The sequence below is a fragment of the Corticium candelabrum genome, chromosome 14 (genome assembly GCF_963422355.1).
Source record: "Corticium candelabrum chromosome 14, ooCorCand1.1, whole genome shotgun sequence".
Lineage (NCBI taxonomy): Eukaryota > Metazoa > Porifera > Homoscleromorpha > Homosclerophorida > Plakinidae > Corticium > Corticium candelabrum.
In genome coordinates this window covers 172,632-224,919 of record NC_085098.1, presented here as the reverse complement: position 1 = coordinate 224,919, position 52,288 = coordinate 172,632, and the positions used below count along the sequence as shown (strand labels likewise).

Sequence of the window (52,288 nt, the reverse complement as noted above, 5' to 3'; positions counted from 1 at the left end):
ATTGATTCCACAGACGTGGTGTGACTTTGGAACAAACGTCAAGACAGTTCTTTTTAGGGGGAGAAAGTGTCACAATCGCAAGGAATCACAAGCAATAAAAGGGAAGCCGGGGTTGGTGATTAAGTGATTGACAAAGCATGATGAATGCGTGAGAAAAATCTTGAATCTTGCTAACTATACATCGCAAACAGATAATTCTAACATCATTAGGAAGTTAGTGATGACGAGAAGACAAATATATAGAGCTTGTTTCTGATCAGCATTGTACAACTACAGAATTGGCTACTTCCTGTATAGCACGCGACGTGATTACACCCTCGTGACCAATTAGAACGACCACCTGTGACTTCACACGTGCCGCCAGGTCAATTGTGGCATTCTAATCACTACAGGGGTCATCTGTTCCAGAAACAAAGGCTTCTTCGCTTTCCGAAGTCTCTTCTTCTTCACGCCTTACTTCAATGAGAACACGGTCGACCGCTTCTTCAACTATCCCGTCGGTCTCTCGATAGTGCTTTTCTACTTTTTGAATGACGTGCTTGACACAGTTGGCTCATTTCTCAGCTGTAACCTGCGTAATGCCTTCTCTTGCAAGCGGCTCAATTCCCACCATGGTGAAATCCTTGTTATGAGATGCCGCATAGCCCTTGACTTGTGCCCAGATCAGCTCGATCGGGTTCAACTCGCAGTGACGGACAGGCAATCTCAGAACGTCATGACTGTGCAGATTAGCGAAGACGTCAGTCAGGTACTGCGAAGCCGGGTTTCTTGCTTTTATTAACATGAACGTCTCTGCTTTTAACAGTTTCTTGTCGTATGGGATTTCATGCGAGTCCAGATACTGGATCATGTCCTTTTTTGTGCTGCGTTTTGTCGGGATTTTCTCAACAACGCTATTATGATACTTGGCATTGTCAAGAACAATAACAGAAGTTGCTGGAAGGTTTGGAATCAACCTCTCTCTGAACCACTCCATAAAGTGGGCCGTGCTCATTTCCTGATGGTAGTCACCGGTGCCTTTCTTTCCTCTGAAAACTAGGTCAGCATTAGAAATCCAACCCTCTTTCCACCCTGCATGGAGAATAATGAGTTTTCCACCTTTTCCTGATGGGACTCTCAAACCTCCTTTGCCGTCGTAGTCAGTCCAGCATCGTTCCAAGATATGGTGCGCGTTGAACCATGTCTCGTCTAGATACACTATTGATCTTCCCTCATCTCTGTACTTCTCTATTTGTCTGAGATAGTGATGACGAGCAGCAATAATTCTGTGTTGTTCGTACAACGCTGTTTTCTTGTTGCGTGTTGTATATTTGAAGCCCATTTTCTTGACTGTTTTCAGAAGTGTTTGTTTGCTGTATGAGTAATCTATGTCTTGTTGTAGAGCTAAAATCAGTTTATCCATCGTTGGGAGTTCTCTGTCTGTGTAGAACCGGTGAATTCTACGACGAATGACTCCTTCTTGAAAGTTGTCAGTCTCCTGTTGGGCAGGACCTGAACCAGACTTCTTGTCTTTCTTTGCGGGACTATGCACATCTCCTTCAATGTTTACTTGGCGATGAACTCTGAATACAGTGCGTTCAGATACCTGCATCGCCATTGCCGTTCATTTTGTTACACTTTCCAGCATGATGGGCCCATCACGCTTCTCTTGCTCAAAGAAGGCATGGACGTTACAGATCATCCGTTTGTGAGAACTTCTATAGGCATCGATCCTTTTTCTAGAGCTCCTTCCTTGAATTGTATCTGAGCTATCTGTAGGAATAGCTACGGTTTTTGCAATAACAGTTGAAGACATTATAGCAAATGGGCAAGAAAACACCAAAATTGAGATACTGAATAGATTGAGTGTACTATATAGCTAAATGTACGCGTACATGGAATTTATGGATGTTGCATATGACATAGAGAATGAATGATTCATTACTGCACTTTGTACCATTATGACATCAGGAATATGTTTACAGATGAACTCGCTTCCATTTTGATGTGTAATGTAATCTGTATACCTTCCGTGATGCCCCTCCTAGGCTCCTATATCTACATTGCCACAATTCCCACACTGCCAGCCATTGCTTTTTCTACTTTAGCTAGAGTTGCGTTGGTTGAGTCAATAAACGACTAGTTTGAAGACAACGTCTCTGGCATACCGCTTTGTTTGTGTGACCAAATCTTGTACTGCTGAGTGCACTCTAGCCTGTCTTTCTAACATCGCACGCGACATATATATATATATATATATATATATATATATATATATATATAATAAATATATATATATATATATAATATACCGGGAATTTCCGAAACAGCACCCAGCCAAAAGACCGCCACTGGGTGATCTTTTGCAGTGGGCAGTCATTTGGAAACTGTTCTCGTTTACAGCCCATGGGCTGCTAATGAGAATCAAGATTGTGGTGCGCAATTCGACGTTGGTGCCCAAAGTTGGTCGATATTCCGAGGCTGTATTAGTAACGTGTGTTATTATACTACAGTGCACAGACAGGTTTCACAACCAGACAGTGGTCTCACACTGTGGATTATAGAAGGAACCTCTAAAGAAACGGCTGACAAGAAGCGTAGGAGGGCTGTCAGGTCCGGTCGCACTTGAATTAAAGTTTATAAAGACTAAGTATCTAGGCATTGCAAGACCGGCCTCACACTTGCCTACTCTGTGGCACTCAAGTCAATCTGCTAATTTCCAGAGTTTCCTACGAACTGCTTGGGTGGTTATTGAGAACGGATATTCTTTCATAAGAATCTCATTTTTTGTATTGCTGCCCTGGGCACTGTTTCGGAAATTGCCAGTATATATATATATATATATATATATATATATATATATATATATATATATATATATGTATATATATATATATATATGTTTTAAGTTGGGACTTTGCTGCATGCTATTAGTTGTTCATTAAAATTTATATATATGTGTGTGTATATATATATATATATATATGTGTGAATTATATGATCAGGCTTTCAGACGTCAAATAAGCAAAGTTTTGGAAGCTCAGAAGTGTCTCATAGACATCAACAACCCGCAGATCGAATTACATCTACTTCGAAGCTGCTTGGCTCTACTTAAAATTAATCACCTTCGTACGGTTGCTCCCGATAAGGCAACTCAACAACTACTACTGTTTGACAAAGGCCTGTGCCTCTCTCGTGAGGTCATAACTTATTCACCTCTTTTGGATGAAGCTTGGCTTCAAGCAACACTACCCATCAAACGTGGAGGTCTGGGTCTATGAGAGGCTTATGGATCAGCTAGTATTGCTTTTATTAGCAGCTGCAATTGTAGTAGAGATTTGGTCAGTTAATTTATTCACTTCACAACTTTTGAGAGTCAAGTTCTCTAATTGATGGCAAATTTAGTACTAAAGAAGAATTTCTTCAGAATTTTGGAACTTTTGAGTCCAGTTGTAATGTCGATTGACTATCACTACACACACTTCAGTCTCAAGTTGACAGTAGTAACTATGAAGCCCTCAAACTTTTTTCTTGCACTCTGAGAGACCAAGCCAGACTTAACATAATTTTAGAACCACATGCTGGAGCGTGGCTAAGAGCCATCTCTAACCCAAACCTTGGCCTTTCCATGACCAGGCATGAGTTCTGTATTGCTGTTTGTTTATGGTTGGGCATAGCTCTTTTTCCAGTTCATCCTTCTGCTGTAAGATGCAAGTGTGGTCAGTTAAGTTGATAGTAGTAACTATGAAGCCCTCAAACTTTTATGCACTCTGAGAGACCAAGCCAGACTTAACATAATTTTAGAGCCATCTCTAACCCAAACCTTGGCCTTTCCATGACCAGGCATGAGTTCTGTATTGCTGTTTGTTTATGGTTGGGCATAGCTCTTTTTCCAGTTCATCCTTCTGCTGTAAGATGCAAGTGTGGTCAGTTAATTGACAGTTTTGGTGACCATCTCCTTGGCTGCCGTCAGTCTAATTTACAGTCAAAACATCACGACACTCTCAGAGACATTATTTTTATTGATAGATGACAAAGGCACTTCAAAGGAGCGGATTCTCATCAGACACCTGTGATCACCCTGGAGACGTCTTCTACCTCAATTTTTTGATGGGTTGTCTTGCTTACTTTGATATAACCGTATGTAATTCATTCCAAACTAAATTTGTGTCAAGTTCAGTGACTGTCGCAGGTGTTGCTTGTCTGGCAGAGGAGATTGAGAAGACACCAAATATGATGACTTAGTGTCCTCTTCTGGTGCACTCTTCTATCCTTCAGGTAGTGGAATCATTTGGAGCATGAACTCCTGCCAGCCTGGAAACTTTGAGAACCAATGCTACCAAAACGATTACTTCAAACAACACTTTGTTTTCACAGGCCTACAATGACCTTATGCAGCCACTGTCAGTTAGCTTGTGGAAGTTTAATGCTAGACTGATAGAAAGTAGACTACTTTTAGATTCAGATGACTGTTTTGGGGATGTGCCTGTTATGTCTGTTTCTGCCTTGTTGTAAGGAGCAAGGTGTGTGTGTGTGTGTGTGTGTGTGTGTGTGTGTGTGTGTGTGTGTGTGTGTATGGTGTAAAGTAGATAGATTGTAAATGTCATGCGTGTGACAGTTGTTATGTATGCGCACGAGGTATATCATGTAAAGAAGTTGGTGGTAAATCGACTGAACTAACACTTATAGTTATCCCATTGGAGCACATGTCTTTTCTGGCTAACTATATATCTGTGTACACATGAACCTCAAATTTCTCCCCATGACCACGTTTCATTATAAGACCTACTTATGTATATATATATATATATATATATATATATATATATATATATATATATATATATCATGTAAAGAAGTTGGTGGTATATCGACTGAATTAAGAAAAGACAGGTGGCCCAGGTGGGATTTAAACCTACGTCTCTCGCATATACCTCATGCATATACATAATAACTGTCACACGCATGACATTTACCATCTATCTACGTTACATCATACATTTCATGCGTGCCATCTACGTTACATCACATATATACCCTTTAGTGGTTGAGACCTAGGGGCTCTGGTCATTATTCAGCATAAAAGCTCTGAAAGCTATTGCTTCCAAACCTCAGCTGTCAGTGGCCTTAAATTCCACCAGGATTTCCAAAATATGATGCAGCAACTTTCTATTCAATTATGGAAACATAACTCGAGAATGATTCATAAGAGAATTTAGCCTGAAGTACAGGATGGTGATAGTTGGCATGTACCTAGTGTAATGTAAGACTTGTTGGTTTGGGGATGTTTTGGGGAATTATATTTATATATATATATATATATATATATATATATATATATATATATATATGGGCATCATCGTTTGTGTAAACATTATACAGCCACGTGGAAAACATTGTTTGAAAGACTGGTCCAAGTCTAGCTGTCAGTGTCTCTATTTTGGTCCTAAGAATTGTTGAGTTGTGGCTGTGATTACAGCAGTTTAGTTAGCTATTTATATTGTGGGCAACTGTGCTAGTAGGTGTTAAAATGGTATACCTTATAAGGTCAAATAAGCACTGCGGCATAAATACAAACCCCTCACTTTAGTAATCCTGAATCTGCAACTTGCTGAAAGAAATAGGTCTCATGCATCACAATAAGCATCGCTCGACTTGTTATGTTAGTACAACTACATTATATTATGTTACCAGTACGTCTGTATACTGCATCCCAGTGAGTTTGGAATTTCAGAATGACAAACAAGTTAGCAATCAGACCCGCACTTCTGCCTTGCTGAAAGAAATAATTATAAGACTCACGGCATAAATAATCCTCGCACTCTAATATGCTCCACATTTGCAACTTGCTGAAAGAAATAAGCCCATGGGGTTTATTTCATCTTATTTGGTACATATACATATGTAGTTGTACAGTGTATGTGCTATTTACCGGTTAGCAATGCTATAGGTATCTGAAATGTAGACCTTGCTCTTTACATTGTAAAGAATGTGCACTTGCATGTAAATTGTATTATTGTTTTAGCATGCTTTATAATGTATTATGTATAAAGGTAACAGTCATGTTGCTGATGGCTCAAAATCAAGAAGAAAAAGTTCAGCTCACAGTTTGGGATCGGGAACATTAACTTCAAAGACGAAGGTCAGGCATGGTTATTGGTTTGTGTTGTTCTAGAAATATACCGCAATTTTTGTATGAATAGTTTGAAGAGTTTCTTAACCTTGATCACATGCAGGAGCTAAAACGGATGTTTGAGGTTAAACAGCAACGTACTTATTGACTGCTTGTGCCTTTCTTGATGCCATATTTTGTGATTAGGATGCTGATGCAGATCAAAATGGTTGTTTGGATATTGATGAATTTAAGGGAGTTTTCAAAAAGCTTTTTGGAATGGGGGCAAAGGTATGTGTTGTGTTATTTGTGGTTTCTAATATTCTTATTCTACTTGGAATGCTTGCTGGTTTAAAACTCTAGATTTGTTACATAGGCATAAACACACACACACACACACACACACACACACACACACACACACACACACACACACACACACACACACACACACACACACACACACACACACACACACACACACACACACACACCTGGAACCGGGAATTCCACCAATACCCACTATGGGCTTCGGCATCGCAGAAGAAGTTTCCGCCAGGAAGTGTGGTCATTTGCTTGTGACAGGTCAATATTCAATGATACCAGGTCTCGTTGTATGGTATCAACCCATATGTTGTGGACCATGCTAAGGACGTTTCATATTATGTAACTTGCTTCTCAGCAACAACTTTTGTGGACGAGAGATGTTCATCCATTCTAAGCGACGAAGCCACTGTAATCTTTGATGTTGAATTTGACGTTCAATTAGTTCTTCCTTGGCAGATTTCAAGTTGATGGTATTTCTTATCTTGTTCAGTCTTGTTACATCCAAGATAGATCTAATACAGCACATATGACAAGTGGTCAGTCTTCGAATATCTACTTGGGTGATTGCCCAAGTCTCACAACCATATAATGAAACTGACATCACTAGTGATCTAAAGACGCGCAGTTTTGCGTTGTTGCTAAATTGTTGATTTGTGAAAACTCAACATTTCAAGAAAAAATGTCCTGCTAGCTTTCTGAATATATTCATCAACAGGAATACATTCTACGTTTCACACACACACACACACACACACACACACACACACACACACACACACACACACACACACACACACACACACACACACACACTTATTCATTTACTCATTCATATATATTTGAGAGATATTGCCATCACAACAGATATATGTCTACAAGAAACTAACCAGGGCCAAGAGCCCCTATGTCACACTACGATTCAGCTAAACCCGAAAAACCGTCCAGCTGGAATGTTAACAGTTTCCTGGCCAATTGACGTCTTGCCCACAATGCTGAGGATCTTGTTGTGGATCATCTCTGCGTTTCATTCTTTCATTCAAGAACACCATTGTCATCACAATATATAATCTAGTGACAATATAAAAGTAGTAGCTCTGTCAATTAGATCAAATTGCATTTATAACCAAAAAAATGCGAATTTGGCACGATAGTTGGCGTAATTCATTTATTCATTCTAAACCATATCACAACAAAATATAGCTACAATACAAAGTTCTGGGCTGTAGTATCCCTGTCATTCATTCATTCATCAACGACATTAATACACTGTGAAAACATGCAAACATTACGACAGCAACCCCAGAGGGCAGTACGAAAGACAGGTAGATCAAGAACATTGGCGTGTGGATGAGAACATTGAAGAGCATACAAAAGAAAATGATGACATGCTGACTGACAGTCCAGAGAGAGCACGTAGAAGCTCCATGAGCAGGTTTGGCCACGACAGCAACTCCAGAGAGCAGAGACAGAGGGCGGGTAGATGGTGCATGACTATGGGCAGGTAGACGGGAACATTGAATAACAAACATAATGAAGAACGAAATGATGACTGACAATCCAGAGCGAGTGCGTAGAAGCTCCATGAGCAGGTTTGGCCGCAACAGCAACTCCAGAGAGCAGTGACAAAGGGCGGGAAGATGGAGACGATAGATGAGTGAATGATCACATTGGACAGCAGACAAAAGAATCATCGACACAATGAATGACAATCCAGAGCCGGCGCAGACGTGTAGCCAAATGAGACAATAAACGAACAAATGCATAAGACCTATAGTAGCAGGTGGCATCCCCGAAAGGGCAACGATGTCACTGGGACGGTAGCACCCAAAGTTGCACACATCAACTTAAACCTTCTGTTCTCCTTGTGTTGTTTTGAAGTCTTTACTACACTCACCAAAAAGAAAGGCAACTTATTCATTCATTTATTTCAAAACCATTTTTATCACAACAAAAGTACCTACAATACAAAATTGCGGGCTGTAGTAGCCCTGTCAGTCAGATCCGATTACATTCAAATAAAAAACTGCAAAGATGGCACGTTAGCTGGCTTAGTTGACTTTTTCCCTTTACTTGGCATATTTGGACATTAATTGTTGGAAGAGTTGCTTTAATTTAGGCAGTGTGTGGATGTACATATAGCATCGCACTTGTGTTTTATATATATACTTGATTTATTATGTATTTTACAATTTAGGGATCATCAGAAGAATTGATAACAGCACTGTTCATGAAAGTTGATACAAGTTCTGATGGATTTATTGATTGGGTATCAATTATTGTGAACATAAATTGAATATCAACAGCTTAGAGATTCTTTAGAGTTATATTATGCATACATGTGGATTATTTGTTGTTTAGGGGGAATTTTGTAGCTACATGCTGACTGAATTTAGTGAGAAAGATGATGCATATCACAGATCAGTAAAGGTTATATGCCTATTCGTTGTGATATCTGATGAATTCAACTATATTTATTTGCTATGTTTATTTATAGGTGTTGTTCAACCTACCTGCAATAGTTGTATTTACTCCACATCGTGACACAATAGTCAGAATTTGCCATCAGAGTGACAATATATTGGTTACTGCTAGTCAGGTCTTTCTGCACCTGCATATGCATGTAATAGAGTAATTTTGGATTGTCGGGTTTTCTTGTTAGGATGGAATGCTTGCATTTTGGACAACTGACTTGTCTCTTAAGCGAACATTTTATGTGAGTCACGTGCAAGTGTGTGTAGACTCTGATAGTTATATGCCTGTTTCTGTTAGCCACCCAAACTTGGTAGTCGTGGAGCAGACGCTGTTGGTCATGGAACTGAAGCTACCACTCGGGGTGCTGACACTGTGACTCGTCCTAAGAAAAGATGGGTAACAGATGTAGCCTTGTTGACGCAATTCAACAAATTTGTAATTTCAACTGGGTGAGACTTGTTATAGATATCAAATTTAAAAGTTGATACTTTAACTTTGTAAAATAAAGAATAACATATCAGAATGCGTGAGCATAAAGAAACTATGTGACAGACAAACTGACAGTCACATAGAATATAAACAAGCAGATGAACACCAACAACAGGTGGAAACCAAGATGTCAGGATATGCAAACACTATAGATGTGATATGTACATAAATGCTCATTGTTTTGTTGATTTGTTCTTTGCATGTGGATGTAGTGTATAGGCGTGTTCAATTTACAGTTTTAGAACTGCATGGGGCATGGCAAGACTGCAAGAACTGGAACTGCATATACCCTATCGAACACCCGTTTTATTGTTGGAACTGCCAGGGAACATCCTAATGCATGCCTAGTTTCACCTCTATATTTGCCTCTGTTGTTGAACTAAGTATGATTGCTTCTGTAATAATGACACCACTGGTTTCAAAGTCAACAAAAGGTGTGTCTTTCGTGCAAACTAATGACAAGGGTTTAGTGGTAAGTCTGGAAAGTGTACCAGACATCCATCCATTCATGTTTCTGACTGTCCTCAATAGAGTCAGACTCACTGATTTCTATTTCTGGTTCATACACAAAGGTGAGAGCTTCATCTTTTACCAGGCATCAGGAGAATTAACCAGTGGCAGGTATGAGATCAGCTATGCTATCGATCTTTGTTTAGACTAGGTATGCTTCCAACGCAATGAACTAGCGTAAGTATAGGATGTATTGCAAGCAGAAGAACATCCGACTACAAACTAGACCCGCTAGCTTGCATATCTAGCTTGTCAACATTCTCTTTCATCGATATGTTTGCATAGTGAGTAGGTAGAATGCACAAGAGCTTAGATCCTGCCATATAGAAGAGATCCGTGCATGAATGACAACTACAGTTTCAGGAGCCTTCTATTCAAGGCTGCTCGTTCTGACTAGAGACCTGATCTCTCGCTGAGTTGGAATGGTAACATAATGACCACTTACCAGTAAATGTTCCCATTACGTCATGTGAAAGACACTCCTTATTGTTGACTTTGAAACCAGGGTTCAAGGTCCATGAAAAGCAGTGATTTTTAGTTCAACAATGGAGGCAAATTTGGATGTGTAATTAACCAACATCATTTGGATTCTCTCGTCAAGACCTATTTTAAAGCCTAGGTTGTTTTTTCGTGGGATTGCCTCTTCAATTAATTATGTCAACACTTCTGATAATGCCAGTGTGGCTGCTGTCATGGACTTTTGTGATGCTATATAGCTACTTGAGTTGGAGAAAATGAGGAATTCCACTAAACATATATTGTGTTTACTATTGGAACTCTGATCTGCACAGTAGGTGGGGTGATTTCAGTGATAATCAATCAATTTGCCAGGTATATGAAAACTCTCCTGTTTAGTTCTCAAAGTGGTAAATTGAACACAGCCTATGTTTCTGCCAATGGTTTACTTTGTCCTTTGCATTAACATACGTTGATTGTTTTGTACTCAATGAAGTACCATGCAGTGTAATTATGTATGTATGGGTAGTCTACTATAGTAGGACATTGACACATCATTTATGTAGTCTACTGTAGAGGCACGTGGATTGAAAATGTGTTGATTACTGCAAAATCTGTTGTAGTGAACGGGAGCTTCAATTCTATGAATTGTCTAGTTTTGAGCCATACTGTCACATTAGTGGTTTAGAGAGTGTTCCACTGAAGTTACACTTTTGGAGTGACCCTAAGAACCACAACTATTGTCTGCTTTCATTTGGTGATGGAGAGGTCAGTATTGATTATCATGCTTACACTATGAAAACTATTTATGTCTCTATGATAAAGCTAGTGCTATGTTTATCTCTGCCAGTTAGCAGCACATGTTTGTTGTTTGTAGGCAGAATTACTCAAAAATGTGTGGATGGATTTGGTGAAATTTGATGGGGTGATAAAACTTTGCTAGAGGAACAATTGATTGGTTTGGGGATGAATCCAAACGAGGGTCCCCTTTTGAGGGGTAGGCTGCTGTGCTTAGAACCGTTGACTAGGAAAGTGAAATGACTTTTGATTTGGCTCCTGCACACTCATACCATCTCCTTACACTTATTGATCAATGGATAGATTATGCCAGTTAATGGATGTGTACCTTATTTCTTCGATTAAACGGTGTTGCATTTATTTTTTAGCTAAGGTTTTAACTGTGGCATTTAAGCGAGGGAGGCGTTTATTCAAGGATGGCGTTTATCTGTCCATGCTTTAGGAGTGTGTGTGTACGCGTACACGCTGTAGGTTTGACACCTTTTCAACAACACACCATACACCGTATGCATTTCACACTTTGAGACATCATGCAGTGAAACAGGCTAAGCAGTATCCAGGTAGTCTAAAGAAACGTTTTGCCTCTGAAGTCATATGATTTTCCTTCAAACTTTGAGCTAGATATATTGGAATTTATTAAACTGCGGCATTTATTGGAGGGCAGAGTTTATATTTTATCTGTACTCTCAGCTGCTGCATTTTAAACGAGGGCGGTGTTTAATCAAGCACGATGTTTCGTCGAAGAAATGCGGTACATATGCTAAGATGAACACAGTCTTTTAAATATTTGCGTGGAAATAATTGTTAATGGCATTATGAGGTAACAGAGCTCCCTTGACGGAGATATGCACTCTCTGATTGCTGTCTATGGTTAGTGTTTTTATTTTGTTTGCAAGTTTTTTTCAGATTTGATTGTACTAAATTGTGGGATTTTTATTATTTCATGCGCTAGGATTATAGTAGTCATTTTACGGGAAATGGAGACTGAACGACTGACTTGACATAAACAACCATATAAACAACTCTGAAATGCATAGCGTGCGTTCATTGTTATCGACCTTGTGATCTGAACATATCATTGCAGCTTGTACTAAAGTAGGAAAAGCAATAGCTGGCAGTGTGGGAATTGCGGCAAACATTTATGTAGATATAGGAGCCTAGGAGGGGCATCACGGAAGGTATACAGATTACATTACACATCAAAATGGAAGCGAGTTCATCTGTAAACATATTCCTGATGTCATAATGGTACAAAGTGCAGTAATGAATCATTCATTCTCTATGTCATATGCAACATCCATAAATTCCATGTACGCGTACATTTAGCTATATAGTACACTCAATCTATTCAGTATCTCAATTTTGGTGTTTTCTTGCCCATTTGCTATAATGTCTTCAACTGTTATTGCAAAAACCGTAGCTATTCCTACAGATAGCTCAGATACAATTCAAGGAAGGAGCTCTAGAAAAAGGATCGATGCCTATAGAAGTTCTCACAAACGGATGATCTGTAACGTCCATGCCTTCTTTGAGCAAGAGAAGCGTGATGGGCCCATCATGCTGGAAAGTGTAACAAAATGAACGGCAATGGCGATGCAGGTATCTGAACGCACTGTATTCAGAGTTCATCGCCAAGTAAACATTGAAGGAGATGTGCATAGTCCCGCAAAGAAAGACAAGAAGTCTGGTTCAGGTCCTGCCCAACAGGAGACTGACAACTTTCAAGAAGGAGTCATTCGTCGTAGAATTCACCGGTTCTACACAGACAGAGAACTCCCAACGATGGATAAACTGATTTTAGCTCTACAACAAGACATAGATTACTCATACAGCAAACAAACACTTCTGAAAACAGTCAAGAAAATGGGCTTCAAATATACAACACGCAACAAGAAAACAGCGTTGTACGAACAACACAGAATTATTGCTGCTCGTCATCACTATCTCAGACAAATAGAGAAGTACAGAGATGAGGGAAGATCAATAGTGTATCTAGACGAGACATGGTTCAACGCGCACCATATCTTGGAACGATGCTGGACTGACTACGACGGCAAAGGAGGTTTGAGAGTCCCATCAGGAAAAGGTGGAAAACTCATTATTCTCCATGCAGGGTGGAAAGAGGGTTGGATTTCTAATGCTGACCTAGTTTTCAGAGGAAAGAAAGGCACCGGTGACTACCATCAGGAAATGAGCACGGCCCACTTTATGGAGTGGTTCAGAGAGAGGTTGATTCCAAACCTTCCAGCAACTTCTGTTATTGTTCTTGACAATGCCAAGTATCATAATAGCGTTGTTGAGAAAATCCCGACAAAACGCAGCACAAAAAAGGACATGATCCAGTATCTGGACTCGCATGAAATCCCATACGACAAGAAACTGTTAAAAGCAGAGACGTTCATGTTAATAAAAGCAAGAAACCCGGCTTCGCAGTACCTGACTGACGTCTTCGCTAATCTGCACAGTCATGACGTTCTGAGATTGCCTGTCCGTCACTGCGAGTTGAACCCGATCGAGCTGATCTGGGCACAAGTCAAGGGCTATGCGGCATCTCATAACAAGGATTTCACCATGGTGGGAATTGAGCCGCTTGCAAGAGAAGGCATTACGCAGGTTACAGCTGAGAAATGAGCCAACTGTGTCAAGCACGTCATTCAAAAAGTAGAAAAGCACTATCGAGAGACCGACGGGATAGTTGAAGAAGCGGTCGACCGTGTTCTCATTGAAGTAAGGCGTGAAGAAGAAGAGACTTCGGAAAGCGAAGAAGCCTTTGTTTCTGGAACAGATGACCCCTGTAGTGATTAGAATGCCACAATTGACCTGGCGGCACGTGTGAAGTCACAGGTGGTCGTTCTAATTGGTCACGAGGGTGTAATCACGTCGCGTGCTATACAGGAAGTAGCCAATTCTGTAGTTGTACAATGCTGATCAGAAACAAGCTCTATATATTTGTCTTCTCGTCATCGCTAACTTCCTAATGATGTTAGAATTATCTGTTTGCGATGTATAGTTAGCAAGATTCAAGATTTTTCTCACGCTGCCAGCTTTTACTTTTCCTACTTTAGTATGCGGAGTTATGCAGGACATTCCAATTTTGATTACTAACTTTCAAGGACATGCAGCACGTTCCAATTTTGATTACTGACTTTTGAGTACGTTTCAAGGTCATAGCGAACAGAGAGTAGGTGAACATGTGACAAAACGATGTAAGTCAGTCAGGCATCGAACCGATTTATCGTTTGACGATAAGAATGCCTGTTCTTAGCCACCTGGAAAAATAAGTGCCGGGATGCTTGGGTCTAGTGACCGCATGGTGTTAATTTATGCATGCGTGCCAGTAAGTGCTTTCCAGTACATGTGTGCAGCAATTGTTTGGTGTTGTTGCCATTGAAGTACTTACCTGTGCCTTGTTGTTGAGGCTAAAATCAGTCCTTTGTTGTTCTAGGAACACACACATAGGTGGTTTTTTTATTTGGAATAATATAAAGCCATGTGCTTCTTTTTATTTGGAACAGTTTTTATAGTGTACAGCTAGGGCGTAGCTTTTTGCGAAGACTTTGTCGCACAGTATGTGCGGTTCACTGAGAGATTAAGAAATTGGAATTGCTTTGTACGAATATTATGGAATGTTGATGCAAAGATTCTTGCTAATTGAAATCTCATTAACTTGGACATTGGCAAATCTTAATTAATAAAGCTTTGCAGAGCCCATTTTAGAGATATTTATGTTGGCTTGATTCATCATGTAGTATCACTACTTTGTGGATGACACTATATATGAAAACAGGCACTATAGCTGCTACACTGGGTATGCTTTTATAGCATATATATAAGAAGAAACGCTTTGTTATCAAGAAGGTGTTGCTCTCTCATCTTCGTCAATGGCAGCAAGGTGAATTGATCACATTGTGGAAAGAATCCAGGCAAGAGGGTCAGTCTTAATTGACACGTCAGTCGGCTTCTATCTCAAAAGTTAATGCTTGTTGTTCTCTGAATTTATCACATGAGGGCAGGTTTGGCGATGCTATGAAAGCATTAGGCTCTCATGGTTGTGCTTCTCGTGATGATGCGGATGCGCTACAGGAGCTTCAGTCACGTCACCCACAGCATGCTTTGCCTCAATGGTCAGATGACATACCATCTTCACTAGTTGTTGATTTCCAAGCAGTCCTATCGGCTTTGGACGGTTTTCCTAGAGGAAGTAACCCAGGCTATTCTCAGCTTTGTGCTCAACATCTTGTAGATGCCATAAAAGGAGCTTGCACACCTGATGCACAGTTGTGTCTTGACAATCTTACTTGTCTGATGTCAAAGTTGTTGGCTGGAAAGATTGATCCCAGGATAGCACCTTGGTTGTTTGGTTCACCAATCACTGGTGCTCTCATAAAAAGACAGGAGTTTATCGCCCAATTGCTGTAGGAGAAGTTCTTTGTCGTCTGGCAAGTAGGATATGTTGTGCTTCCATCAGAGATCGTCTTCCAGAAGTTTTTGTGCCTTACGGCCAAGTAGGTTTGGAAGCAGCTATCCACTCTGTGCGTTCTTTCATTGATGCCACCTCTGCAGGAAAAGACTGCTGCTGTTTGAAAATTGACATGACTAATGCGTTTAATGAGTGCTTTGGATTGGCTTTTCTTGAACGCTTACGGAGAGAATTTCCACAGTTGTTTGCTTGGGCTCAGTGGTCATACTACTCACCTGGTGAGTTGTGATTTGGAAACCATCGGATCATGTCCACAGCCGGTGCTCAACAGGGAGATCCCTTAAGTCCTCTGTTGTTTTCTCTTGTGATTCTGGAATTACTAGACTCTTTGGATTCTTATTCTGGCTTACACTTTCAACTGTGGTAGTTAGATGATGGCTCTTTCATTGGTAATAGAGAATCAATATCATCTCTATTACAAAGTTACTGGCAAAGGGTCCCATTGTTGGCTTGCATATCAACTTAAACAAATGCAAACTATATTGGCCCTCTGGAGACCTAACTTTTCCTGAATTTCCTTCAGAAATCAGATGCTTATAAGAAGGTATCGAGTTACTAGGATCACCAGTCCACGGATCTGTCGAATTTTTTGAGTCCTCCACAGCTAAACGTGTTGACAAAATCTTGGAGTCCCAGTCAAATCTTGGTAATCTTGATGATCCACAGGTTGAATTGCATTTGATTTGAAGGTGTCAAAGTGTTTGCAAAGTCAATCATATTTTATGAACTGTTGTTCCGGCCATGTTGTTGGAACAATTGTATTGCTTTGATCAAGGATTACGTCGATTTTCAGAAATTATTTGTTGTTCTTCTGTTACAGATATGGCATGGCTGCAAGCGACATTACGTATTAGACTTGGTGGACTTGGTCTGAGAGAAGCAGTCCAGTCTTCACCAGCTGCTTACGTAGGAAGTTGCAATTCTACTTGTAAGATGGTACAGGACTTCCTCAAAAAGGCGTGCAATTCACTGGATATTGCAAATTTACGTTTCTTAAGGCCATTACTATAAGGAGACTCCGAAAGTCATCTTCAGATTTGTCACTATCTGAAAAGCAAACATGGTTCTTTGACTTTAGATTTCAGCACTGCTACTCAACGACAAATCCAATCAGAAGTTGACTCTGACTTAGTCAAGTATTTGTTGAACACTGCTAGCTTACGAGACAGAGTACATTTAAACTCAGTCAATACATCTCATGCAGGAGCTTGGTTGCGGGTAATACCCAACTGTAAGCTCGGCCTTTCCATGTCTCCTCATGAGTTTGTTATTGCAGTACAACTCTGGTTGGGAATCAAGATGTTTCCTTCTCCTCCGGCATCTGTCTTGTGCAGTTGTGGTCAGCACATTGACACTTTTGGAGATCACCTTCTTGGTTGTGGTTTTGGTCCAGACCGCACACACGTAGACACAATGCATTGGCAGAAGTTATTTTCCAGGCCTTATTGGTTGAGAACAGAGATGTTATGAGGGAGATGAGGTGCAATGGTTGTACTGAAAGCCGTCCTGGTGATGTTTTCACCCTGATTTCTTGGAGGGTTGACCTGCCTATTTTGGTGTAACAGTTAGAAACTCTTTTCAGCTGTTATATGTGACAAAATCAGCTGTAAGGGCTGGAGCCCAGCAGAGGCAGGTGAAGAACAAAAGGATATTTGCCATGAAGACAGAGTTCGTGCAGCTGGTGGTCTCTTTTACCCCCTAGTGGTTGAGACCTTGGGGCTCTGGTCATTATTCAGCGTAAAAACTCTGAAAGCTATTGCTTCCAAAATCTCAGCAGTCAGTGGCCTTAAATTCCACCAGGATTTCCAAAACATGATGCAGCAACTTTCTATTCAATTATGGAAACATAACTCGAGAATGATTCATAAGAGAATTCAGCTTGAAGTACAGGAAGTTGATAGTTGGGATATACCTAGTGTAATGTAAGACTTGTTGATTTGGGGATGTTGGGGAATTGTTTGATTTTGAAAGAAAAAAAAATATATATACTAGCATATCAACCCAGCGTTGCCCAGGTAACATTAGACAGGTGCAGCTAGGGTTGCATACTATTACATATCCTACGTATTAATTAAAGGAGAACTCCTACCAAAATCAACAATCTCTCAGATGAAAGCTGTCACATCATGACACAACCCTTAGCAACCATTTACTGCAGACTTCTACCATAACGGAGAAATAAAGCCTTGAAATGTTCTGTGTGGGCGTGTTTAGTACTCGTTTGTTTTTTGATTGGCATGCGTTAGTAATTGGAAACCACACACACGTCATGCAGACGTTAGCAACAACAACACACAACGATGCGCTCCACTCGGTAAATCAGCAACAACAATAGCATGACGAACACACAGGTTCCTAACCCTAGCTAGACCTCAAATCTAAATACAGCGAAACGTGCGTTTGTAATATTGTGGTGTAGAACGCAGTCTTCATGCAACTGCCTGTGTAGACCCGTGCCGTACCGTCTTGGTAGATAATTGTGATTATGGGAAGATAGCCAGATGGCCACTGTAATAACAACAGATGTCCCATTCATGTCTCAGTTGCGTCGGCTAGTACAGAATACACTCGATACCGCCGGTAGAGCGAAACCCAGGCATGAAACAGATATTCTCGTGGCATGTGCATGGGGATCGTAAATTCTAAGTCGCGCCGCTGTCACGTCATTGTGAGATTTCACTTGGGGGTCGACTCCTAGAGAGGGGACCGTCTAAATACTGAGGCGTGCGTTTACATTGTGGTGTGGAACGCAGTCTTCATGCACGGTTTTGAGGCGATCGGCCCGGCAGTTTTGGCGTGATTGATGTTGCAGACAGAAAGACAGACAGATCAGACTTCTAGAGATATAGAGATAGAGAAGAGATATATACAGACATTTAGTATTGTCTAAATCTATTTCATATACGTGTTTAATTTAATTAAGCTGTTTAGATAGGCAACTATGCAGTTTTTATGCATGACAGTAATGTAATGAATTTATTTATTTATTTATTAATATTTTGAAATATTATGTACATATCTGTTTGGCTGGTTATTTTAATTGTTTGTATTGTGAGGCATTGCAGTTTCGCTGTATGTTAATCAATGCGTTCATTGCTGTTTGTAGGGTTGTATCAGCACTTTCATTTTTTATAATATTTCAAGTTGCTTTAGGTGGGTAATGAGATAGTTAAACGTCACCAGACTGTAGTTGTTGAAAATAGTGCTCATTTAGACTATGGAAGAAATTTCCCAGGTCTGATCAAGTACCAAGTGTTACATTGGACCAAGTTGCAAGTTCACCTGATTCCAGACTTGTCAGGTAATTTAGAGTGTGGCACAACCAATACATTACACTTGCGAAGCTGTGAAGCCAGCTGTAAATGTTTGTCATCTATGTGTATGTTTGTTTCACATACGTTGCCATGGTTTGCTTTCATAGCATGATGCTTTTATGTGTCAATGCAAGATTGCATGCAAGAGTTTAAGATCTTTATTCATGAACTCTCTAAGTTGTTTTAAAAACAATGTACATCAAGTCCTACTTCTTGTGTGATTCATTTGTGGACAACACAGTGAATACAGAGGATCGATGGTTTGGCTTCTGAGAGTTACCAGCTTACCTACCATGCAGCTTAACTGTGTGCTGGTCACCTACAAGTATGCGTAGTTATCTGTCTTAATTTTAAAGTATAGAAGCAATAAATTAATTGTTTTTTTTGCTATACGGTATTTACTTGAGTATCCTCCACCCTTATTAGCGAACTATATGAGGCTTTGCTGTAGGATGTAACACATTACGATGCTACTTTTGCAATATGTTTCATTATCTGTAATGATATAACTTATTTTATGGAGCTAATTAAGGACACTGTTTGCTACCTTATACAGTTTTAGTCAGCTACATTAGTTGAATAATGTAGAAGACATCTTCGTAGTCTTCTGGAACTTGTGACTCGTAGGTCTTGTATCATATTGTGATTTTGAAATAACATTTTTATCAACTAACACTAGTTGTAAATTTAACTCCAGGATGTGGAACTCTTGTTCAATGTGTCTTGTTTCACACATTAAGTGCCACATTGGACATATAGATCGATGCTACATTGGATTTGGCTAATGCACTTGCTGCAGAAACTTGTAAAATCCTTCTTCAAGCTGTGTAGAGATTGGTTTCTTTCATCATAAAGCTTCATGCTTTTCCTCCCACATGAATTGCATAATATCTTTAGTTAATCATATATACTTGGAGTCTCAATCAGGATGCTTGTGCTTGTTCTCTCCACGTTGAATTCTCTGACTGCGATAGACAGAACAGATCGAACCATGTTGACAATGTCATTCTATGGTGGGGACACTTCTATTTTGTTGTAAAGGATTGAATTTTACTTGGCATGAGTCAGCTGAGTGATGTCACTATGCGAGCACTTAGCTGTGTATTAGTCACATATTATCAATTAAGTGAATTCTATGTGTCAGAATTCTAGAAATAGGGCCAAAGTTGGGATAGGGGCTTGACTGAAAAAGAGGGTACCATCTGGTGGAGGAGAAACATGTTTAAGAGAAATGAATGATTTTTATTTACATAGCTGTTTAGTTTGCTTGTGAAGGGTTATTAAGCCTCTGTGTGTGCATGCACTGTGAGAGCTTACAGTAGTTACCCCGAGGTGTAAGTGTGTTAGAGTTACAGTAATACCTTTGTAGATGGCTAGCCAATTGGAATGCAGTGCATTCGCTAATTGTTATCATTCGTGTATAATACGTGTGCCAGTTGGTGTCATGTCTTTGCATGCTTTCAAGAGGTATTGAATTACAATTGGATGTTGACAATTCCATGTGCCATTCAATGTGTCCAGACTCCTTTTCACACTCTGTATTAGCTCTGACTAATTAGTGGATGAACGCTTTGTAACCTACGTCAGCAGCCGAGGGTTTAGCACTTTAATGCTTCTTTATGTGTGTGTTGTGTGTGTGTGTGTGTGTGTGTGTGTGTGTGTGTGTGTGTGTGTTTGTGCGTGCGTGCACGCACGCCTGTGCTTGCGTGCAAGCTGTATCTCTTCTACTGCTGAATCATTGGGCTAGTTGGTGTTTTCTATGGATATAAGATTGTGTATGCACACTTGAAATATGTGTAACCTGTTTGCTGCTCGAGTTATTACAATTTCTCACTTTAAAGGTTGGTGCAAGCAATCCCTCATCAATGCACCACAATATGAGTTTAATTTGTTCTCTAAATTATGTTGCATTCTATTGTATATGTAGTAGTTAGCTTTATGTACACGGTATTTGGTCACATTTTTTGGTGTCTATGGTACAGTTCAATGTACTGTGATAGGGACCACAAGTATGCTCTTGGAGCAAGTGTATACATAATAACCAACCATTCGCCTGTTTCAATGTTTGTTAATTTGCCTGTCTGTATATGTGTGAAATTTTATTAACTTAAAGCTTGTTTGAAATGTTTCTACAACGCTGATTACCGTACTTTACTTAACAATTCCTGAGCATGAGATACTGCAAAATTATAGTTCTTCATCCTAAAAATTCTCTGTTCTCAGCAGCTTCTTGGATGCTGCCTCATGTAGAAGCATATTTGTGGGTGTTATTTCTGATATGCATGTTGCATTGATCCTTGAAGCTAGAGGCTGAGCAACTAAAATTTGTCTTTCTTTGTGACCTCTAACAGACAACGAATGTAAACCTGATAATTTGAAGACTTTGCTTTGATCTTGTCAGTGATTTGACAGGCAATGCATTAATGCAATGGTTGCACAAAAGGTTGACTTTGGTGTTGATGTAAAGCCATCTAACAAATGATGATGGCAAGCATATTGGTGATAATGAACACTCTGTTTTCATTTGTTATGAAGTTACTCATGTGTTGGAAATGTACTGACTTACAGCTGTTGTAGTAGCAAAGCTGTTTATTAAAGAATTCTCTTTCGCAAATAATTCCTTTTCTTAGTTAAAAATTCTCTTCAATTGATATAGGCAGGTGTATGCAAAGAGTAATTCTCTAGGGAATTATTTTGTGAAATATGGTATATATATTTTCATTAAAAGTTGGTATTATCTGTGATTAACTTAGGTGGAAAGTTCATGAGGATTGGGTAGCTGAGGTGAAATCATGTCGAGTCGCATTTGGTAAAATAGTTTTTGACTGATTTTTATGTTATTACAGTTGAGATACTTTGAAGCAATTCGATCTGTCGTGTCTTGTTCACATGATCCAAACAGTGCTGTTGTCATTGGTATGTTTATAGTTAACAGACATTACTTAGTGCAATGTTTATCTTGAAGTAGTAAGTGTTATGAATAGAGTCTTATGTTGACTCTAGACTAAGGTTAAAGTTTCACATCAATAGCATTGATTCTATAGCAGTTGCAGGCAGTATACTTTAAAAGCGGTTCTTTGTTTGTTATAAGCGAGCAATAAATCAGAAATTTTAGTCTATGTAATGTGTGAATGTTGAACCATGCAGCAGGTGTTATAGCCATTTTGCTTGTGTAAGGACATATGTCAAGTTTGACTGTATTTTAGCAAGAAAACATCTAGAATGCTGTTGCTGTAGTCTTGGGTAGTCATGCAGACCCTAATTGCCATCATACTTCTGGCGAGAAAAGGATCTTAGCCCTAGCCCTTTCTCACTGGAAGTATAATGGCGGATAGGGTCTGTCTACCTGAGACTACTGTTGTTGTGGCTGGATGTCTAGCCTGAACTTAGACAACAAATTTGTATAGCTGCCATGTCATGTTGTCTGGATAATTAGTTTACTAAATTTATTTATTTTGTGACAGCAGCAATGGTAGATAGGTTTCTAATTACTGTATGGAAACCATGAAGTTTGATCATACGCATGTTGTAAAGTTCAAACTACAGTAGGTAGTTCTTATGAAAATTTTAAGAGATGCTTTGTTAGTTGAGTATGTACATATTGGGTACTAATTTTAACAAGCTTTTGCAGTGGTGAGATTACATTAGTAACTGCATTCCAAGGCATAAATAGTGTCTAAAGTATACTTATTGTTAACATTGATCAGCTGAATTTATTTGTTGTTTGAAGCAAGCTAGCTAGCTAGTTCATAACTCTTGTATGTACCTGTAAAAGTGATATCGATATTTACTGTGCCCAGTTTAATATGTTTGGAATTTAAGCTCTTTACTATGAGTAATTTTTGTACAGTGCATACTGTTGATTCAGTTCTGTTCATATTGATTTGAGGTTATTGTTGACCATTTTTAGCATTTGATTTGTGTTTACTTGTTTTGTGTTATTGTCTTCAAAATGTCTGTTGTATACAGGATCTGTTGAAGGCAGCACTCATGTTGAGTCTTTCTTACGCGAGCTCAGTAACAATCCTGCTGGTCGACGCAATCTATTTCAACAAAAGCGTCGTCACTATGATGCAGACCAGACAGTCTTTAAGATTTACAAAGGTGCCAAGACATTTGATTTTTCTGCACCACATAACACATTGGCAACAGGAGGTAAATGCAGATGGGTATATGCATTATTCACTCTCTTGTAAACTGTTGTTTAGTTTAAAATTATGCGACATGTAATAATATCATGAGGGCAGATAGTCTTCTGCTTTTAATACAACTTAGAAAGTAGTGGAAATTGACAGTTAATCAGAATGCATGTTTAGTATCTCATTGGAACTTTGTAGATTATATCCCTTGATGCTAAATGTAAGACATGATGGGAATTATTTGCCAATTTATTTTTATTTTATGTAGGCATAGACAAAATACTGTATAAGATGAAATATTGGCGGAATTTATTTTGATGGTTTGCTAAGAAATTTATGGACAAAGCATATTGGCAGATTTTATTTTGGTTGTCGGACATCATTGTTTGATAATAACTGATATATGTCTTACCATAAGTGCATGGTCATGAAGGAGTTTGGATTGACAGATGTGTTCATGGCTCACATTTCATTAACTTACTGGTCTTCAACTACTGCCTAGTGATGAAGAACTGTTGTGTCAGTGCAAAGAATGGGACCAGCGTGAACGTGACGGTCCAGCTTCATCCATAGCCTCATGACTTCATTCATAGGCACAACAGATGGAAAGCAGGGATTACCTACCATCTTGTGGTCTCATCCGCGTGATGTACCACATACGATGCCTGATCCACGTGGGTGATGACATCAACATATCCCGGTGGCCAAATTAATGGCAGATTTTATAGTGACGTTGCTGAAAATCCGCCAATTCACCAACTAAATTCCCGCCAATATTTCATCTTATATGGTATATAGAATTAGAATTTGCAGCCTTGCACACTCTGTTTAGAAAAGCAATAGGGTATGTGTGGTGATTTGAGTTTGGATTATAGGAATGGATCGAGTGTTGAGACTTTGGAATCCATACATGCCAAGGTGAGTCTCTGTCTAGACCATGAAACTGTAACAACAAATTTGGAAATATGATTGCATTCTGTGTTGTTTTTGTTACTAGCAAGCCAGTTGCTATGCTTCGTGGTCACAATGGTCCTATTACAAAGTTGGCTATCTGTGAAGCTGAGGCACGAGTGTACACAATCTCAACAGACAAGACTGTTAAGGTATTGATTGAAAATATTTGGGGGTCTAATTTAGATAATTTGATGAGTCTAATTATTTACTTGCACAGTAATCATGGTTAAGGGTACGGTAAAGTGTTCCAGGGTGTAGATAAGTCTTCAGTTGGAGATTTCTAGTTATAATTATGAATAGGAAGTCATGCAGTTATACGTAGAGGTATAATTTAATGGAGGGGAGGGAGGGGAGGGAGGGGAGGGAGGGAGGGGAGGGAGGGAGGGGAGGGAGGGAGGGGAGGGAGGGAGGGGAGGGAGGGAGGGGAGGGGAGGGGAGGGGAGGGAGGGAGGGAGGGGTATTTCTTGTGGATTTCTTGTGGGCAGATCAATAACAAAGAAACTTTCAGTTGACATCATTTGAGAGCTAGGGTTTCACTAGCTCTTGATAGTCAGCATTCAGGACATTATCTCAGTTTCCTACAGAAGGCATTGTCTTTCAGTGAGCCAACCAACACTCCATTAGCGTAAATGAGTATTTCATTGATAGTCCTTCGGCCAAAGTCTAAAAGACACCTAGACATCGAATTTCGTTGTCCCCATCTCGCAAGGAAGGTTTTTCGACGGTAAATGGTAGCCAAAATAGTCACTAACAAAATTCAAAATGTTGCCACTCACGAAAGTTGTCCGTTGTTGATTGATAACTAATATCTAATGAGTGCATCGCCTTGGGTGGCAAGTGATGGTTATACGGGTATCTACGTACGTACAAAACGCTGAAAGCATTTTTGGAGCGACTGTTTGTCACGTTCTGTAGGTAACAAAGCAAATAGAAGGTTGTATAAGTAAGGCAATTGTATCTTTAAGGTTATAAATGCAACGTGCCAGGCTGCCAGCGCCGTAAATCTATGTGGCCTAAGCGCATTACATGGGCGAGGCTTAGGGAACATTGTTAGCTAAGTCTCTAATAAGGACGCTTGAGACGATTAGATCATCCGTAATTTATCAACAACGGACAGCTTTTGAAAGTGGCAACAAATTGAAATTAGTCAATGAGTACTTTGTCTAGCATTTGCTACTAAAAGCCTTCCTTGCGAGATGAGGGCAATGAACTTCACATTTGTCGTAGTTGGCCGATGGACCATGAGTTCTATGCATGTGCCCATTAATTGTCAACCTTTCAATAGGTTCTATATAAAATAGCTATTGTGGTACTATGTAGCGTGTCCTTTCAACACATGGATTCCATATGCTTTGGAGAGGGGCGTTGGTATTGTAAATTTTGAACGACCCCATAGGAAAAGCATGCTTTTAAAATCATAGTAATTTGTGTTTACTGAAGCACCTTTTCATGAGAATATAACTAACTTGATTGGTGTTTGTTAGAGTTTGCAACCCTTCGTAAAGTTATTTTGAAGTAGTTAGCTGACTTCTTGATTGCTGAGAGTATTAAGATGAAAATGCCTGAGTTTATAAATTGAGCTCTTCATTAATATTCAGTGATGGAAAATAAGAAAGGCAACTGTAGCATAATGTAGTCAATTCTAGCTAGCAGACACTGAAAGAGTCATTAATTTGACTATGTTGTTTTTGTGGAGAGGAAACAAAGCTGCTGTCAGAAGGGAAGCACTTATGAGCACATTTTATTTTCTTTATCTGAATTTATCATTTTGTGAGTAAAGACCTAAATACATGAGGATAGCAGGCAGTCAGATAATAGTCATCTAGGTGGCTTATTTTAGCACTTGTGCAGCTTCTACCCTAAAGAAAATCTTCATGTGATCGCTTGAGATTTACTTGCGAGTCTCTTACGAATGTCGTTTACACATGCGAATTGGCCGATTTCGCATGCAGAGACTAGCTCGCAATGCGTTATGCAGGAGTTCCGTATGCGAAGGTGATGTGTTCTCACGAATTCCGCAACACTCTAGAAGGTTCGCATGCAAATTGCAATTTTGCTTTTGGACTCTAGCTTGCAATGCATAATCGTGAGTTCCACATCTAGAGAGGCTATCCGTTCGCACGAGTTATGCAACACTTGCTAGATCTATGTATAGATCTACGTATAGATCTTCACCGCTTTGGATAGACCTGTAGTATATACAAAGACCTATGAAGTAACATTCAATGGGTGTGTTCTAATACTAGTTCTAGAACTGGAATTAGCGGGGGGGAGCAAAGTTCAATAGCGTTTGATTGGTAGTTCTGACAGTTCTATCTAGAACTGTCAGAACAGTTCTAGCAGTTCTGCCTAGCAAGCTGGAATTGTTGGAACTGTCACGCCCTAAATGCAAATTCCTGGAGGCTGCCGAAGTGAAATGGCGAGTACAGATGCTGAGGTCGTTGTGGATTTTCTTGTAGGTTCTAATGCACTTGTGGCGACCATCGGCTTGGCAAACACTAGAAGAAACAACATTTGGAACTGATTACAGTGACCTTCTTGGCGAGCAGCTAAAAAATCCGAAAGCAAAAGCCCTGCCGATGTTCGAACAGACTACAACAAGTTAGTGGAGTAGAAATGCCACTCTACTTATTGCGCTTACCGGACGTATGAGCCTTTGCGCATCCTCAACTTGCTGACAGTTCTAAGCGTTTATTTGCTAGCAAGAGTTCCAACAGTTCTGACAGTTCTGGCAGTTCCAGTTCTAGAACTGGAACTAGTATTCAAACGCACCCATAGTTACTAGATGCATCAGTTCCCTCGCAGCTCAGGCTGGGTTCGGATTTTCCAAGTATTCGTAGTGTATACTGTACGGATATGTTGAAGTTTAAAGAAAACATGGCAGAATCACAGACTTTATCAAGGGCGGTTTTTTCGACTGTAGACTAGCAATTAGCGCATTTAGAGACTAATCAGCTACCGCCCAGAGGCTCACAAGATGTGACCGGTCTGCAACATCTGCAGTAGCCTTGCAAGCCAGGCTCTTCCGCGCAGTCGCTGAGCTAACGCACGTGAATCACACAATTCAAAATTGCTCCAGCGAGAGAGAACCTGGTCGCTTTCAAGAACATCATAGTGACGTGGGACCCCGGATCCAGCTTCATAGCTTGGATAAGGTTATGTTGATCAGCTAATCATGTAGGTATGAAAGTTGAGTACATGCGACATTGCTTCACGCACTTGCTTGTTTTGCGCGAAGTACGTAGTTGACATCATCGTTTGCTTCTAGTATGTATCTAGACAGCTCAGCCGTGTAATATTCTGCAGTGTCACGACTCCTTTTCAGCATTCAGTTTTGCTAACAGTACACCGCCAAATCTATATCTGCAGTGCGGTAGTTTGAGAAATGAACTCATTGTACACGGTTAGTGTATATATGTAGCAATCAGAGTCCGTGCATGGAAACAAGTCATACGTAGTACACAACACATGCAACTACGAGTCAACTCTACATTTCCTGAACATGGTAGGTCCACTGCACTGCTGTTTTCCCACGCTTAGTGAGGAGAGCCAATATCGTACAAAAGAGCTGCTTGCTGAGTCGAAGGTATCATCAGATAGACTGCACTAGCAACACATGCCAATCTGATCATGACATGGACTCCGTTCTCATTTGGAGAGGTCAACAAGCTGTATACCACTGCTTTGATGAATCGTTGAGTAAAACAGGGCCAGCAGTTCTCGCACCATTTCTAATGATGATTTACAGTTTCATATGGGATGTAGCATGTGTAACAGCCACTGACTTAACAATAGTCCCTGAGGTTGGGCTGTGTCTGTGATTGCTCACTTATTTCACAAGTTGCTATTTTATGAGCACCTGCCTTGGCTGCGCAAGCGGTTTCATGATAGCAATTATCTTATGGTACAGTAGTGCACACATGCTTTGCATTTACACTGGGAGCCTAGGGTGGGTGAGGTGATTTGTACTTCAGGCAGCTTTGAATTACTGTTAATCGACTGTGTGTAAACAATTTTAGTACAGAGTTAATGCTGTCTGTTGTACTAGGTGTGGCATATACAAGATCAGACTTGCTTAACTACTGTTACTGAGAAGAGCCACAAGGTTACTGGCACTCTTCAAGGTTGCATTTTAGACTTCAAGTTTTGGTCTTAGCAACTAATGCGTTTTTTTCTGAAATCAGCAATGCATTACAATCCTGGCTGCAGAACACTAGCAGTTGCCACTGATGTATTTGCAGTGCTTAGTCTTAAGGGAAGGTGAGCACTAAACAAGATTGATTATTAATGACTTGTGTGAACCAATTAAATTAAAAATTGTTTAGGATATTATTATCATAAAGCTAACAATAAATGTTGCTCTTAAATGAAAGCATAGAGGTGCTGATGCCTCAATGCCTTGGTATGCAATTAACTGGACAAACACATGGGCAACTGAAACACCATATACTTGTACTGCACATGTACACTGAATAAGTACAGATAACTAAGAAATGAAGCATTATCTTGTAAATCCATAAATGAATCGCTTCTAAATCCAAAACTGTTATTTCTTACTTGAAGAAGCCCATTCTGTCGTTAAAATCTACAGTGGCAAGTACATACAGCGGTGACACATGCGCACTGAGAAATCAGTCATAACACAAGAAGCTTTAGTTGCAAATCATCAACGTGAAATCCACAACAGTATCACAGAGAAGCCCTTTTGTCATTAAAATGTACTATACAAATAGGTAGACGTAACACACACACACACACACACACACACACACACACACACACACACACACACACACACACACACACACACACACACACACACACACACACACACACACACACACACACACTCCATCTATCCATTTTCCATCTGTTTGCTGCTTGTGCTCCATGATTACCATGAGGGTACAGGAGATGCAGGCCAAAAACATCAAGTCTACACTGCTCGAGGTCTGTTTCGACATAAACGCTGATAATCAGATTATAAAGACCTTGTTGTTTGAAAGTCTGATGACAAAACTGACATGGAATCCTTGAGGTGGAAGAATGACAACATCGGTGACTACTTAAGCGTGCCTTGTTAAAGCCTGAAATGAACAGTCGGGGTGGTTACAGTGCAGAAGACTCTCGGGTTTTACGAGTTGTTGTTCACGCCATCGTTTTCTGTCATCTCAGAGGCTCTTCTCTTAGTTTTCTGATTTTTTGTTGAAATGCTCTGCACTATGTTTGATGGAGCACCAAGAGTTGCACTCTCAAATAGCTTCTATTGTTCTTGGTAACTAACTAAAAGATATTCAAAAAGACTTGGATAAGTTGAAAATGGTGTAAAATATCTAACCCTAGTATATAGAGATGATTCCAGCGATCAATTTCAATCACATTGACAATGATCTGTCAGAGATTGACATCCGTATGCTCACTCAGCTGTACCTCATCTACCACCACTTGATGTTGGTGTTATAGAAAAATGTTTAGATCCTTCAAACTCAAACACTTTGCACTCCACGTGACCTCGGCCGGGTTGGGGCCGCGGGTACGACGGTGGGTGTCTTTGTGAATCCTGTCGCGCTCAGTGTGAGTAGTGTATCTAGAAGTAAAGTATTCTCACCACTACCTACCCCATATTTTCGCTCGGGTCTTTGCACCTCCTTTGGAGCTGCTCAGCCCATCGACTCTGCAAAAATATGGGGTGGGTAGTGGTGGGAAGATTTATACTTTCAGATACACTACTAGAGATCGTGTAACCCATTCAGTTGCACACCCATTGGGTACCCATGTGAAAGTTGCGCCTTATTAGACAAATATCATCTCTAGTATATAGCTGCTTAATTAGGCGCCTACTGTATGTAGAGAAAGTTTTGCTGTATTAGACAAATAACATCTCTAGTATATAGCCACAGAATTGTTTGCGTTGTTTGTTGGAGTGCTAAGAAATTGCGCCCTGTTAGACAAACAATCTACTCTCTTATATACTCACAGAATTGTCTGATCATGTCTCAGCAACTCAATGCAATCGGACGGGCATCCTCCAAACCCGTTGTTCCAACAACGCTCAAAGATCTACAAAAACAGGCTAAAGATATCGAGCTCGAGAGAGTCCCTTGCCTGCGACTCATCTCTGAAGTTAGAGACCTGGAAATGGCACAATGAATTCAACGGGCCTGTCAAACTGGATGATATTCGGCGTTACACGGAGTTGTCGACAACCCTGCATGGGATCAAGTCGAATTGCAAAAACTTTGCAAAGAGGTCGATGCTTCATTGCGAGCCAAGAAAGTGATTCGAGATCTCCAAACTCCTCACTATTGCTTGCCTGTTATCCAAAGGCTTATCCCAAGAATGGCGCACACACCCTTAGCATCCCACATCGCGAAGAAAGTTGCCGGTATTTTGAATGAGCTGGATGGTCAATGAGAAAAAGTGACCAATGGTGGTAAAAATGTAAGGTGGCACGGGTAGCAACACGACAACCGAGTGAGTGTAACACCAATGTCTAATTTATTGTGCGTGTGTCCTTTTATAGAACCCAATGAATAGCGTGCTTTATCTAAGTAACGTGCACTGCGCAATACAAAGTATCAATACACTACATCACTATCCTCCCCATCGTTTGGTTCTAAAACGTAATCATCCAATCGTCTGGGTAGTTTGCGAATTCGTTTAGATCTTCTTAGAACAACTGGTGGTTCAGGTGAAGCGCGTTGGCTCTCTTGTTCTAGTTGCATTCCAGGCTGGTCTTCCGCACCTCCCTTCGCTTCGGATGGTGACTCTTCTCCCGAGTCAGTGCTCTCGCAACCTACCGTATTGTCATGATTTTCTGTCGAAGTGGGGCGCTTTACCGGTCGCCTGCTCCTGGAACGTGGACTCCTCGATGTATTTTCGGGCATAAATCGTCCTTCACGTTGTACGTATGGCTTCAGAGCATCATGGTGTAGTGTTATCTCTTTACTGCCATGGGCAATTTTAAGACGTAGACAACATCGGATATTGGTCTAACAACAACATACGGTCCTATCCAACGCGGTGAAAGAGATCTTGATACTTTCCGTCTTCCCGTTCTATTCCTAACCCACACTAACTCACCACGCTGATACTGATGGAATACGAGCTTCGACTTGTTGTAAGTTTTTCTTCTCTGTACTGCCATTCGTTCCGAGTTTGTCTTGACTCTGCTATAGAGCCTAGATATTCCAGAATCTCTATCCGTCGCAACTTCTAATGGGGTTTCGTTGATTCCGGCAGATTGTGGCCTATGAATCACGTCTGCGGCCGCATGAATTATTGTTCTAGGATCTTCCTTGAAGACAACCTTGTAAGGTGTGGTGGCGATAGATTCATGAAATGTGGTATTGTGGGCAAACTGTATTTCAGGAAGGTGTTTCCGCCAATCTAATTGATTCGAGGCGACCAATTTAGACAACGTTTCACCCAAGGAGCGATTTAAGCGTTCAACCGAGCCATTCCCTTGTGGGTGGTATGGAGTTGACATTGTATGTTTAACGGCATACCGTGAACAAAATTCTTCAAATGCTTGACTCGTAAAACAGGTGCCGTGATCCGAATGTATACATGTGGGGATCCCGTATCTACATATCCATTCAAGCAATTTCTCACATACCTCTTCCGTCGTTTGTCTTGAGATCGCATGCATCTTTGCAAATCGGGAGAACGCGTCTTGGATGACGAATATATATTGAGTGCCGTTATCAGTTTTCGGCAATGGACCCTTGATGTCTATTTCAATATTCTGCAATGGTTGTGTAGCCTGCTGTCGCTCTTTTAACGGTGCTTGTGCCCTTGGACATGCCGACATTCTTCTAGCGCAAACATCGCATGATTGTGTGTATTGTGTAACATCATTGCTGATTGTAGGCCACCAGAACCGCTGTAAGATTCTTTGAAGCGTTTTCTTCACTCCCTGGTGTCCTGAAAAGGGTTCATCGTGGGCAAGACGTAATATTTCTGCAACTAACGTCGACGGTACAACAGTTTGCAACAGTCCAGACGGAGCGATCCTCTGAAGCACACCTTCAGGGGACCAAGTCAAATTTTCCTTCAGTGTTACCTTTACCACCTTTGATTGATTTTTCATATCAACACGTGGGCCAATTTGGTCCCTACCCACAATGTCGCTGATTTCCGTTAACAGTGGGTCTACTGGGATGTGCAACTGTAGCGGAAGGAGGTAAAGAGAAGAATGTTCCTGTTCGCGTCTTGAATGTCACGGAAGACCCAGTGACCGTTTATAAAGGCCAATCGTTAGCCGAGTTTACTGAAGCTATGATGAATGAAGGCAGAACACGTGACGATGCAACAAAAACTGGTAAGATAACGTACGACCTTATCGCGGAAACGACCCTTGGAGAGTCCATTTCCACGGAACAGAAAAATCGCCTTAAGAGGTTACTGCGAAGGTATAACAAAGTGTTCGCTTACCCAGGCAACGAGGGACAGGTAACTCACATTGAGCACACCATTCCTCTAACAACGGACAATCCGATTGCATGTAGACCTCGTCGCCTGCCAACGCAATGGAGACCCGGAGTTGAAGAAGAAGTACAGGAACTGCAAAGACGAGGCATGATACGACCATCTGAATCGGGCTACGCAGCACCGGTGTGCCCAATAAAAAAAAGACGGTTCAATACGTCTCTGTGTAGATTATCGCGCCCTCAACTCCAAGACAAAGGATACGGCGATTCCAACTGGAAATTTAATAGAAGTTGTAGAATCGATGGCAGGAGCCCAATTTTTCAGCCACATTGATCTAGCGAACGGATACTACCAAGTGCCGATTGCTGAGAACGACAAAGAGAAGACGGCCTTTCGAGCCCCGTCGGGCCTTTACGAGTTCAATCGAATGCCATTTGGATTGAAAGGCGCCCCAGCGACGTTCTGTAGGATGATGGCTTCTGTGTTTGGGCACATGACCCCCCTACAACTCGTACTGTATATGGACGATCTTTGTGTTTTGTCGGTTTCGTTCGATGATCATCTTAAACAGTTAGAAGACACTTTTAAGACGCTGTTAAATTACGGCCTCCGAATTAATGCCAAGAAGTGTCAATTTGCAATGACTGAAATTATCCTCTGTGGTCTACGGGTGAGCAAAGATGGACTAGGCCCAGATGCAGAAAAAACAGCCGCAATTGCGAAGATTCCCAAACCGGCAAACGTCAAAGAGGTTAGAATGTTTTTGGGTATGGTGGGCTGGTATCGACGGTTTATTCCACGGTTTGCAGCTATCGCTAAACCAATGTATAACCTCTTGGAGGGTGACAAAGTCTTTCGATGGTCACACGAATGTGAAATCGCTTTCAGCACTTTGAAAATGATGTTGATTTCTAATACAGTTCTGAGTCACCCACATCCAGATAGAACGTATGTTCTTACAACAGATGCTTCCATGGTCGGGATAGGAGCAGAATTAGCTCAGCAGACGCCAGAAGGAATAAGACCAGTTGCCTATTTCAGCAAGACACTTTCCAAATCAGAAAGGAAGTATTCCGTATATGACAAAGAATTTCTCGCCATTGTGATGGCTGTCCGTCATTTTCGCCATTATCTTATAGGAACTAAGTTTTGTTTGAGAACTGACCATCGTCCACTGCAGTTTTTGGCCAATACCAAAGACCCCTGGGGTAAACGTGCTAGATGGATTATGGAATTGGAAGAATATTCATTTACTGTAGAATATATAACTAGTCGAGAAAATGTTGTGGCTGATGCTCTAAGTCGACTTGAACACGAGAAAACCCTGAACTTCGACGAATCCGAGAAAATAGGTCAGAACAATGACCCTCCCAACCTGATCGCCGCATTTCGACTTCCGGAAGCTGCAACGATAGTAGCCAGTATAAGAGACGACTGGTCTATGGAAGAATTTATAAAGGCACAACAGAGAGACCCACTGTTAACGGAAATCAGCGATATTGTGGGTAGTGACCTTTCAGTTCTTTCGAGGTGTAGGAGGTAGTCTTACCAAAAGAATGATGGAGAAGCTGACACCCCATGCTCAGACGTCATTCCATCTGAGACATTCTTACATCTATCGTATTCAAAATATTGAAGAGGGTAGAGTGATGTTGTTTAGCAAAACCATGTCCAGCAGCAAGAGAGTGAATCAGCTCAAGAAGCCCGTGACTGGATATCGAAACAAGAGGAACTCTAACCTTTCACAGGCGACATAGAGAGTCCCAACACCAAGTGGGTGTTTATACGATTTATCCAAGTTCAACTTTCCATCATCCAGACACGAGAAGCTCTGCTTGGCTCAGGATCCCTACCCAACTGGCTGCGCCAGAAGAAGGGCTTCGTTGCTCTGGACACATGGAATGACAACCTATATGTCTATTTCGATGTCTTGCCGTAAAAGGGTTGCGAGCAAAATGCAGCACCACCAAAGCCAGAGAGCTCGCCACCTCTTTCTACAATGAGCAGAGCCTCTTGCAAGATGTACCCAAGACCAATCTAGACAATCTTGATAAAATTGAAAACATTTCAAGTTGGGTATTTGCGTGTACCAGCTGACTGAGAACAAATGGCGATTGACTCGACCACCCACTCACTACCCTGACATGATGACCATCGGAATGTTTGAACAGCATGCCTTCTATATCAAAGATATCAAGAAGGTGGCTGGTATCTATCTTTGTGGTCATTGCTTCCAATCCTTTACTCAAGCTTGTAATCTTCAAGGACATGCCGATCGATGCTCCCAAGGCGTCAGAAGATCATCTGCCCAGGTGACAAGGTAGAGAAACCACAGTTGGCCTACGAGAAAGCGTTCTACCCCAAACAAAACGCCAGTAAAATTGCCACTTGTTGGCTTGAGTACGAAATTCAACAGCGTGGTATCCACATCCACCACGCTCAATGCAGCCACAGCAGCGAGCGTTGGATTGCAGGCACGGATGCTCCAAAAAATGCAACAAAAAAGTTTGTATGAACAAACACTCCGTGAAATAAAATCAGTCGAGACGCTGGATTCGATCTCGTGGTCATGTGGGAATGTGAGATGCCCCAAGCTGCCAAACATTTCCTGATTCCAGAACCGAAAAACGAAGCATATCCACGTGCCATCGTGTACAACTTTGAAGTCTATCTTGACAAGAGAAAAGCCCACTCACCCACAACATCTCTAACCCTCGAGACCGAACACACCCTGTCTCGGTCTCTATAGACGGTACAACCCTCCACCCATCTATGCAATACCGACCCTAAGCATCTCGTTGCAGGCTTTGTCGACAAGCTCCAGAGACGAGCAGATCAGATACAAGAAGACGTTTGTCAACGATATCTCTTAGATCTCGAGTATCTGTCCAAGAAACAAAAGAACCGAATCCAAGAATGGTGTGACCAAGTCCTAGTGCTAAGTGTTCAATTGTGGAAAATATGATCTGCACCTCATCTGAGAACACTTTGTGAGTAAGATCATCGACACACCCAAAAAGGACAAAGGAGCCAAAAGAACCAACCAGACCATGTTCCAACTAACTCCCCAATTTTGATTCTTGGATTTAGTGAACTACTTGGGGCCTGCCACCAGCTACGACAAATGGGTCAAAGCCTATGACTGCCAACTGCAGGAAACCTGCTGCCCCTACGAGTGGTTCGACAATCCCGACAAACTACAATACCCTGGACTACCCAACTACCCAGAGTGGTACTCGAAATGAAAGAACCAGTACCCAATCACTCTCGAAGAATGGAAATCGTGCAAACGTACATTCCGAGAACGAGGGATGACCACCCTTGCCGATTGGTTGTGATACTACAATGATCTTGATGTTGAACCCTTTGTAGAAGCACTCACCAAGATGAAAGCCTTTTATCATCAGTATGGGGTCGATATCTTGAAAGACGCTGTCACACTCTTGGGTGTATCCCTGCAGTATCTACTCCGAGGCACTCATCAACAACACAAAGAACCAAACCTTTTTGCCCCCAACAAGGAGGCCTACAGCATGCTGAAAAATGCATTCACTAGCAGGCCGAGTCCGGTGTTCACGAGGTATCATGAAGTCGGAGTCACACGCATCAGATCCCATCAATACGAAGACGCGCGCGACCTTGTCAAAAGATTGTGGGATTTGATGCCAATGCCCTATACCTCTCAATGATGGGCAAGGACATTCCTTGCGGTCCAAGAGAAGTCCAACACTACAACAACCCTCAGTATGTCAAACCATTCATTGACAAACTACTCGCAGGGAAATGGTTTGGTTTTGCAGAAGTTAACATCTGAGTCCCACCAAACCTTCACGAAAAGTTTTCAGAGATGTGTTCCCTATTCCACAATCGAAACGTGGATGAAGCCGACGTCCCTCAAGACATGTTGGACTATCTACCACGCACAGGCAGAAAAAGCATCCAAACGAAAGAGCTGGACCATGTCTGCTAACAAGATTCTCCTGTACGCTCTCGTGCTCCTGTGGTACGTCGAACACAGTCTAGAGGTTACTGCACTCTATCGCACGATTGACCACAATGCCAAGAAGCTATTTAAGTGGTTTGTGAAACAGGTCACCGAGGTGAAACGCACCGGAGATGTGGATAGGGAAAAGGCCTGGCAGAAGTGTTCAAGCTGTTTGGTAACGGTGCTTACCGGAAACTCTTTGAAGCAGTGGAACGCCAGACCAATGCCGCTTACACCAAAGACGAAAATGTCATTGATCGAGCCATGTGAAGCGCTTGGTTTGATCCCTCGGGTATGAGGAAATCGAGACACCTACAAGCTGTATTCACGGAAACCTCGGATCACAATCAGACATCCTTTCCAAGTAGGTATCGCGGTGTACCAACTCACCAAACTGAGGATGCTCGAGTTCTACTACGACTTTCTCGACAAGTACGTGGATTGTCACAACTTGATCCAGATGGACACCGATAGTATGTACATGGCTTTCTCTACTAAGAACCTAGACAAAACGGTGTGGCCAGAGTTGGTGCAAGACTTTCAGAGTCATGGCCAAGAATGGCTGGCTTGGAACAGATGGAGCAACCGTACACTTGATCTATTCAAACTAGAGTTTGAAGGATTGCGAGCCATCGCCCTATGCAGCAAATGCTGCTATGTGGACGATGGAGCAGGTCAAAAGAACAAAGCCTCCACCAAATGGATGAGCAAGAAGCACAACGATATCACCTGGTGGTGCTACGTCTTGACTCTCCAAAGTCACAACGACTATGCAAGAATCAAGGCTTCCGAATAGAGGGAGGATGTATGAAGACGTACATGCAAGATATACTCAGTTTCAGCGCCTATTATGACAAATGCCGAGTCTTGCCCAATGGCATTTACACAGAACCCATGTATTAGCCGATATCAAGCCAAAGATACTTGATATCCTCGACGACCCATCCTCTACACACCCATTTCAAAAGATGTTGTTGGATTTGAAGGAAAATCTTGTGTAGAGCCTCCTCGATATCAGGAACATCCAAGATGATCATCTGTCTTTGACATAGCGATAGATGAATCAATAGATCGTTGACTGTTTGGAGTTGTAGTTTGACAGTGAGTTTGAGAAGCAACACTTCTAATTGTAGCAACTCTGTGGCGAGTTTATTGTATGTTGTGGATACACTCTTTCTAGAAACAATTCTAGACTACTACAGCCACCGACATTCATCTGCCATGACTGGAAGTCTTCTATAACCCAAGCAGCGGGCTTCCAGACCAAGGGTTGCACTTCCTTGTAGGGTGACACATTCATGACTGGTATATATATACCGTTATATAGAAATGTCACGCATAATGACATCCGAGCAAGGCCCCGGAAAGGCGATTTTCAACGTTTTATAGTACTTTCTCCTTAGCTTGTCTGGAATGGGAGGACACATATTGGTGACGAGGTCGTCCAATTGGTTGAGTTCAAATAGCAGAATATCCTCGTGAAAGTCTTTTCCTTGAAGACATCCTTTCAACGTGTTCAACTCTTTCTAGTAACTGGTATAGGCAAATCAATAGGCCTCCACTTTCTTGGGATAATTCTTCTTCATGGTCAGTGCGTGCAGAACCACACCCAACCCGGCAACACTGAGTGTGGTGGGATTCACAAAGACACCCAGGGTGGTGCCCCACGGCCCCCAACCCAGCCGAGGTCACGTGGAGTGCCAGGTCTTTGTGTCTGAAGGATTTAAACAATTTTCTATAACACCAACATCGGTGGTGGTAGGTGAGGTACAACTGGGTGAGCATACAAATATCACTATTTGACAGATCACCGTCGATGTGATTGAAATTAATCGCTGGAATCACTTGGCTAGATATTTTATGTCTTTTTCAAGTCTTTTCGAATATCTTTTATTAGTGTACCAAGAACATGTTATGTAATTTTAACTCCATCCACTTTGGTTTCAACTCTTTCCACCTTTGTTTCAACCTCATCCACCTTAGTATTGAGTGCTGTTTGCTCAGCAACCATGGCGTTTACATTGGAACCAAGCTTACTCACTGTCTTATTCAAGGTCTTGATACCCATTCGGTTCTCCTGTATCCAAATAGTATTTTTACCCAAGGTTCTCGACACCAAATTCATCCTACCTCTTTACCAGTTTGACGTCCTGGGGGATTTGCAACAAGTCGTCGACCTCCCTGCTCGTTCCAAACGTGTTAATCGACATTTTGTGTAGCCTATATATAGTCTACATAAAATGGATCTCATCAATTTTGATGACACCAGGCGGCGAGGCAAGCCAAAAGATGGTTGGCATTTTTTACTTCCCGATTGCCATTACCTAATGGTAGGGCCTACAGGATGTGGAAAGACAACATTGTTGTGTAACATGCTGACAAGGTGGATGAATCTTGATGAGTCGATCATCTACACTATCAATCCAGACCAGCAAAAATATCGACTGCTACAAGACTTTTACAACTTTCTCCTGACCGAGAGGGTGGATTGAAAATTTCAAATACTAGAATCGGAAGAGGTGATACTCGTCGAGGAACTTGATGGTGACTCCAGCAAACTGGTCATGTTTGATGATATCAAGATAGACAGCAGTCACATGGAACCCATCAAGGAGTACTTTTCACTGTCCAGAAATTGCAACTGCAATTGTATCTACTGCACGCAGAGCTACGGTGTCCCCAAATATATACGTCGAAAGACTAGAGCCTTCTGTCTCTTCCACGCACTGGACAACAAAGATATCCAACATATAGCAGACGATCACAGCAACGCCATCGGCAATGAAGAGTTTGCCGATATCTACAGAAAAGCATCATGCAAGCCCTACTCATTCATACTTCTCGACAAGACGAGCAAACATATATAATACCAGAGATGTATCGTTGTGGCTTTGATAAGTTGTATCTACCGCAATAACCAGTTACTATCACGACAATAACTAGTTACATTCGTTACAATAACGGTTACTGTCATAACATTATTATCTAAGCCTATAGTATGGTATGGCATTCGCGCAAGTGAAGAGCATGCAAGAGCGTAAAGTTCTCGTCGCCAGCAAAAATGCCGGGTAATGATAGCATTGCTCTGGACAATGAGATTGTGGAAATCATAGATAGGTTATTGGTGGATGGTATTATCAAAGAAGAAGACTACAAAACATTCACGATTATGTAGAGTAGTAGTATAGACATGGGTCAAACACAATTGAGCTGTGGTATGACTACCCATCAGCTCTATGATGAGCTTGAAATACATATGAAAGCGATGCGTATGGAATTCAAACTTGTCACTCTACAACTCATAATGGCTATTCGAGAAAATAACAATCGAGTGTTGACCGATATCATCTTGGATTATGCGACTCGATCATATCGGGAGCAAGAGTTTACGTGAATACTGAGTACTTGGATATATGCAAACATATTCATGAAACGAGAAAAAATCTTATGTAATTCTATATATAGTGTCATGAGCAAAACAGTTCTTGCACTAGAGAGCAATCAGGCAAGAGGTTCGAGTTCTGAGTTTACTGTAGAAGTAAACCATATTTTCTCCTTGAGAAGGACGTTGATTATAAATTGGCATTGATCTCCAGTGATATGTGGTATTCGTGGTATAATATCACAGCAGATAACAATCTGTTCAGGTACTTGAACGGTACAAAGATTGTTAGAATTCAGATTTCACCACGTACTTAGAACATCATCGACTTGAACTTAGAAATCAAAAGTTTACTAAGAAACAACGTTGATGATGAAGATGGTACCTTACAACCCAATTACAATACCTTAAAATCACGAATAGTTCTTGCTGATGGTTATAAAGTTGATTTCTCATTCAAGAAAGGATTGAGAGATTTATTGAGATTCATGGAGGGATCTTGGAAGAGGATGGAGTGTACAATAGCCAAAGACAGGTTAACATATCCACTCGATATTGATACGATGCTCTCTCATATCCTCTTGCTACTTGAATGGTAGCACACCAGCGATGTCATTTACAGCTTCTTTCCTGACAAACCACGGGATCACTACTCTCTATCAATCCGAATCAATTGATCTACATTTGCATGAGCAAAACAGAATCAATCCCCAGTATCACCATGTGTGTCACCAATCAAGATGGAACACCCATTGAATTCAATGGAGAGAGAACGACCTTCTTGCTCCACATCAAAACTATGTAACCTATAATATATGATGTTGTACAGGCACAATCAATTATATCGTAAGAAATCATTGGCGGATTCCTTTTGGGTAATCTGGAATGCTGGTAAAAATATTGTGAAAATGATAGGTAAGAAGGCTCTGGAAAAGGCAAGGATCTACTCAATTTAGGAGCTCAAGAGGCTTTAACCACAGGAAAAGAGCTATTGACCAAACTTGGCTATTAGCAAGGGCAAGAAGTTGACACAAAAAGTGATTGACAAGGGGCTGGAAGCCACTCAGAAAGCGATTGGCAAGGCTCAGGATCTCACAGCCGCCAAAGTAGAACAGATCTCTCGTAGCGAAGTTTTGCCACCCGTTGCATCAAAGTGGGATAGATTGCCTATAGCCCCCTCTCTTTCACAGTTTCAAGAAAATACGAAACTGTTGACCTCTAATCCACAGTTCAAGAAAGTCTTGCAAGAGTGCACCAAGCAACTCGTCGATGCTCATGCTATCTTTAGCAACATCATTGTGGGTAGTGGCAAAGTTGGTTGTGGTGTTAAACGATTGAGGTGCATTTTTATGTCACCCATAGTTTAGCGATGGAAACGACCAAATCATATCGTCTTACTTTCAAGTGTTTGAGAGTCCCATTGAAGACGACTTGATCACCGAGTTTGAATACATCGAGTATCTTCCCAGCGATGCCAGCAATATGGACAAAGATGGAGAACATAAGATAGAGACTCAAGATCTGGATGAATAGCTGCTTCCTTAGAAAGCATTGCTCGAAGTCAGAGGCAGGCTAGTCAAGGCTGCGGCCGGTGGTAATTACGTCGCCACTGACGTTGTCACGCTCATCAACAACGGGTGGTCGCTCTTTCGATCTCTCCAATACCAAATCGACGGTTACATTGTCGAACATATCAATCAATAGTTACCACAAGCCAGCACAATCATGAACTGGGTCTACAATTCTCGGACGACTACAGTAGAAGCACGGCGACCAACAAGCAGCTCTGCTACCTGCAGGCACAGTGGGTGATGGTGCCAATCCAACCGGAGCTCACATTTGAGCTTTAGACTTTGCCAATACACTCAGAAAGGGCAAGTACAACTCAGGATTCCACACTCGACAGTTGATCAAGGCGGGCAACAAAACGGCTACCGTGTTATTCCCTTTGAGTGCCGTGTTGGGATCTCATCGCGATATTGGCACGGTGATGTTGGGAGTGAAACACACGTACGTCCTAACACTCCTTGAAAGAAATTCACCCAACTACATTTATAGAGATGGCGCTGCCGATGCAGGTAAATTCAAGATTGAACATTTGGCCTTTTGGATGCCTTTAGGTTCGGCCGTCATTGTTCATGCAGACGGAATTGGACGCTTTGCTCATATTGGGTGCGCGACGTAGTCTATTTTGAGCAGATGCGAGTCTATAGAAATCAGTTTGGAGCCGCCAAATTGAGTCCCACGTGGAGAGTCACTAGCACTACTAGCGAGCAACTCCCTCGACACATCTTCGTCGCCTTTGCCAATGTCGCTCGAGATGGGGATCAGGAACAGAACAATCAAGTCTTCGACAATGCTCACCTGACACGGTTGAGTGTACAAGTCAATAGCAGACAGTACCCGAAGAGGGAGATCGAGATAAACTTTACTGATGTCTCTAGAAATTTCTTGAGAGCGTACATGCTATTCCAAGAAGCGGTCCATAAATATTCCGACACGAATGCGGGGAGTCAATTGACTATCAAAGACGTTGCAAAGAAAAACTCTACCCAATCAGACATATCGACGTATCCAAACATCGAGACAAGTTGAAGACGGGTCCGTTCGACATCGAAGTGCGATAGCAGCTGAGTGCGGCCCGGGAGGGAATTATCACGTCTACTGTGTGGTCTTGAGTGATCGATACATGACATTGGAAGCGGTTCTTGGAAAGATGAATGTAATCGTTTAATGTAACCTTAAAAATGGAGACATGAGTTACATCAAGTACGGATTCACTCTGACCGCTAGTCAGAAGGAGGTGCTATGAAATGCTTATCAAAAACAGATGGGCTACACCCTACGATTATCTCACTCTCAGCTTTTAGGAGACAATTATCTCGCTCTCACCAAGACGCAATACAGCAAGATTACCAAGGCGAAGAGCAATGGTTGGAATATGGAGTTGAAACTATCCAAGTTGCAGATAGCAAAAAATGGCGGAGCCATCAGTGCTATCATTGCTAAAATAATGCCCCATATCATCAAACACGCTTCCAAAGTACTCGGCACTCTAGGTCTTGCCGCAGCGTCTGGCGGAATACAGAAAGCAATCTCGAAGCATCGTGTAAAGACGGGTGATAAGAAGATGGGTGGGTTGGGTCCATTAATGGGAATGATGCTCGGCAGTCTAGCAACTCTTCTCATAGGTAAACTGTTTGGAGTCAGATCCCCGGGCAATGTTGGCACTGGATTGAGATTGCCTGCTACCGCCAGCAAAGGATTACCTGGTGTTAAAAAAGACGAGGAAAGGTCTAACTCTTTCTGGAAGCCGTTGACCAGTATACAGATAGACAAGATATTGAGAAATCACGGTGTAGCCAACTACAGAGGAACCTATAGCAAAGATACCATACCAGTTAATCCCAAAGGTGACGAATGTCTTGTCATCAATCTGGGAGATTACTTTGATGGTAATGGTGTACCCATTGGGAGGCCATCTATAACGGGGAACGACATGTAGAATATTTTGATAATTTTTGTTATGCGACCTCCAAGTGTGGTCTATCAGTATATACAAAAGACAGGTGAAGGTATCGTGTATAACTCCAGTATGTTACAGGGTATCAATAGCGTTCTGTGTGGTTATTACTGTATCTACTTCATAGTCCACCGTTGGCAAGGGTGTCCTAAGCGTGATATTCTTCTTGATTTTACCCAAGTACCATCATTGGAAAACAAACGACGAGTAGAAAGATTTATGTAGACGTATATATAGCGTCATGTTGTCGTACTGTGTGAGGTGTAAAAGGAAAACTTCAGAAGTGAATCCCACAGCGGTAAAGACCAAGAACAACAGGATAGCTATGGAATGTGTATGCCCTGTATGTGGAGCCAAGAAATCCAGATTCATATCTATGAATGAAGACAAAAAAGGTAGGTTTCTAGGTTATGCTGGCACTGGTCTGAGGTTGCCAGGCACTGTTGGTGGAGGTGGTAAAAAGAACAAGAAGTGAAAAAAGTAGTGTGGACAGATCAACTCACAGAAGAACTCCATAAACTTATCAAACGTAGATTTCCAACAAGACGCGTGATCGTTGGAGGTGTGGACGATACGTGGTCTTCAGATTTGGTTGATATGCAGTCTTTCTCAAAATACACGACGGAGTCAAGTATCTTCTCAACGTCATCGACGTGTTTAGCAAGTACACGTGGTCGATTCTTCTACGCGATAAAACGGAGAAAGTTATTGTAGAAGCTTTGAATACGATTGACGAGAGGCGTAGGAACTTGGGGTAGATCGTGGTAGTGAGTTTTGCAATAAGACCATGGATCACTGGTTAGAAGAAAATAATATTCACAGGTATTTGATCTACAATGAAAGTAAAGCTGTGGTGGTAGAAAGATATAATCGGACCCTGAAAACGAGGATGTGGAAATACTTCTCGGCCAACAACACCTATAGGTATATTGACGTTTTGGATACCCTATTGAAACAATACAATACCTCCTATCACAGATCTATACAAATGACACCAGCCAAAGCCAGAAAAAACAAACCCCTCGTTTGGAATCATCTGTATGGTGATGAAGAATCCGTAAAAAACTCAAAAATTCAAAATCGGTGATCGTGTTCGTATTGCTAAAGAGAAGACGATCTTTGAAAAAGGATACACACCCAATTGGACCGAAGAAGTCTTCGAGATTGCTGAAATACAGAACACCAACCTGATGACCTGCAAGAGCAAAGACTGGAACGGGGACAACATAGAGGGCTCCTTCTACGAGCCAGAATTACAAAGACGTCCTAAGATGTGTTTTGCATCGAGAAGGTGATACAGAGAAAGGGTCAACGAGCGTTTGTCAAATGGAAAGGATATCCCGGTACGTTCAACAGTTGGGTGTCCATAGACGGCCTCATCACCCTTGGATGAGATCTTTGATAGTGTTCCATAGTTGCTCGCATTTAGGTAGAGTCTTTTCGGCGGTGGGTGCACATCTTCGTGTTTGCTCTTGAAGATGTATTCGCGTGAATATCTTGGATAGAATAAAATCCAATTGGATGAGTTTTCTTTGGTGGAGAGTATACCATATTCTCTCTATCTGTCGAATTCTCATCGCGACTGTCCTATTCTCATCCTTGGTAACATCGAAGCGTTCAAATTGGTTCTTGATGTGGTATTTGAGATTGTTTTTGTATCTTTTGACGTAGTGGCTGTTTGGTCCCGCTCTCAGTCGTTCTACGTCATAGATGCCACCACATCCCATGCATACGTATTCCCATTTGTACACTTTTTTAAATTTTGCACCAAACTCACATTTTTAGGTATGGGCTCGATCTATTTCTATTTTTCTGGAGGATAGAGGGCCCAACACCAACACTTGTCGTCGTAGTGGATGGTGGTTCGACAATGAGGACACTGGATAACCTCTCGAGGTTTGTGGCAAGTGCCGATGCCATACCAATTGTCTGCTTTGCACGTACACAACATACTATATCTATAGCTTTTTATTTATCTAATAGGGTGCAATATTTTTATATAACCATTTATATAGCCATGGAGGAGCTTGAATACCTCTTGCATTTGTACAATGAAAGTGATATCAGTGTTGAGGCACTCGACTGTGCATTGCGCGATTTAAATCCGCCTGCTAAGGAGCTCACGTACCTCTTACAACTATACAACCAAGAGCATATCGGTGGCACAGCATTCGACTATGCATTGTGCGATCTGACATCGAAGATACTGAAATACCTTTTAGAACTACACGAGCATGATAGAATAAGTGATGAGGCACTCAACTCGGCATTGCATGTTCTGAGACCTTCTGACAAAGATATAGGTATGGAGGAAGCATCGTATAAACCCAAGCAGGAAGAGGAGATCAAAGAGGAGATCAAAGAGGAGTTGTACGATGAACGTTAGTGTATGCTGGGTTGGAGGTCATCTCCCAAAAAGACATTCGATGCACCAAAACATATTTAAAAGTTGGCCCTTCTAGAGAATGAGTGATGATGGTATTGGTATGTCCTAATGATGTCGTTTACGATTCTTTTTCACATTTCTCAGCTTCTGGCGTAATAGATTTCCCTGATTCTCTTTTGTAAGACGTATGCGACAATGCTTGAACTGATCTGGCACCAGCATTTTAATAAGATCGGGACGTATCTTCTCTGTCCAAAGTTTGAAGGCATTCGGGTTACCTGCCCGACTCCAGAGTTGCCAGAATTCGTTGAAACACTTGATCAATTGTTTTCTGGATGTATGTCATTGAAGCGGACCAGGAGCTATATTGGCTATGGCATCTTTGTAGATCTTGAAGGGTTTTTTCACCGTCTCGTTAAATCTGTCGGCGATAGCGATGTTCTCGGCCTCTGTTTGTATATCCTCATTGGTGGTGAGGTCTGCTCGTTTGAACATGCCGACATAGGAGGTATCTAACCTCACGAGATGTCCCGAAGGCAACAACATACCTTCGACCTCTCTGGCCACTTGCTGTGTGATCGTCTTACCGATATTGATGTTTTTACCATAGATCGACAACCAGCAGTGCCATATAGCAACATCACCAGGACTCAGAGGGCTGGGTGGACCGACAATGTTCTTCCGACTTAACTCCAGATCGTTGATAATGAAAACTTGAAGCCTGGTTTCCAATTTGGGTATATACCCATGATGTAATAGTAACTCATACCCTAGAATGCTCGCAGGGATACAGCATTTAATCATTTTACGTCTAGCTGTGTAATCAACCACCTGGTTAATACATTGAACGAGAGGTAGTGGGTGGCCAGATACCTTCATGGTTATCGCGGCAAATTCAGTCACAACTGCCATTGCACACAAATTCTGTGGCTATATACTAGAGATGTTCTTTTGTCTAACAAAGTGCAACCTTTTTTCACATGTGGGTACCCGTCGGATGTGCGTGTGCGAACACCCGCTGGGTACCCACATGTGAAAAGAAAATATGGGGTAGGTAGTGGTGGGAAGATTTTACTTCCAGATACACTACTAGTGAGGCTGGGTTGAGTGTGGTTCTGCAAGCACTGACCATGAAGAAGAATTATCCGAAGAAGGCAGAGGCCTGTCGATTTGCCTATACCAGCTACCAGAAAGAGTTAAACACATTGAAAGGATGTCTTCGAGGGAAAGAGTTTGACGAGGATATTCTGCTCTTTGAACTCAACCGATTGGTGACCTTTTCGCCGATATGTGTTCTCTCATTCCAGACAAGCTAAGTAGAAAGTACTATAAAAACTTCAAAGTCGACTTTCCAGGACTTGTGCAGGTGTGGCACCAACACCCGTCTTTGTCCATGAGACTTTAATATAAGGTTTTATATAAACCCATATATACCAGTCATGGATTATTACGAGGTACTTCTCATTTCACCCTACGAATAAGTACATCCACTCTTTCCCTCTCCCTCCCCTCTCCCTGTCCCTTTCCCTCTCCCTCTCCCTCTCCCTCTTTCTCCCTCTCTCCTCTCTCTCAATTAACATACGACCATCACGAAATACCAATATTGTAGGTAAGATCACAACTATGAGATACTTTTGTGAACATTCTAGCTGCACACAAGCCGCTCTTGAAGATAGCTGCACTTGAATGTTAGCGACATCTATGCCATATACAGATTTAAGTCACTGCATTTATTGATAACTTTACTGTAATTAAGTTATCATATCAAGGAAACTGCTCTTGGTCGTATTATCATGATTTGGTGGTATTAAGTATTTGACTGCAAAGTTGTTTTGTGTTTTTGTAGGCTTGTTACTACAGAAAAAGTATTGACTCATCAAGATCCTGTTCGATGTGTGAAATACAATTCTAGCTTTAAGCTAGTTCTCACCTGCTGTGATGGATCAGTATGTGCATTGTGTACATTTCGTCTTTTGTCTAAGCCTTCTGGGCTTCTTTAGCACAGATGGTGATGGGCCACGAGGCTAGTGTAGATGAACTTTAAGCATCCATTTGTCTTTAGGTGGTGAGGCTGTGGGACCTGGAGACAGGAGTTTTGGTGTTTGAATTCTCACATGCTCATGACGATCAGCCTATTGTTGATATGGCATTTGATTTGAGTCAAAGAAGGTTGGTATTCTAATGACAGCAGTGTGCTTATAGCATTAGTAACTAGCTGATTTGCCTGTTCTTTGCATGCCTGGGCAAATCTATTAGATAGTTATCAAGTACCAATTAGATGAAATCCCTGAGCAAGAATAACTGGTGCAGCATTGCAACAGACTTTAATGATGCAATAACCTGGTGCATGCACGATCAATTTTTCCAAGGAGACAGCTAGATAGCCATCTACATGGTAATTAACCATGGTTACATCACAATCCCAAACGGGATATTGACTAGGATCCAGATGTAATGGCTTGGATACATATGAGTATATTTTATTTTCAAATCTTAATTAATGGCTAATGATTTAGTGCAGTTAATGCACTTACGTTATTTGCAAAACCAAGACGAAGGGCCATCCCAAATTTTATGATCAGTTCAGTGGTTTAGGAGTCCATTGTGGACAGACAGAAAAACGTGTTCACAATTATATATCAGTAATGATGCACTAGCTGATTTACCCATTCTTTGCCCAGGCAAATTTAACGTATAAGCCCATGTATAGCAGCTATCTCCTGGATATTGGGCAGAAACAACACAAAATTCAAGACACATGTCTAATTATGCAGTTAGTTTGACATTCCTGTTGGACGTCATTACTTCAGAGATGTTGCTGTTATATGAAACAGGTGTAGTGAACTTGGCAGCTAATTGCTGTGCATACACAGAGAAACAAAGGTAGACGTACTTCTAAAGGACTCTGATTTATCCAAGTCGCTGGTAATGAACGACATGCTCTGTATTGTTCAAGGCAGGAATGGGCATTTCAGTTCAGTGCAGATCCAATGTGCCATTGAATTTCAAGCACAAGAAGAGGTGGTTTGATTCGGCAAGAAATCATGTCATCCCAAAAAAACTCTGGAAGACAGCAAAAACCTTCACTGTCTACAAAGATCGTGCACGAGCACAATTTGGTGGAGCTGCAACTTGCTATTTTGGAGATATGCAAATGATCACATGCACAGTCCGCTTTTCTTTATGTTGTAGATAGGTGATAGGAAAAAAGTTTCTGTGTAAATAATAGTTTACAGGGTTTCTTTGTGTTATTTATCTTGATGTGTTGAGCTCAGGTGGTTTGAACGAATTGGAATTACCGGTATATATTCTTTACCGTAATTACTCAAGTATCAGTCTGTTCCCTATTTCGAACTTTCCACTTATTTATTTAGCCAGGGCCGATCTAGAGCAGAACTTCACAAACTACTGTTTATAGCTAGTGTTAGCTGATGGGCACTTTATTTCAGCATCAGAGAAGTATCGACAGCAAATATTGATAGAAATACGTCGTGATCCACTGACGACAGTTTGTAAGCACATAGTGATTTCATGCATAAGCATGTCAAAGATAACTACAGATAGCAGATCGTCCTGAAAGACTCTTACACCATAAGGGAAAAGGACAGTAGACCAGTAATATATTTGTCAACAGAATTGCTTGTACAGGTCGGCAACCAGCTTCTTCAATGATTTATCACAGTGATAATGTGACAAAGCAAATTGAATCAACTTGTGATGCACACTGCCAAACCATTGTGTAGGTCAATCCACAAAATACTTTGTGTTGTTTGGTGTGTATTTGCGTCTCTCAAAGCCTTCACAAGTTTGAACTGATGTTTATGGTATCCACTAACATGACTGACGAGACCTTTTTGTACATCTGTAGAAAGGTATTTATTTGTGATGAAATGGTTGAATGGCTGATCTTTGAGAATGGATGTAAAAGTCTTCCTAATAACTGAGGTCAAGGCTATAGGACGAAATGATGCTGGATCAGACGGATTTCTTTTCCCAGGTTTTGGTATCAACTGATTACTCCTACCTTCCACAACCTTGGCATTTTACAGCATTTAATGCACCTTCTGTAAATGTGGAGAAAAGCAGAAATCAAAGACAGGCAACGTTTTAAAACTCAGTAGCTGATTTGATCCAGCGGTGGTGGACAAGACTCTGAACAACCGTTATATATACGTGCCAATGGCTCATGACGACGTTTCAACCATTCTGGGTACTGGAATTGACTTGGGTAGGACTTTTGTTAATCAGCTGCACTGAAGTACTCAAAGGCTGCATGAGGTCTGATCAAAGGCGGGGCTTACTGAATCTTGTTTAGATTGAAGATGTCTTTGCAAACTTTCAGAAGTTTGATGCAAGATCTCTTTGTTGAAACCTAGACTGCTTCTGGAAGTAGTGCTTTCGCTCCAACCTTTTTAGTTTTTGCTAAGTGCATGCTCTCAGAGATTTCCTCCGTATAGACACCAAAGTAATTTATCTTCCTTGTTCATGCTACCTGATTTCTTGGCATGCCTTGAGCTCTTTGAGCAGCTTGATTTTCTCTCTTAGGTTTGATTATTTGGCAAGACAGACCTGATTTGTGTCCTCCTTATGTCCTTGCTGATTTGACCACACCAAACTTTTGGCATAAATATTCGTAAACACCACGTACCAAAGTGTCATTGGCAATATCTACATCCTGTTCGAGACATACTTGTGCAAGAGTGGATGCAAATAGTAGTCAGCAGAATTTCATTCCTCAGCTGTTTGGGATTTTCTGTGGTTGGAAAAATTTAAGGAGAGGTAGTTTGCTGTTTCCCCAATAGATAAAGTGTTTGGAACTGAGAACAGCTATCATGTTCAGCCACCATATTGAACTCACGTGATTTCTTTGAACAGTTATTTCTTCATATGAACGTCCAGTCGTTTGAAATATTTCATACAGAACGGACAATTTTTTGCTATACCTTTCCTTCTGTCTTCTTGTGAGAAGTCTGCACAACAGCACTCTCAATCCAGGAACTAGCTTCCAAGATGGACTCTCTCTCTCTCCCTCTCTCTCTCTCTCTCTCTCTCTCTCTCTCTCTCTCTCTCTCTCTCTATCTTGCTGGATTGATTACAAGATATAGAAACGGCTTTCACTCTGCTTATGGGTGGGAGGCATGTTGCAAGACTCCACAGATTGAGTTTTCACGTGAACAGGTAGTTCAACAGTCGACATGCCACGAGCTAGGAATTGGGTGTGCAGCTTACCGTTTGTCTTTCGACAAGCGTGGATATGCCGTCCTAAACAACGTAAGACTTGCTGCAGAAAGGACAGTTACAATATCTCTCTAACGTCATTGTACTAGAAAATTTGATATCCAATGGATCTATTTAGATATCCAGGCATTCTCTCATTAATTACTTAAGTTAGAGTTTAAGTTAGAGTTTTAGCTGACATTTTATGTAGTTTGCAGTATCTCTCTAACGTCATTGTACTAGAAATTTTTTTATTGATATCCAATAAATTTATCTATCTATCTGTTTGTATTACTTTTTATATAATCCCTACATCTATTTCTTTTTTTCCAGAGAAAAATTTTTTTAAATTCTAGTATAGAAACAAGATCTATAGATAATATGAACCAAAGCCAGACATCATTAGTGAATCCTTCCAACCCCCAAAATGTAAAATGTAGGGAATGTAGGGGTTGGAAGGATTCACTAATGATGTCTGGCTTTGGTTCATATTATCTATAGAACTTGTTTTTATTACTTTTTATACAACTCCTACATCTATTTCTTTTTTCAGAGAAAAGTTTTAATATTCTAGTTTGGTAAGTTTTTAGGAGCGTTAAAGCGCAACGTAAACCTAGGCTGTACATGCCTTTTCTATAAGCATGTTTAAGATTTAGCGCGTTTTCATTAGCGTTAATTAAACCTGTTTATATGTAACAGCTTTCGTTAGACATGATTCAGAGATAGTTTACTCAAGTGGTTTATAGGTCTACGGGGTATACGGTACCATGGTATCCTAGCGCACGTTGCACAAATATGGATCCTAATTTTTAGTGCCTTTGCATTGTTCTTTTTTTCTGCGTGTATAATTGAATATGCAACGGCAGTTGGAATAGAACTTGGCTAGTAGCTATAGTCAAAGCCAAAGATTATCACATACGGGATATGCGTTGCAAATGTTAGGTTCCCGTATATATTGCTATGTGTACGTAAATTTATTTGTCAATTTTGCGACGCAGATCGCAGACAATTTCAGACTAGACAGGACAATGGCAAACATGATTGAATTACACAGTTTCGATGATAACCTCTTTCATAAATGCGTTTGGCCTATCTGATTGGCTCTTTGTCCATTGTCTCTGGTTGCCATGGACAAGCAATTGCAAATACTACTCCGTGATTGGCCCGAACTGTGCAATAGCATTGATGACGGTCGTTGGATCAAATCTGCTTGAAAGAAACACAATTCTTAATTAACATTGATTTCAGTTTCTCTAGTCACCAAAAGAATAGAGTTCGGGTAATTCTAAAGCGTTTTCTCAAGTTTCACAGCCGTATCTAACGTACAAAAAG

The 52,288-nt window shown here is 41.2% G+C and overlaps 3 protein-coding genes across 3 annotated transcripts in view; 2 read left to right on the top strand and 1 right to left on the bottom strand.

Moving 5' to 3' along the window:
- Window positions 1–553: 553 nt before the first annotated feature.
- On the bottom strand, window positions 554–1,597 carry LOC134189851 (uncharacterized). The gene has a single exon (XM_062658246.1). The coding sequence runs from the start codon at window positions 1,595–1,597 to the stop codon at window positions 554–556; it is 1,044 nt and encodes a 347-aa protein (XP_062514230.1).
- Window positions 1,598–2,963: 1,366 nt separating this feature from the next.
- Window positions 2,964–28,434, top strand: LOC134189850 (WD repeat-containing protein on Y chromosome-like). The gene is made up of 19 exons (XM_062658245.1): window positions 2,964–3,246; window positions 6,033–6,121; window positions 6,183–6,236; window positions 6,299–6,382; window positions 8,613–8,684; window positions 8,777–8,845; window positions 8,913–9,014; window positions 9,078–9,131; window positions 9,188–9,339; window positions 10,969–11,113; window positions 18,730–18,776; window positions 18,838–18,924; window positions 21,691–21,721; window positions 21,784–21,853; window positions 22,907–23,092; window positions 23,952–23,994; window positions 24,074–24,179; window positions 28,079–28,154; window positions 28,215–28,434. The coding sequence occupies exons 1-19, from the start codon at window positions 2,964–2,966 to the stop codon at window positions 28,292–28,294; spliced, it is 1,830 nt and encodes a 609-aa protein (XP_062514229.1). The 3' UTR covers window positions 28,295–28,434.
- An 18,435-nt stretch (window positions 28,435–46,869) lies between these two features.
- Window positions 46,870–52,288, top strand: part of LOC134189846 (WD repeat-containing protein 49-like) — a 19,911-nt gene continuing 14,492 nt past the window's right edge. The window contains exons 1-3 of the mRNA XM_062658241.1: window positions 46,870–46,970; window positions 47,586–47,685; window positions 47,802–47,908. Of these exons, the coding sequence (XP_062514225.1) occupies window positions 46,870–46,970; window positions 47,586–47,685; window positions 47,802–47,908 (308 nt within the window). The remainder of the gene's footprint in view (window positions 46,971–47,585; window positions 47,686–47,801; window positions 47,909–52,288) is intronic.

What these genes read in the sequence shown, in the direction of transcription:
- LOC134189850 (XM_062658245.1), top strand. Translation starts at nt 2,964, where the DNA reads ATGTGTGAATTATATGATCAGGCTTTCAGACGTCAAATAAGCAAAGTT. An exon ending in AGCTAAAACGGATGTTTGAG is followed by an intron (nt 6,237 to 6,298) that starts GTTAAACAGCAA and finishes TTTTGTGATTAG; the next exon opens with GATGCTGATGCAGATCAAAA. An exon ending in CTCTTAAGCGAACATTTTAT is followed by an intron (nt 9,132 to 9,187) that starts GTGAGTCACGTG and finishes TGTTTCTGTTAG; the next exon opens with CCACCCAAACTTGGTAGTCG.
- LOC134189851 (XM_062658246.1), bottom strand. Translation starts at nt 1,597, where the DNA reads ATGGCGATGCAGGTATCTGAACGCACTGTATTCAGAGTTCATCGCCAA.